The 52,947-nt window shown below is 42.4% G+C and overlaps 2 protein-coding genes across 2 annotated transcripts; one reads left to right on the top strand and one right to left on the bottom strand.

Moving 5' to 3' along the window:
* The first annotated feature begins 14,249 nt into the window (after positions 1 to 14,249).
* LOC131263694 (mucin-2-like) lies at positions 14,250 to 26,719 on the top strand. Its single transcript, XM_058265942.1, has 11 exons — positions 14,250 to 14,261; positions 15,057 to 17,033; positions 17,446 to 17,541; positions 20,540 to 21,644; positions 21,723 to 23,158; positions 23,728 to 23,901; positions 23,987 to 24,787; positions 24,864 to 25,124; positions 25,319 to 26,287; positions 26,374 to 26,511; positions 26,624 to 26,719. The coding sequence occupies exons 1-11, from the start codon at positions 14,250 to 14,252 to the stop codon at positions 26,717 to 26,719; spliced, it is 7,065 nt and encodes a 2,354-aa protein (XP_058121925.1).
* A 1,325-nt stretch (positions 26,720 to 28,044) lies between these two features.
* On the bottom strand, positions 28,045 to 45,808 carry LOC131272122 (CD151 antigen-like). The gene is made up of 5 exons (XM_058273761.1): positions 44,592 to 45,808; positions 33,236 to 33,427; positions 29,114 to 29,287; positions 28,675 to 28,848; positions 28,045 to 28,538 (listed from the first exon to the last, which is right to left on the bottom strand). The coding sequence occupies exons 1-5, from the start codon at positions 44,898 to 44,900 to the stop codon at positions 28,395 to 28,397; spliced, it is 993 nt and encodes a 330-aa protein (XP_058129744.1). The 5' UTR covers positions 44,901 to 45,808; the 3' UTR covers positions 28,045 to 28,394.
* Positions 45,809 to 52,947: the final 7,139 nt, after the last annotated feature.

Here is a 52,947-nt window from a genome sequence, read left to right on the forward strand (position 1 = left end):
GTTCATCCAAACAACTGATGTCCATTCCTGCAGGAAAACGTAGGGCAGAGGTTGTCACAAGTTTCCTAAAAGGAACCAGATTATGAAAAAGAACCCGAAACCGCGGGCCAGAAAAGATAAACGAAGATTTAATGTTTTGAAAGTGGTATTAAACCCTTTTTAAACGGTTTATCAATTTAATTATCCAATTATTGCAAAATGTTACAATTAATAATTCGTGTTGATTCTTATTTTCTTTGAATTTGTTACTTTTTCAACTTGTCACTGTTTGTTTTTCGTAATTTAAATGAATCATATTTCTTCTACAGGGAAATAATTACAATTTTTTTACGGGCCGGATAAAATAAGCCAACCCCTGACGTAGAGGATCAATATCATTAAAGAGCGTGTTGCCTCCAGTAATTTGCAATTGCTTGCCGCCAAACCGAGGTCGATAACTCAGGCGCTTCATGGCAAATATAAATCACATCAGTAAATGACCTAAATATACAATTTTCGTTAGCCACTAGCACAATCTCACCGTAAAAAAACAAGGAAATCCTCTTCCCTGGAACATCCTAATTATTCATCCCACGGCTCTAGTAAGTAAATGTGTCACCTTCTGTTCGCAGGCGATACGACACCAAACGTACAGGGAAAATGTTTGTTATGTAATTAAAGGCGAGCATAAATTAGTCCAGTTTAATTAATTTCGTGGATTATTCTCCTTGCTAGCGCGAATAATGGATGAGACGCGTACGAGGGACAATCAACTGGAGCCACCTCCTAAATGGGTCTACCGGAGCACCGGAATTGTGATAAATTGCTATCTCTCTCGGCGCAGGTTCCACTGCTGCACATAAATTCGATAATTATTAATCGTCTCTGATTCGTCGAAAGAAACTTATTGTTGAGCATTTGAACAATTTTCGAAATTAAATCAATTCGAGAAAGCCATACTTGATTTACACCTCCCACAGCAACCACGCCAACACAGATTTATTCAATATGCTACTACACAGAAAAGATTGTTCATATCATCCCGATTCTTCGAAGAGACGGCAAAAGCCGGTAGTCCTATGTAAACAAATCATTGATTACCATGAACATTTCGTTCGTTTCTGCCTTTTCGTAGGCACTCAATTATTGCAAATTTCAGCATGGCTTGATGAATCGCAAATTAGCAGAATTGCTGATCAACGGTGCTTTTGGTGTTTACATGATTTTCATTTTAACGTACTTTTACGTCGCAGAAACTGTACAGTAGCCATAACAGCGCATAAATGTGCAGAAACATTTGGTATGTACAATACGCAAAAAAGTATAACAAGGTGTACTTAGCACAAATGAAAAACCTTAGTGACAGCACACGTAAATTGTTATAAAAACTCACAGATGCTAGTTAAACATCAACAGTTCACATGATGACATAACAGGCGTTAAAGTTTTTCTCAAAACATAACCATACCCCCTGTTGAGTATAGGAGCACTGTAGTCAACTCTGCTAGACTCCCAAAAGCTATAATTAAACGAATTACCAGTGCGTTCAGCGACTGATTCAAGCACGAAACTACAGCAATCATCAAATACGGGGAAGAAAACAAAAGCCATTATGAAATGCTTAAAGGCTTTTTCACGACAAAAAAGTAAAAATAAATGTACTACATCTCTATATCTATAAAAATGAATGTTTGTATGTTCGTGATGCTAAAACTCAAAATCGGCTGGACCAATCTTGATGACGTCTTCGTATGATTTGTTCCTTTTTACCCAAGGAAGGTTTAGGAAAAAAGAGAATTTAAAAATTCCCAAGGAAAAGCCGGAAAATGGGAAAATTCGGTCAAAACGACTTTTTTCCATATATAAAAAAAAATATTACCTTTTCTAACGAAAACGGTTGGACTTATCCCAACGAAGTCTTCCGATGATTTGTTTCTTTTGGCTTAATAAAAACAATAAAAGTTAGAAAAATTCTTAGGAAAAGCCAAAAACCCAGAAAACTCGATATTTTTTTCCATAAAAAAATTGAAATTTATAAAAATGAGTGTTTGTTTGTTTTTAACGCTAAAACTCAAAATCGGCTGAGCCAATCTTGACGATGTCATCAGATTATTTGTTCGATTTTATTCATGAAAGGTTTAAAGAAAAGACAACTAAGATAATTTAAACTTAGATAATTTAAACTAAGAAACCGCTTAGCCTCAAAATGCTAACTGATGAACAGCATTCTGGTGAAAGACATTGTGCGTAACATAACAAATGAAAAAAAAAATAAATAAATTGAAAAAGGGTTTTAAAATTGTATTCAAATCGTTTGTTACAAAGAAAACACTAAGAAGAACGTTAAATAAGACAACAGTTGTACATAGCTGACACTACAGGAATTGATTTTCATTAAGAGTTGGAAAGAGAAACTTTGCCACAGAAACATAAAGTATACGCTTTTTGCCAATTCCACTGAAACCTCACGACACCGTTTCATAAATTTGATATTGTTGCATTCATCTATGTTTGGAGACATCGAAAAGCATTTAAACAGGTTGCTGAATATACATTTCTTGTGTAGCAATGATGACGTTGGAGAGGCATTGGAAATGAACCGCTTCAGTGAGCATGAAAGCGAGTCGAATCGCGTCGTTGATCGATTTAAATAATTTGAAAGCATTTGATTCTCGATTGTCGAGATCGTTGCACAACAGTTATTCAATAATTTTACTTAAGAGAACTTACAAAAAAAAAAATAGATTGTGTAACAGTATTGACGCTCAAAATTGCATGAGAATTTAATGTAGCAACTGTTTTGGAGAACGAAATAGGTTGTTTTAGTTGTATACTGAGACTTTGTGTCAATATGCCACGTGATGGGACAAATAAGGGAAATGTCATAAGAACGTTTTGGCCCTTCAAAATGATGCCTTACACATTGTCGTAAAAGCTTTTCCCATCGTTCAAGTCATACCAAATTCATTCACTTACTTTAGCAATATGGTGAAAGTGGGCATTTCTCCCAATTTTAAAACTTTCACCGGCGCCCAAGTTTGTGTTGTTTTGCAACCTCCAGATGGCATTCGGTTTGCACCGGTTGGATAATCGATATGCATTCACCCCATCGTTTTGTTGTGTCGCTTTTGGAGTATTTATTGGTTATTTTTTCAGCAGGGTTTGTTTATGTTATAATACGGAAAATATTGCTACTATTGAAAATAATCCATATTAACCTATAAAAACCTTGAAGACCTTTGAGCCTACCGGAAATTTGACAATTTGCGGAAACTCCTCAGGGACTACGATTTGAATCACGGAAGTCGTACAAAGACGTATATTTCACCGGGCGCACTTGCTGCACCAAATGAACATCATGCCGGCTACACACTCACACACACACACAGATACATTCGTGCAGTAAAGTGAAAGGAAAAGGATCGAAGCCCACTTCGAACCCGCATAAACGGGTGGCCCTTGGTAGCCCCGGACAGGTTTGGGTTTTTATTCCCTCCAACAGCTATCTTGCCTTGCCGTGGCCAGGGCGGTGGATCATTAATCAAGGTATTATACTATAGCTGCGATTGTAGCGTAACCGAAACCCCTTCACAGGCCACGTTCTCGGCTCGGCTACTGGGCTGAGCATCATTGAAGATCACTTGGCTGAAGGCTGAAGTGTGCGATCGATTTCTCGCAGACAGGCGATTGACACTTGTAGGTAGGCAATTGCTCCTTCATGAGAGGAATGGAAAATCGAAACGCTTTGCCGTTCGTCAGTGGTGTATCAAGAGCATTTCATATGAATTGACACTTTCTGGGTGCTCCAATGTAGGATTGAAAAGGAAACCCTTTGGGAGCAGGCTTTTTGCAACGGTGTCAAAAGCACGTCCGATGTTATCGCATAGCAGATGCATTGATAAGTGTCCGTAGGTGTTCCCTTTCCTGTCTTTCTTCAAGATGCAGTCTGTATAATCTGGATGATCTTACCTTTTTTTTTCTTCTTTCGTCTCAATCAGCTTTGATCGCATTCGAATGCGTTCTACGAACGGTTCAGGAAAACCAGTTACGCTACTAGAATGCCAAGGCCAGAGCAAACATCCTGAAAATTACGGTGGCAGCGCAGTGTGTAGATTGCTAGTTTGTTGCTAAAAGTTGATCCGGGCCATCAACGAGGTAGCTTTAAGCAACTGGTTGTGGTCTGCTTTACGTTTTGCTACGATTTTTTAATGGACCATCCCCTCTCCGACCAAAGCGGTATCGTTGGTTGCGACTAAAATGGTTCAATATTGGGCTCAGGACCACAGGATGATGTTGACATTTAGCCATCGACTAAAAAAGTTATGTGACATTTAAGTCTGATGAAGTATTATACAAAAATAAAACAATATCGCTGCCTTGGAGGAATGCAAAGGGTATATTTTTCGAAATACTTTTGATTTCTTTACACCGGATTGTTATTCTGTTCCTTGGTGTGCTCATTCGTCTGGCGGCGAATTATAAGAATAGAGACCCCTAAAAATGACAAATCATTCCGTTCTTCGGTCTTGTTAATTGATGCTAATCGGATGACATTTTAACTTTTGGATAAATCGTGTGCTAAGGCTTAAGGATTAAGGGGCCCCTTAGTATATTTCCTAGACATCGGGAATCGAGAAAGATCGCTTGTCATAAACGCACCTGCTTTGCGATCTGTGCTTTGTATGTGATGGCGAAAATGTCGACAACCTTAGGCCAAAGCAAACCGAACGATTACTGACATTTTGGCTAATATGTTGCCGGGAGGTTCGCACGTATTCCCCTCCATGATGATCAAGTGGCCGAAGAGCCTTGGATGTTTGGATGCATTAGGATTGGCAAATCCTCGATGGCGGTGGCATTTACAGGCCAACCTGCCACCCCCCCCCTCCCCCCCCCGCCCCTGCAGATGGTCCCGGTCACAAATGGGCCGTGTTTTAGGATATATCACGACCATTTCGGTACCAAGCCGCATCTTAAAGGCTAGCCGGTGTTCAGCTAGTTCATATGGCCGGTGCAAACATCGCAGCCGGAATAAACAAACACCCCCGTGTTCCGTGCTGGACCAAAGCGCGGACTTAACTTTATCCTTGAAGATCCGTTGCTGCACTGCCCGGTTCGCATTAGGGATGCTGTTTTATTTTGCTGCTGCTGCCGGGAATGGGCGCAAAAACCCCGGGATTCCGTGGATGAGAACGTGATTTTGGTGCAGTGATTTTTCATTTTCCACCAACTCTCTGGATAAACTTGTAACAAAAAAGTGGCCAAAGCCACCCGGCCGGCTGGAAACTGCGACGCTGTGGTGTGTAATGAGGATTTATTTGTTAATTTATAATGTGAAATAATCCGCTTTTCGACGCAGTGTTAATTGCGTCTCGGGGCGGGGACGAGGGCGGAGTGGCGAGGCGGAGGGGGCCCGATTGAAGTGCGTCCGGCAACGTAACAGTTGCTCTCGATTGCTTTGCATTAGCCATCGCGCTGGATGGTGGCGCTGGTTTTATTATTTATCTTATTCTGGCACCAATTAGGAGAAAGTGGGAGACTGGAGCAAAAAGTGGAAAGAATGTTTCCACAAACAGAGCAGCGCCCGGCAACGAGAGCGGTGGACGAAGATGTGGGCCACTTTTCGTAATCGTCGCGTCCAAGACCGTATGGAATATTACGTACGTACGTACGTACGAAGCGCTTCGTCCGTCGAACAGCGCCCCGAGAGAGCGAAAGCGCCGCCATTCGACAGGAAAAAGTGCGAAAATTAATGGACGGAAATAAAACTAAATAAAACTGGACCATTCCCAGTGCCGCCAGGTTTTTCCCTCGTCACGTCCTTCGCCGAACGGAGAGCCCGACTTTAGAAGGCAGCACCGTCCGGCCGCCGCCTTTCCCGTTACTGCCGCTTGCCCTCCATTAATCCAGCATGGTTGGTCAATACGGTGGTCCCCGGGGTTGTTGCCGGGAGGGGGGGGGTGGGGATACTGGTAGTGTAGTACTGTTGAGATCTATTTTTCTTTTATTTTTTTTCGTACATAGTCCTTTCTCCACCTCTAAAGCCCCCATTGCTGCAGCGCCGCCCGGGTGGAGTTTACGTAACAGAGTTGAACTGATAAACTGGTTTATGCTGGACGGATCGCTAAATGGTCGTCCGTCAGGGCTCGGAGCTGGGGCACGTGATGCGTGCGGGGCGGCGCAAGGAAGAAGCGACGTAAGAGGAAGGTTGGCAACTGGGCGTTAGTCCTCTCAAGTGTGCGGTACTCCAAAAAAGAGGAAACCAAGGGTCAGCACAACAACTGAAACCGGAGCAATCCGGCTTGTAAAGGTTGCAGGAGGGCGCACATGACCCCGGGAAGTGGTTGCGCCTGTATTCGAGGAAACAAACAAGAGCAAACCCGACCCAGACTTGGCCACCGTGGAAAAAGGGAACGGGAAACGAGCACGGGAAAGGGCGATTGCACCAGAATGTCGGTAAAAAACGGCACCATCACCTATATTGTACAGTGCTGGACAAATAAATGTGCTGCTATATTACGAGCTACTGGGGAGTGCTAAGTGTAACTGATGGTTGAAATCGTGCAGAGGACAGTTTTGGTAAATCGTTTGCCAACTACTTTCTTAGCAATGAAAACGTTTTACCTACGATTTTAAAAAAAAGAACAGGATTTGTAATTATTTCCCAACAACACCTCACTTACACAACTTTTCCTTGCAGTTCGGTCGCGTAAAGGAAATGTGAACGGTGGTTTTACATGTACGCATCGGTTTACTGTTGCAACTGCACATGCAGTCGTATGTGGCCAACGGGGATCTCGGGAAAATGTCAGTAATAAACATGATCCGGCTTAGCGAACGCGTGGCTGCAGTGTTTCCGCCACCTTTTCTTTTTTTGTTGGTTTCGATTTGCTTTTTGTTTTGGTGCTCGTGTGATGTTACCACCGCAGTTATGATTCGCACCGCGGATTTTCGCTGTACCCTTTGTGTGCATTTGGGTGTCATACATATATTTTTCCACGCTTTTTCCGAGCGCTTCATTTTGTTTGGTTCTTTTCGTTTCGCTTGTTTCGCCATATCCAGCAGACAATTGTGCCGGAAAATCCGGTTATCAAGACGAACGTTCTTACGCATGCACGATGCATATCCTCTCCATCGGCGGACCGGCGGCCGGAAAACTTGTCCCGGCACCCTAACACCCCAGGTTTGCACGGTACGCTCGTGGTGTCTGCAATGCACTTCTAGCGCACCCTTGTTTGCCCGTTGGTTTGGGGACCTTTTTTTTCGCTTTGGTTCGCTTGGGCCTTTCTGCCCACCACCCGCCGCTGTTCCGTCTTCTGCCGGCGTGGTTTGTGGAACCAGTTCCGGCCGCCAGTACGTGTTGCGGTCTTGCGCTGGATTTGCTAGCGTATTGCCTCAGCATACTTTCATTTTCATCTCGACGAGCCACCACATTGGCGTGATGGTGCAGTGTCGAGCCTTGCGGCAGGTTTTGGTTTATTTAGTTTATTTCGTTTACTTACTGCACTCGGCCATCGAGGAGCGGGGGCTCTCTCACCACGGTAGGTGCTACTGGTGTGGGTCCTTCAGAGTGACACGAGCGAGCTGAGTCATCGTCGAAACGCGGGAGCCAAACGTAACGTTGCACCAATGTTTTAAAGTCACAAACCGAAACCTGCTTGGAAGTTTTCGGAGCAACGGCAGAATGTAAATAGTTCAAAAAAATCTCGAAAATAAAATGTTGATCTAGTTTAGCAGATTTGTTCGTTGATTTAGCTTAAAAAACGGTGTTTATCTCTTGCATAAAATATCTTACGCTATTCGTACTGATGGTTTTAAATATCAACATGTCACTGCGCACATAGCTGTCCCGTTTAGTTTGATTTAGAAAAAAAACAGTGAAGAATTATGCAATCTTTGTCCATCCCGATGCTGCTTTCGGCATCCAAGTGCTGGTAAAGTGGAACGAACCCATTTAACATACAAACCTTTCCATTCCCAAGACAGCTCGATCAAAACAAATTAATTCGTCCATTAGCTCAACGTGGTAGCTGTGTGTGCGGACGCTGGATCTTCCACCTTCCGCACTTTCTTCCAGAGAAAACATTGCTTATTCATGCATTCGGCGATAGCGAATCTACATCTTGGCTTGTTTGGCGAGCGCTTTTTTCTTGGCTGACATTCGTCTCAACGGACGCGCTCGTCTTCCTGATTTGGATGAGTCCGGTGCGGTGATGACGCTGTATTGTCCACACATTCTCACGCGCAGGTTTACTAAAACCATGGCCCTGCCGAAAAAGCCAACCAAACGACCGACGGTAGTTTTCGCCGTGGCAATTGATGGCCACGAGTCGAGCGCAAGATATCGGGACTTTCTTCTTTTACACAATAGGCGAAAACACAACTAATCGACTTTTCTGGCGCGAGCGGGTTTGCCACGCCGCTGGACGCCGGTGTTCCGAAATGCTGCCCTTGCTGCGCACGCGAGACTTCCGGCACGAGCCGGCGATCGGTTGGCCGAAAGTTTTTTGAGCAAGAGAAAATTCAAATGTCTTAGCCACGACCGGCGTTGGTGCTCCGGGCGAGGGCTTGTAGTTTTCCCGCCCCTTACGCAACGGAACCGCGTAATGTAAGCTTACAAAATAGCGAAAACGTTGGGAAAAACATTGGTGGCTTTGTCTAACGCGTTGAAATATCTAAATATCTTTTTGAAAACTTTTCTCTCGCGTGTCGGTTTTATGTTCAGCAAATTTGATCCGTAGTCACTGCGAATCATATTGGTCACGGAAAGGGAAGCAAATCGAAATGGAGAGAGCGAAGGTGGTGTGTAAACCATGATGTAGTGACGGTTGATCGATTTGCCGGTAATTTGATTCCGCTAATCGTTTCTACCTGTTAACCGCGATTAATTTGTGTGTGTGCCAAGTGTTTAAGACCACCCAACGAGATTGATATGTTCGTTCTAGTCTTTGATAATTTCACACCGGTCACAACTATCGTTTAAAGCTAGTTTGACTCACCGATAATTTTCGACATTCTGTAAAGCGAAAACTTCATGTAACCCGGAAATAGGATTGTAACGCTAAATGTTTTGAATCCATCTGTTGAAATGTTTTTTAGTTGGTGAATGAAAATTGCTTATTCAAATCAGTTTTTAAAGAACATACATACATAACTAAAAAATATACAAAAAATCTACAGAAAACGGAAGGACACAAGAAAATGAAGTAGAAATAGTTTAGAATTTCCTCAAAGTGCCGGAAAGTGCCAGCGCTAGAGAGTATGGTTCTTAGCACCAATGCCCAACGATAATAATGCATTTAAATTTAAGTTAAAAAATTCACTATCTTCGTAGACTATGACATATATGTTTTTATTAGTTTGCTCAAATAAAAAAACTCTGTTGACATTTTAGGCAATTTGCATCAAACATGCGTTTCTTAAGTAAGTGAGGTACAAGAGATTTATGTCGACAGTCGCATAAGGTTCTACTAGACCCGGTTGAGCAGCCTTGAGCGTGGCTATATCATTACAGGATTGAGATAAGTATAGTCTACTATCGAAGGCACTTGTCGCACTTCTCCTCTGGCAAATCTGCTGACGAAAAGCATCTGTGATTCTCTCGCAGCAAGTAGCTGCCGAAGCGTCGTTAGAGGTGACTAGCGGGTTTCACCGTTGCTACAAGGGTGCAACGGGGCGACGAGGGCAAAAACATCGAGAATTAATGACTGTGCAGCGCCATGACTTCCGCGCCACGTGATACATCGTTGTGTTTTCCCCCTCTTTACCAATCGGGGGGAGAAAATTGGGGGGCTGGGCTGAATCTCGCAAAAACCTGTTCGAAAAGCGTTCCAAAAAGTGAGGATAATTGTGGTAATATTAGGAGCCATGTGCAGCGTATGATTATTCGGTACTGCAAGCCGCTGGAAGTGGCTAAGCTGTGGTGCTTAGAGATCGGATGGCCGATTAAATACATCGAGGGTTGGAGAGATTTCACCCGAAAGTGGTACTCATTCGTGCCCGATTTCAGGTTGGAAAATGAGACACTAGTTTTGAGCGGGAGGCATGAAGGTTAAGTGAAAGCTGCACCAAGTGGTGATCACTTCGGTTGTATTAGAGAAAAACAGTCGTTGTGGATCAATCGATATTGTGGATGATTTAGGTATCATGTTTCTGTGCCTCTCTTTACGGTAGATATGCAATACAATTTTCCAACAGATTCAACCTTCTGTCGAACCACGTGGAGAAAAAGTAGAGCGTTTGGGAGAAGGCACCTAATTAATTTGCGTAATGTTCTTTACCGTAGACACCCTGCCTGCCCGCGGCGGACCGCGAATTGCCGACGAACCAAAATTTTCTCGTCCCGTTAGTATTAACGAATCAAGGTTACGGTCGTTACGTAATTTACACCGCTTTGGACAAACGGCCGGTATGGAGAAACCGATGGCACGAGGGCACATGAAGTTTGATGAACGCAAAAAATCTCATCCCAATATTACACCTCACCGTCGGATGTAATGAGCATTTAATCTGATCCCATCAAACAACCATAACGCGAATTATGTTTGTACGATGAGCGACGGCGGACTTGAAAAAGGTTGCACATTTTTCATGTTCAACAAACAAACCGCCAAGTGCGCTCGCTTGGCAACTTTATGATGCGAAAGTGATAAAGCCAGTGATAAGAGGTACCTCACGGTCCATGATTTCCTTTTAATTCGTTTTATGATTTTTCCATAATACAATCGTTATGCAATTGGCTGTCGTGTAAAAGACATTATCGGGAGTTTTAGTAAATACCTTCGATTTATGATGGCGTGTTGGTAACTTATTCTTTTATATTTTCCAGGATTTATATCTACATACTGATCTCTCAATCAACTGATTCAATTCTGCTCATTTTATTGGTACGTTGATTCGTTCTCCATACCCTACAAAAATCTAGAACAGAGGTCGACCTACATCTTTTAAAAACGGCAAGATGATAAAACCGACCCGAAAGCGTTTGGTCGGGTACTTTACTCGACGATTTAATGTTTACAAAATAATATTAAATCCTTTTGAATCCTTTTGAATGGAGTTTCTGAATTGTAAAAATACATAAAAAGTGGAAAAAGATAAAATATTGAAGTTTTAATGTTAATCTCGTTAGAACATTTTCGTTGAGTTTTGAACATTTTCAACATACAAATTTGTTTGGTTTGGTTGGTTTGTTGTACTACTAATAAGTTTCTTCAACTGTACTTGATATTAATCATCGACTCAAATAATTTTACAGCATCTTGTTATTACTGGTGTATACCCAGTAATTAAAATAATTCAGCTTCGAGAAGTTTTCAGCATTGCGAGCAAGATTTTAGTTCGTAATGAAGTCAAATATTATATTCTGGTTATTTTATAGGTACACGTCGTTCAATAATTCCAATCTTCATTAAAATTCTGAACAAGTTCGAAAGAATTTGAGATGGGTTTTTCGTAAGTAGTGCTGACATTTTTTTTACGGATAAAATGAGTTGATGGGTTAGATTTGGCCGAACTATGCCGACCCCTGATCTAGGATGGTGTCCTATTGGATATGATATCAAAATAGACCACTTAAATCTTTCGGTAGCGGTTGCGGCACAAAAATCCAAATTTAGACAAGATGTAGCATCCGGAATGTGGTCGTTTCGTGTGCAATCTAACCAAAGACAATTATCGTATTAAAATCACCAACCTGAAAAGTCATGGGACGTCAGTGCGTCATTTGTCTGCAGCCGTTATAAATTGCAATAATTGGCCCGTGGGATTGTGTAACCCCTTCTCGTACACCCAACTGGACGGAGCGAGGTGCCATCCCTTTGCATATGGCACCCACGCCGGTATCCCTTTCTAGTGGTGAATACAGGAAAACCGCAAATGAGTAGTATGATTGTTTTTCTCCGTGCACCGAGGCCGTATTTCGATTCCTTTCGGTATGTTTTCTGTGGTGTCCATTTTCCCACATCACAACAGCTTGTTCGGGACGACCGGAGCACGGTCGAGATGTAAAACACGACAGTGCTACGAATGTGGAACACACGCTCCTTGAAAAAGAGCCAAGCAATCAACCTTAACATAAGCTCATCTTCCAAATGGCTCTGACCGAAGTGGTAATGACGGACAGGTGGGGGTTGCGGGAGGAGTGGGGGCAGATTATGCTTTCGAATTAGCATTTTCCGACCAGAGCCCACCGGCCATCAGCAACCGGCAAACAACGATGGCTGGAGAGCGTGACCGTTACCGGTGCTAAAACACGTTCACTTTCCTGTGCACTCTCGAGGAAGATGAGCATCGGACGATTCCCCCATGGCCAGTGATTGTACTTCGGCTGTAGGCTCCTCTGAGGGCGAATGGATTGTCCGGCAGTTGGGATGTGCTATCTCCTGCGCCACCGTAAGTGATTCGGCTCGTTGAAAGGAAATTGAAATTAAACCATCGAAACCCGACGCGAACCGCAATTGGCTAACATGTGTCTTCCGTTACAAGAGTAACAGTCGTCTGGCAAGTGGCGTTCCAGTGTTTTGTAGCGCAATTTCGGCACCATCGTAATTGCATTATGACATACGAATACCCGATGCTGGTATGGCAATTGGACTGCAGATGAAACCTTACCCTGCAATAGTGGATTATATGGGGGTGAATCAGCGACACCCAACGACGTTAACGTGTTTGCAAAACTAACCACAATCGATGAGAATAATGTTTTAAGAAAGTATCCAAAATATAAATCCAATAAACAGAAATACAAAACATAAAATTTGATTCAACGAACAGGAACATAAAACACATTCTGGATGGTTTTGTTCACAAACAGATACTAGAACAATCGTGATAAGAAAAGCTTCGTATACTGAACTACGTTGTAGAGTTTTAGATAGATGGTCCTTTTCAATCACCAAAAATGTGAAAAAGTTAAATTTAATATCTCTTCCAACCAAACATTTTTAGCGCAACTATTCTTAATGCTTCGCTACTTTTGGTTTTGACAGCTTCTTTTAACAACGTTTGTGAGACGATTGATTCCTAAATCTTTAAAAAATCAATCATTTTTTTGTAGTGATGACCTCCACTCAGAAAGTTATGTGCTGTGTGTACGGAAACTGTTAAGTTCAGTTTAGTCTAGTTCATGGTTCTAGATGGTTGAATGTCACCAATCAATGAAAGCTGCTATCGATTCACAACACATGTATGATATGAAGAGCTAAAGTTTTCAATCGAAGGATCTTTCTGAGCTGGTTTGAAATCAATTTGATTTAAAGCTTTTGTTGCATGCTTGTTGAACATATTTCAATTTACTTCGTACTGTTCGTCCGTTATCAATATGAACCGGGCTTTCTATCACTTTTTTACCATACGAAAATTTGTTTTATAATCCGGAAGAACATCCATGTTTGATATTTGTTAAAACGACGTTGCTTATCATTACCTAAACATAGCTTAGGCAGTTTGAGTAAAAACTACATTCAACGATTGCAGTATTTTCCGGTACAATTTTGAACCCATTTTCTCCACGATTAGATATTCATGTCTTTTTACGAATGAATTTGAAACTAGATTAAGTTTGCTACATTTACTATTCATAAGTTTTCGGTATCGATACTGTTTACGTACCTTTCGCGTCTCTAACGGTGGGGTATGCATTTGCCAATCGCAGCACTATCTTGCCCGGCATTGTTCGGGATAGCTTACCGCAGACCCTTCGGTGTGCTTATCCTTGCGGTTCCGGGCAACCGGTCGAGGCGTCAGTCGCCTGAGAGAAAGTGGAAATACTTACGACGCCTGTGAATGCGACACGTGACTAACGACTGCAGCCACGCGCGCCACGCGGGTTTCGGGAAGCCCTCCGGTGCCGGGCCGCATAAATGCACCGGAAAGATAAATGCGCCAGCGAGAGTGTAGGCAGCCAGTGAATGCACTCGCTCGTACCCGGGCGCCTTCTGTGGTGCATTCGTTTGTTTGGTCGAACGATGTGCATGCAGTCGCTTTCGGTCGTTGATTCGGTTTTGCCGGTGCAGCGATGCAAAACGATTGCAAAACGAGCAGCACGTGCATATCTGCACCTGTGGCCGACTGAGTGAAGACATTTGGTGTGTGTATGCACAAGTGAAGGTGTAGGCAGCTTGGGTTCACCTGGAATCGGATATTTTTTTACGGACTCGCTGATTCTCAAATCCGTAAGATCTGTGGTTGTATTACTTTCGCTTTCAATGCCAACCAACATGTGTAAGATAAAACCTTTTTGTGATCTCGTTTGGTAGCAAATTGTATTGATGGTAGATCAGGTAGGTTGTAATGCGTTTCAACGTAACGTGCATTTGGTTTGAGCTTTGGATTTTTCCATCCGAAATATGAATGAGGGGTTTGCATGTTTTTCACTGTAATCGCGATTGCATGAAACATGAAGTAATGTAAGCGATTATCCGTGTCATTGCCCTTCAACTTGCTGCTTAGGCCAATTGTGAATCATCTACATAGCCATAAAGCCATTCTGCACAATGTACTTTGTGTGTATCGAATTTAGATTCATGAGGAATTAACTCATTATTTTCTTTCTAGAGTAAGTTATTCCATCTGTTGAAGATCATTTGTTAAAGAAGATTAATAGTTCGTTTGGGCCTTGTGCTGAAGAGGGAGATATCCAGTACAACATGGCTATTGGAAGTATCCGAAATCCCTAGAAAAGCTATAGGAGGAAGAAGTTTTCCAGGCACATTTTGCCTAGAAATCAATGGCGTAGATGAACGCTAAGAAAAAATAAATTTAGCAAACTCCGCTTCCAATCCGAACACAAACGACAATATATGTTTTGTGATCCTTGAATGCAATAGTTTTAATCCTAGAAAAAGCGGATGAGCAGTCGATTGCCAATGTTAATTAAAAGCTGAAAAACATGTTGACTTCTCTCATTTTGACAATCATACTAGTGGGAGGCTTGATGTAGAACATTGAAAACGAAAGTTAAAAAGTAGCTAACAATTCTTCATAAATTGTGTATCGTCAGCAAACATTCTTATACATTACGTTCTTATTGATAAACCAAGACTAATGCATTGCAACTTCATCTTGTTTGATTGCAGGCTCAACGAGGAGCCGTTCGGTTTTCTTCGCGCTCCCAAAAGAACGACCCTGAACCAGAATCGTTTGATTCGCCGGTTAATCTCGACGGAGCACCGCAAACGGTTCAAAATGATCGCTTTGTTCGGCGTCGTACAACCACCTCAATTCCGTTGGTAAAGCAGGATACTTCATCGCCATCTTTCCGGCGCGAGTTAGCGCGGACAGGTCAACCAAGGCCCACCGCTACTCGTAGAAGCTTCACGACCACGGAAGAGGATGGAGATCCGCCAAAGGTGCGTAGGGTTGGTCAGCGTGCGAAGCAGCAGATTCCGTCACGTTCGGAATCGTCGACCCGAGATACTTTCGCCAGACGTGTCGACACGGACGTCGTAGACTATCTTCCCCCTGTTGCCAACGAGGTTGTCACAACAAACACCGAAAATGTCGCGATTAACCGGCGCCGGCCGAAGCAGAGACAATTTCGCGTAGATACGACAACGATCGCATCTCCGAGACCCACCGTGTCGAGGGGTCGTTTGGAGAGGAAGTCCAATCGCCTGACCGCCGAAACGTCCAAATTATCAAACGCAGCTTCGGAGGATGTATTGGGATCCAGCGAACGGCCTGCCGGTCAAATTATTTCTCGAGGAACCGCAAAGGCGGTGCGTAAACCTACTTCCGATGAGCGTGACGAGAGCTCGTCCGAAGAAAATTATCCCGAACCGTTCAAAAAGCTGCTGAAAGCAAAGCTGATTGATAATAAACTGAAAAATACCTATGTTAAAAAGTTGGAGGATACGCCGGAAAAGAACGGACGGGGTGGCACCAGAACCCATTCGACCACGGAGCAATCGGCAAAGATATCGAGAACTTTGGTGCGAAAACCGACAACCACGGAGGCAACGGTTAAAATTTCCAGACGAGTTATTCAAGAGACTGCTCAACAAGGGGACAATGCAGGAGAAAACGTTAGTGCGCGCAATTCCCGGGAACGATCGCCGCCAACAAAATCATCCGAACAAACGTATAGGAGTTCGCGATTCTCTGTTGAAAAGTCCTCATCTACTGAAGCCGTTGTGGAAACGTTCCGCACCTCGAAGGAGAGCAATGAATCGGCTCAATCTGGTGAACGGTTGACCTCTGCCAGGCAGATCAGAACACGTTCGCGGTACACGGAGAGGAGCCAGCAGTCGTCTGAAGAAAAGATAAAGTCCACAGTGCAGTCCTCTAAAGAAGTAGCTAGCTCGGGAGCTCTGGAAAGTGCGAGATATTCAAAAGAAAATGGTACCAACGTAACCTCCGCAGAACGTCTCCAATCGGTGGTGCAAGAGGGGCGTAAAAATACCGACATTCGTTTCCGTGTGAAGGTGCTAAGTACCACCACGCCTGGGCCAACGACTACTGTAAAGCTCATCACACCCAGACCTGTCCGGACGTACACGAGAAGACAGAACACCCTCAGCTATCTAACGTCGACGACGACGGAACCGACCACCACCACCAGGAAGCCGTTTTCGCCGGCACCTAGAAACAGTTCCGTGGTGCAACGGAAACCACCTACCCCGGTTGCCGACACGAAGATAGGAGAGGTGACAAAGGTAACTGCTGAACCAGCACAAAAACCCCAAAGGCCAACACTGTCGCCACGATCGTCCGCCGGCACCCGGCAGCCAACCACCATCGCGAGAAAGGCGCCTGCGTCCTACACGCGTCAAACGAACCCGCCAAAGCCTAAAGCCGATCCTGAGGACGGTCCAAGGAAGATATCACTGCTGTACACGGATCCGCTGCAGTATTTACGCAGATCCACGCCAAGCCCAGCTTCTGAGACAACGACGGCTGTCGCAGAGGATAATGAAAATCTTGTTGAGCTGCCTGTGAAAAAACTGTTCCGTGGGGCGCAAACGAGGAAATCACTGCCCTCCCGGGTTGGCAATGGAGAAGCAAAAACGACCATTCGTCCACCACAGACAAGCAAACCATTCGCGAATGCTGCCGTAAGTATAAATCGATGCCTTTGGAATGAGCCTTTGATAAGTTTAATAATCTTAGGCATTTTGGATTGTTTGGTTTGAATGGACGTTTCACCGAAGTTCAGTGAGGTGTAATAAATTATATGAGTTTCCAGCGACACGACATGTTACAAAGGCTACGTGTGGAGTAGACAAAAAAAAGGAATGCTTTTAAACCAACTTCAGCCCGGTCAGTTTCGAGCTCCATTGCATTTCACATGCAAAGGGGTAGGAAATGTGTCCCGAAGAGAAAGCAAGCCGGCGCACAATGGTACAGAGAATGTACCAGTAATTTTTCCAAAATTGACACATTAGACATTAGGGCGCTCGTGTTTGCAAGAAGAAAAAAAGCATGAACTCTGTCGCCTTAAATGTATTTTTTCTTTTCACCCCTAAGCTCAAACGACCACCATCCTTCTCGGCAGCAGGCCGCGGAAACAAGAAAGCAGCCGTTTATACGCCAACGATTCCAACATTTACGACACAATCGACGGTAAGTATGGGGCAGACCGTTTACTGGGAGAACCCTCGCCCGTCACCCCTCTCCGTCCCACTGTGTAGGCTCCTTTGCTGACTTGCCGGCGCAATCGGAAATTGTCCGATCAATTCACCATCCCAGGCGATGAATGATTCCGATACACGAAAAGAAAAGAAATTCGAAAAACATAATACTTAACTTGTCTGCCCCGCCTAACCAGATGAAACGGATAGTCAAACAACGCAGCGGTGCACAAATGCTCGATATCCCCAAAATAGGAGTTCACTGCGTACGCACTTGTCACATATCAACTGCGACGTTTCTTCAAATGGTCACCAACGGGCGAAATTGGATTCATTGTCTATTGCGCGCGGATTGTGTAGCACGTTGACGTCAGATTAATTGCGTTTGGCGTGCGACCACTGCACTCCATGCCCGAACGCTGTCCGGTCAACGCAAATGTTGGATTAAAAATTACCACAACCTCTCGCTTTATGCACTGCACAACTCGCAATGAACTCGCATGGCATGGGGCTTTCATCGTACCGAGCTGGGCGAAACCTTTGATGCTGGATGCTAATCATTGTCATTTTATTCCCCTTTTTCATGAACATCGTGCATTTCTCATTACCTGTCGCATCCCGAACACGCTCCCCCCGCTTGCTTACCCCCGGCTGGCGTGTTCTGCCCGCCCGAAGGTAAATAGTGAGCATTGGGAAAGTTCGCGGTTTGCGGAAAACGACTCATCAAACAATGATGAGTTATTTGCACGACTCCTTCCGTTGCAACATCCTTCGTACGGTGGTTCGGAACTGTCGGCATTCGGTGTCGGTGACGAGACTACGGTGTCTGGGGCTTCGCAGGAACACGCTTCCACTACCACTGGCAACGGGGCTATCGCATGGAACGCATCTACAGCACGACATTGGGCGTGGGTCGAGAGTGTAGGTTTAACTTTGCAGGACACGGCAACGCCCGGGGAGACGTCTGCAGATGGCCTCAACCGCACCGTACTGATTGCTCGTGGGAAGGTTCACTCGTCCGTTCCCCGACAGTCGGCTCCCCGGTCTCATTTCGGCACACCGAATCCCATCGGTTTCCGATGCGGTGCCAAAATAGATTGGGCGAAAAATTCCACCACCGGAGGTCGTGTTTCTCGTGCCCAATATGGTATCGCATTCTCAGCCCCGAGCAGTCGACGATATGAGCGTACCCTGGGCCAAGGAAGAAGCCACCGGCACCGAGGCTAGTGGACGAAATCTCACCGAACGACGCAACTCCCGACGGGTTCTTTAGGTCTTCATCCCGCACCCCCCACTCATACCAAGCTCGATGTTGATAATGAGAACTTTTTGGTTAATGGATGCCATTATCTACCTACTAACCTGATTTGCCGTCCAACGCAGGATTGCCTAGTCACCAACAGTGCGCAACTGTAGCGCAGAAGAGCACACTAGAACACGGTGGTGCTTCACGGTTTGTTTCACAAATGGCTTTTGAGGCGATGCAGCAGCGTGTGTTGCTTTCATTTTTCAATCCTGGTTTGTCTCGTGCACGGTCATTTGCTAGTGAAGGAAAGTTTATCATTCCTGTGGCCAGCTACCCGTTGATAGTTGATATTAAAATATTCACGCTGTTTTTTTTCGTTTACTTATTGACTGTTGTGATTAAACAACTAACAACTGCACCGGTCTGTGGGTTTAGCGGCACATGATGCAAAGGATTATTAAATTAATTTTCCGGGCTTAGCAATACGTCACCGTGAGCTGCGCCAATGTGTGCACTGTTAGCAGCTGCAATAAGTGTGTTTTTTCTTCTAGTGAATATTTAACTCTGCGGCTTTAGCGCGAGTGCATGATGATGGATCAAATTTAATTGCTCCGTTTGAATCATTTCGGATTTGCAGCTAATGAGCAATAAGCTTGTAATAAAAAAAAACCGAAACATTCATCTAATGGGAGCACGCTTAGCATGCAAATCCTGCTTTTTGCAACTGCTCTACTAACTTCATTTGCTTGCGCTGACACATCTGGTTGTGGGAAGTGGAAATGTCCCCTTGAACTTTGTCTACGATAAGTCGCTCGAAGTTTCATTACATTCCTTTATTCTTCACATTCTCTTCCAGCAGATTAATCCCATAAAATTCATCCAGATATTTGGGCGTAACCTTTGGTACAACCTAAAGCACGCCATTTTGTATCACATGTCATCGGCATCCGCAAACTATTCCCTTCATACATCCGGCTACTAGAATAAAGCTTCTTTTACATCGCATGTTATGATCCGTTGTTTTACACTCAAATATATTGTTTTAAGTTAAAAGCATTCGAGGAGGTCTATCTAACATCAGCATCATACCCGGGGTATTGTGTGAGGAATCGCTTCTAGTACGAGATCGTCACTGTTTTATTAGTATTCGTTGCCTTCGTCAATCGTTTGTTGTACAATTAGCGTTTAAGATATACAATTTTGGGAGAAGGAAATTCTCCACTGCATGGTAAGGTGTAACATTGGTTAAGTATGAAGGTAAGATGTGTATTTTATTTAGTTAGTGAGGCAAGCGAGCTATCCGTTTGTCATAAATTTTTCTTCTCCCATATTTTACAATTGTGTTGTGTGATTTGTTTTTGCAATAATGCACAATGATATTTTAATCAAATTTAATTTCACAAGCCTCCACCATCTGCTGTTTGACTATCTATCGCTGGTGTTTGCTGCAGATTTTACAATTCGACAAAGTCTTAAAACGCCAATCCAAAATGTATTCTCTATCGTCCGCTCCGCGATCTGTAATGCTTCAATTATGTTTAAATTGAATTCCATACATGCCAACGGGATCCCGCATGATTTCTTTTAACCATTACTTGCGTCTATTACTTGTTATTGTACAGATCCTTTTATGCTCACTCTGTATAGTACCTTCCTTTTCAATGGCTTTCCTCTCCTAAGAATCCTGCCCAGAATGTCCACGAGTTGATGCTCACGACTAAAACCGTAACCCCGTCAATTTCAGGTAATGGTTTCACCTGATGGCCACACTATTCAAAAGCCCGCTAACTCCAGCACAAAACAGCCAAGCCGCCTCGCTAGTCTTTCTTCCCTCTCCTCCACCGCTGCACTTGCTAACGAAATCGGTCTGGACGATGGTGACGAGCGAGCGGTGGCCACTCCCGAGGTGGACGAGGGCGGCGGTCCCGAAGAAAGCGAGGACTACAGCGAGAACGAGCTGGAACCGGGCGAGGTCCAGCGGGCGGTATCCACCAGCCGGCAGGACGCCAATGTGGTGGCCATCGGCCATGCCCCGACGGCGAAAGAGGGTGGCTCGGAGACGCAAGTCGACCCCATCTCGTCCGGCTTGACACAGAGCCGCATCGACGTGGACACGCCGGGACATCGCGCGCAAGCGGTCACCGTGTCGATATTCAGCGCCCTCTCCGAGATTCTTTCGCAGCCAACCGAAAGTTTACAATTATTGTCCTCCAGCACCGATGCACCCTCTTCTACCGTGTCTTCAACTTCAACGAGCACCCCTTCGACCACAACTTCCACTACAACCACAACTACTACTACCACCACCACCACCACCACTACCACCACTACGACTACTACACCGCCACCACCACCTCCACCGCTTCCATCACCAGAATCGTCTCTATTTCCTAGCAAATCCAACGACAAGGTACTGGAACTGCTGGGCAACAGTTCTGCCCCCCCTTCCGACGCGTTGCCCCCGCGCGTGGGCGATGCGTTTGTACATAATAGCTATGAGGATCCCGCTGATAACACGATTGTAAATAAACCCGACCTAACCACTGCAAGCACCCGGATCGCGGAGGGGATGGTGACGATTAGGCCGGCCCCGTTGGCAGACTCTGCTGAAATTGCGTCGACGCCAACGTTCGATGCTTGGGACAGTCGCCAAAATAGTGCCGACAGTGGAAACGATATCGAAAACCGTATTCTCTCGGACACTGACGAACCACCGTCGACGGATCGGTTCCTCGACGTAGATCTAGATGCTGATGATGATGTCGTTCCTTTGTCCACCACACAGAGCCCGCTGGTAACTGCGGCTGAATCGACGGCGACGGCGACGGCGACGGCGACTGCGACTGCAAGAACCGAGACTTCACTGCACATGACTCACTCGACTGAAGCCGAGGACGAAGGGGAAGCGATCACTTCGACCACTAGTGCTACTACTACTTCCGCTACTTCTACTACCATTACTACCACCGCTTCCCCAGCGAGCATGCTTCTGAGTAAAGCCACTACTACCGATCCGCAAGCACAATCCGAGCGCGTGTTTATTGTTACAGCTTCCAACAATAATGATGCGATACTAATCGATAGCGCTACTACCATTGCTTCTACCTCCGTGCCTTCCGAAGTGACGACCGAAGTACCTTTGATTCCCTCGCCATATACCTCCGTCCCTCCAAGTCCCCGCTATACACTTTATCCCTTCGAAAGCCCATCTTCCATCCCTTCTGAGCCGACGGTTTCAACTACAACGGCAATGCTGGGCGCGGCGCCGAATGATTCCACCCATACACTCAGTATGGCACCGACCGAAAGCTCGGACGAGTTCGTAGACTCTGCTTCAACAACGGTCGCTTACACTAACCATCAGTCTACAATATCCGACGACAGGGGCGACACCGTCCTAGAACATTCCTCATCCTTCACCGACTTTGCAACCGATTCGCCCGAGCTCACGATCACCAACAGAACACCTCCATCCATCACCTTCTCCACCATCACGATCGCTTCCACCACTGATCGGGAACAGACGACCTCCACCGCATACGTTACGTCAGCACCAATGACCGTAAGTAGGACACACCACCCATTCCCAACCGTTTCCGATGTCACCACTCGCCAGTCTCCTTCCGCTCTGCCGGCTCGGCTCGGTTCCGCTAAATCTCCCGAAACTACCGACGACGAGTACCGTCCGAGATTCCAAGTGCGTTTGCCGGCCTTGCCCATTGGTTTCCATGCGTCTGCCCCTGTCACCTCGCCGGGTCACACACTCTTCCCTGTCACCCCGGTGGCGGTTGTGGCCAAGAGTCTATCTAGCACTACTACCACCAGCACCACCTCTACAGCACCTACTGTGCGAAGGACTACTGCTCCTGCGACTACCAGCGAAACGCCTAGGTCACCACCACGATCGCGTGGCATTGTGGTATACGGTATCCTTCCAAATAACACCGTCATACGGCGTGTAATTGGGGGGGAGGATGAGTACGTGCAGACGACCACGGAAAATGTGCGAGTCGTGTACGGGATCTTCCCGAACGGCACCGTGGTGCGACGCTACCCCAACGGTACGATTGTGCCGGAGGTGAAACGTCGCCAAGCTCTGGTTGAAGTCACCAACATTGACCCGCGCGAGCTACGCAACCCCAACAGTGCGATCTATCACACGACGGAAGCACCGCTAGTGTACCGAGCACCACCGAGAACTAGCTCTTCTAGCAGCACTAGCACTACTAGCACTACCACTACTACTACTACCACCAATGCCATTGGCATGTCCACCGGAGAGAAGAGACCCGTTGCCCATAGTACCACCACCACTGCTCTACCTCCTAGTATCACTATCTCACCCACAATGAACCAACCTACGGTACTTGAAAACACTTTTTGAACCTCCATACCTTGTAGGCCGATCGCTCCTTTGTAGTATTTCCATTTTAAAAGTCACTAAGTATCCTTTTCCAGTAGCTCCTCAATTCATAGTCTATCCGGTCAAAATTGAATTCTTCACGCTATGCTTGATCTACAATGCTGAAATGTGTTCCACCGTCTAGCACCTAGTGCTAGACCAACAGTTCTGGTTTGCCGTATTTTCACGGGTTTATGTACAAAATTTGCATGCGCTTTAAACTATCATACTCTTGTTATAAGCGGACCAGCTTCAACTGCAACTTTTTATGGTTGAAAGTCTGCATGCTAGCCGGGGATGTAACAAATTTACATATAATCCTTTTATTTACGTATGTCTTTCTATCGTGTCACATGCTGTTCTTTCTTTACTGTTTGGTCTGTTCCTTATCCACCAACCACTATGTCTGTAGATAGCTGAGCCTCTGTTTGTATGTTTGCTTGATTGCACCAACTGTAGATAAACTGCTTTATGATTAGACATGTGCCACAGGAGTCCGTCTAACATGGCGTTTGCCTCCGTATCCACAGGGTACAACGACTATTATTGAAATACTGCGCAAGTACAACGAGGAGAATCAGTTGGATGCTAAGGTGAAGTCGGATAATGTGTTCAGTTTGGCATCGGCCAAGGTGAAGCAGCCTATACGTACTACGAGTGTAGTAAGCACTACAACGACCACCGCATTAGTTGAGGATGGCATAGTAAGTAACAACAGCGCCTATGGGTGATGATTTAATTTACGATTTCGGAATGATTCGCTTCTTCCTCGAATTATTTTTCATAAAGATCGATAAAAGTCGAGAGGATGTTCGCGTTGCTCGTCCCAATGCACCCGATTTGGTGTATCGCTGGAGACCGCCGGCGACAGCAAGCTCGACGGAGAGTGTTGAAAATGGTGTTGAGCTGCCTTCCACCAGTGAACCCAAATATACGACGGCAGCCGCTACCCCGAGCGTTTCCGAAAACACGGTGCCGGATATGACCGGCGTAGGTAAAGGTGGGCGTGTGGATGTGGATAGCAGCGAGGTGCCATTTGGAGGATCCACCCAGGAGTCATCCGATTCGGCTGAGAACACCGTGAACGATGGGCTGGTGTTAAAGGGCAGCATTGGAAATATATTACAGGACAGCAGAAGAATAATTCCTCTGCCTGAACTACCATTTTCATCGACGGCACAAACTGTCGAAGTTTCCACAGTAACCACAGCAACTGCTAAGGAACCAGTGACAGATTTGACCATTTTGAAAAATTCAACCCCTGTGGAAACTACCTCTAGTACAACTACAACAACGCCTAGGATAACAACCACAACATCCACAACCACTCCTAGGACAACAAGAACAACTACAACAACTCCTAGGACAACCACAACTCCTAGGATAACCACAAAAACTCCTAGAACAACCACAACTCCGTATACAACTAGTACTACCACAACAACCCCGAAGCCAAAAACGACAACTACAACAGTGCGACCAACCACGACAACAACAACCAGTCGTCCAACAACCACTAGAAGCTACTCTACAACTACACAAAGAACACGCACCACAACGTACTCGGATACGGAAGATTTGGCATTCCTGGTATGTAATATAACCGACATTCTTATTATTATTATACTGTAATTGTTGAAGTGACGCCGAATTTTAACCATTTCAGCGTCAATTAGCGAGATTTTTGAACGGAGGACAACTACCAAACAACAATGCTCGCAAAACAACGAGAAAACCTACCCCAACTACATCCACTTCTACAACGCCGCGGCCAACGACAACGATACCAACCACTACGACTACCTCTACCACCACTACGACCACTACTACTTCCACAACCACTACTACCACTCCAAGACCGACGACAACGCCTAGCTTAAGTACGGTTATCGTGGACAAGGATGATCCTGCCTTCCTGAATGATGTGGTGAGTTTAAGGAACGCGTAACAGGGGATGTTTTTTGCGAGGAATTCCGAACTTCCTGATGTCACAATGTCACAGTTTTAATTAGTTACATAACTAAATAATACAAAAGTAAATCATTTAGTTACAGCTATTCCCTTGTCAAAACATTGAGATGTTAATATGATTGTGCTCGTTGTCTCATTTCATTTTCTTAGCGCAAATTGCCAAACTTTGCCACTCCGAATCCGCTCGTCGACACGCCACTGGCGAACCGTATCCTTCAGCTGGCCATACAACGTGATCCCAAGAGCATCGCTCGACTGCCGTTGGCGACGGGCAATGAGTCGCCTTCGTTCGATAAGACGCCAACCGAAAGCCAGGTGAAGGAAATACCGAAGCCTACTGCAACGACTCTGTCGCCGGAGGAGATTGAGAAAACCAAGAAACAGTTGGATCGCGAGTTGCAGCAGTACAACAATGACTTGAAACTGCTCTCGAACCTGCTCGGAAGACCTATTTCCGCAAAGGAATTACCGAATCTAACTAAGCAACTTGGTGGTGGTGGTGCGGGTGGTGGAGTTGGAGGAGGAGGCTCCAGTGTGTTTCTCGGGAATGTACCGGCGACGGTAAGGGCGACTACTACGACCACTACGACCACGACACGTAGACCTAGCGCGACTGCGGACGGGGAGCTGCTGAAGCAGTTACTACTTACACAGCAGCAGCAACACAACAGCAGTCCGGCAGTTATCGAGCGGCCAGAATTTTACGGAAAAACTAACGAAGCGATTTTGGCCGCCGTACTAAAGCAGCGTGGGATAGGGCCAACGAACACGAACGGCAACATCGAGGATATTTTGGCGCAGATTTCACCCGGTGCTCGGACGTCAACGTTGCCCCCCATTGTGATAACGACGCCACGGCCAACGCCGAGACGAGTGCGACCTCCGCAGCCACCACCACTGCGCTCCCAGAGTCCCATCCTGGACGGCTTGAGCTGGTTGTGGCGTGAATGGCAGGCGACGGCACCGCAACCTCGCAATCGAGTTCCCAGTGGGGGAGCCAACCCAGCCAGCCTAAATGCGGGAACTTTTGGATTAAGTGGTGGTGGGGGGCTGGGCGGGGGTGTCCGTACTGCGTCTCTTACACAGTCCTATCGTGACGAGGGGCTCGATCCAGATGCGGTAAGGGTAGTCGCATTCGCCATACTGCGAACACACAGCGAAACCGGAACAAGTTGGTGCTAAAATGGAAACTTTTCTCATTGCAGAAACCAATCAACCCCAGCGTTACCGAAGAGGCTCCGTCGCTGTTCGGTGGGTTTGGCATCAATCCCGATGGACAACTGTTGAATGCAGCAATCGGTGTGACTCGTGCCGTTTCACAGTTCCTAGGCGTAGCGCTACAGGTAGGATTCGACGGCAGGCAAGGCCGCATTTATTCGGCCTTTGTTGTAATGGTCTAAAATTGAAACTTTTCTGTCTTTTCACTTCCTTTTGGGTGCTTCCGTCATTGCGCAGGGAGCCGCCAAATCTTTCACCTCCGCCTTTCGTCCTCCGGCAGGCGCCACCGAGCCGACGGACGACCTTAGCTACCTACGGTACAGCGGAAGATAATAATTCAGAGTTAATCGGGAGTAAGCTTATGGAACCTTCCCGAGTCAGCAGACAAACTTTATTTCATTAAACAACGTGGTACTACCGGTCGTACGCAAGGGACCGTTACTGGCGCGCTACCTTTTTGGGTGTAAACGATTTCACTACTACAGAACAGCATACTCTCATTCCAATTAGCAACGCACCTTCCCCTTTAGATCCGGCTCGAGGACTAACGGGTAGTAATTTCATTAGCTTAGTTTTCAAAGTACGTTGCTGTGGACCGAAGACGCTGTACCGAGAAGCAATGCGGCGGTGGCATGGTGCGAATGAAGCAGACTGCATCGGCACAAACTTGAAACTAATTGAGTATCGAGTTTTTGTTTTAAGCAACGTTATTTAACATGACTCGTTTTGTATGCACGAGAAACGACGTGAGTGAAAGGGTTAACTTTAAACACGCCCAAACGTGGCGCAAATGTGAGGATATAATTGATAAGACTGTAGCTTGTGAAAAACGGAAGCAAATATCCGCTGTGTGTGTGTATTGTCTATTTATTTACTCTTCTCAGGAGGTTTCACTGTGTTCCCGCAATTCCGGGATCTTGGTATGAGGTTGAGTAGGATCGATTGTAATGGTTTGCAATAAATAAGAGCATCCATAGGCTAGAAATATGGTAAGCTAAATGTACCACGGGTACAGAAAGGTTCGGTTTTTATGAAGCATACAATGCAGTACAGGGAGCAACAGGTGAACCTAGGATGAATGAACGAATGTTGCCAGTGCTGATAGTGCACAATGTAGGTCAATGTAAATATAAATACCCCTCATAGCTAGAATTAGTAGCGGCTGGTGAAATTGCAAGGGCTCAATTTAGTGTTAGTGATGATTGTGTGCCATTTCCGATGGTACGATGGTTCGGAAACGGCTTCATATGGCAGAGGAATGCCGCACGTTAGTCGGTATTGGATGGCACATTGAGCTACAGGTGCACACACGACCTATAAAAACAATGAACGTCAACAGGTCAACAGGATTCTTGTGGAAGGGTTTGTTGCTTTGTGTAAAAAAAGAGTCTGGTTGCTTTAGTGCCGAACGAAAGCAAAGTAGAGCTTTCTGTAAATAGCCGGAAAATAAAATGTGTTTTACGAATTGTTCCATTTCAGCAGAAGTTTATATTTATAAAAGATGACCGAAGGAAATAAAGTTTTGGTGTTGGTTAATAATGATTCAACTCAGGTTTTGAAACTCATGTAACTACAAAATATTGTGATGGATTGAACTAAATTGAGATACAAATACAGTTAGAATAATATATCGGGATATTATAGAAAATCTTTTTATATATAAATTTGAACTTTTTATTAACAAAATATTATACTCACATTGTAATGTGTAGTTTTTATATTAACTTCTTCTGATTATTCTTTTACACATTTTAAAATCTAAACGCATGGCGCAATTTTTAAAGTGCGTTCTTTGATTGCATTCATCTTTTCATTTTGTACAATAGATTTTTCGTGTCCATAAAAATACATAATGTACATCGTACTAATCCTACCGATGTGTGGTAGCAAATCACCTAAGCCAACGCGAGTCTTACTCCAAGTGCGCTGTTTCCTCGTACCTGAAGATAAGGCTTATGTTGTCCGGGAGCGGATCCATTAGCTCGACTACTGGATCCGCTGGCTTTTGTCAGTCGAGTACATTTTTGAGCTTCACGTAAAGACAGCAGGATAGAATCATGCCGAATATTTGTATCACGCTCAGCCCGAGACCGATGGCACCGAGCAGAATCAGATGCTGCTTTACATCATCTGTCATTTGGTAGATGCATCCCTTGAATAGAAAAAGACCGAGTTGTAGTCATTTGCTCGCGTGGAAAAGATAACAAAAGGTGGGTAGCGGTAGGATATTGTTAGCCGGAGATATCGAGGATATCGATTACAAATTGTCGTTGTTTAACGCCCCTTACCGTGTAGTGTATATTGCTGGGACCATCGCGCAGCCCACACAGTGGTGAAACCGTAATGCAACACGAATCTGGTACCAAACGACCTTCGGTTGGTCTTATCAGGTCCTTTCGGCGAGACCGTAGCCAAACGCTGTTCCTCCAATCCTCAAAACGAACGGCACCACAACAGGAAAACTGTTGTTCCGGTGATTTATTCCACGGTAGAGCCGGGTCGCGTTTTACGATTCAATTCCCATTCACATTCGGGTCAGATACCGAACGGAACGAACCAGTACAACGATGGAGCAACCAGCGCAGTGAAGCCAGCACGTGGGACGAATAACGAAAATAAAAACAAATCATTTAATTACATGCGAACAGTTGTTTTGTAAACTAAGTTATATCTTATCCTTTGGCATGGATGTATCCGATTCATCCGAGCATACAGCACGATACGTACCTCTTGCTGCATGCTATCAATAGCCTGCGTTTGGCTCTCGCTCACACCGTAGTATTCCCCGAAAGTAGAATTGAGGCTATGTTGAAGCTCGATTTCGATTTGTGTCTCGTATAGATAAGCTAGTCCTCCTACAATGGCCTCTAATAGGAACACAAGCAGTAGAATAAACGTATACTGGAAAGAAAAGAGAACATTTGGTTTGAAAAAATATGCATGGAAAACAAAAAGGTTAAACAACAGGTGAAAACGATGTGTTACACTTTTCAATAATAAATATTATATTAAATTGTGACTGAATATGATAAAAGGAAGGATGTAAAAACCACCAATCGCAAGGATGAAAAATCAAACTTCAAATCAAGTTTAAACGACTAACACTGTATCGCATACATTTAGGCGCACTTCATGAATTGTCGGAATGAAATATTTCCGCAACGAAACGTTTCCGTACATCAATTCCCCGGCATTAATGTAAGGTAATGTGGGGCAAAATAATCCCTTAACCGAAAAACATTATTTTCTTCTATCCGGTTTATTGAAAGCATTCTAGTTTTCATAGTTGAATTCTTAAAAATCTTTTAAAAAAAGGTTAATGAGGCCCCGACCCGTGGGTCCCCCTCATACCGCACCGCTAGGTTGATTGCGTAGGCGAATATTAACGGTCCACAAAATGGTTCAACTACTCGATGGTTGAAAATAACGAATTAATATATCATCAATTTCATATATTTAAGTATATTGTCGCACAAGAGGTTTCGAAAAAACGAAGGTATTCATTTACTCTTTTACCCTCGTTCCTGATTTTCGAACATTTATTGAATCTTTTTATCGTTTATACGAGTATTTTGAATGCTACTGCGCTCTTTGCTTCACTCTCAAGACCATTTGTTTTTTACTATTTTATTTGAAGTGTTGAGATTATCTAAACAGCTTCTATTCGGTTGGAATTTTACCACTTGCAGTAAATTAAATAATAGTAACAAAATATTTTATCATTTAGAGCCAATTTGTTTTTTTTTTCTCGTTTTCTTTATGAGATGGTAATGTCGTGATGTGAAATTGTGATAGCATGTACTACACATGTTTATAAACACATGTCACTACTTCATATATTTTTAAGAGGCTTAATTCATCTCAAAACATCTGCATCTTGCCCCACTTCCCTACTTTTCTCAGTTAAACGGGGCACCTCGCTCAGTGTTCAAACATCCTTTCTGCGATTGCGTCTCGAATCAAGCGTGCTTTTCTCCCGATGGAATGAATCAGTGCCATTAGATTTACTGCAGCAGAAATTAGTCGGTAGTATTTCGCCGAATCAGAGCGGGAGTTACTTATCGGTACGTTCATCATTTTTGACGATTTATCAACGGGTAAGGCATGAATTTCGGGCCATTCTCATGGGCTATGAAAGCAACCGCCCGGATGAATGATTGGTAGCAATGTTTAAAGATCATGGAGCAACTTCCGCTTCAGTAGTGACAATAAATCTCGGCGATTGAGGTTTTGTTTGAGAGGATTAGATTTACAGACCCGATTTGGGATGATTCATGCCAATGGATTACACTGTTGTAATGCAGGTGGAACATGGAGATTATGGGCTGTGGAAGCACGAATTTAAAGACTATATTGTATGGCCATGCTTGAAGAGATGATATGGCAAATTGTAAAGCGAAAAATTAATTATTTGATGTTTTGTTAATTTGAACAATTACTTTATGGCATGTGTAGTCTCAAGCGTTGTTTTACAGTACAAATTATACATTTTGACATAAAACGCTATTAATTTGCTTATTTTATTCGGTTTTAGATATATCTAGAAAGGTTTTAAGTTTATAGTGACACGCGAAAACAATGCAAAAAACAAACACAAACCACTGCGAATTTGCATTCGCCGTGCGTTTGACCGGCTGTCGATGATTTAATCGACAAACGCAGCCTGGAAATAAAAACTAAACCATCCATCATCACGGTTAGGATCGTTACACTTATAGTCCCTATGGTGGTGATGCCGGAATAGTTTCACGTTATTATTGCTAACAGACTAAACGGGTCCCGCGTAGCTGACCGCATCGGACAATCCACAAAATTCCTGCACCAACCAGCTGGTATCGGTAGAATCGATCGGTCGCGTCCACCAGATACCGATTCAAAATGCACCATCCGTAAAGCAGTCGGCAATAAAATGAAAATCGTGACCGCGTGCGGACAGTAATAGAATTTAATTTATTATCGATGGGCTACTCGCCGTACGATTCGGAGTGCCTTTGGTGCATGCTAGCGAGGAAGGTTGAAATTGAACCGAAGCTAGACGGCAACTGGCGGCAGCCCCAGAGCGCCGAAAGCCATGTTACAGCTCGCGGGATGATCCAGGAAGCTAGGTGTTTATTGCGCACTGGTGAATCGGTGTGGGGACAGGTGGAATAGCCGTGTATTAGTTTTAGCATTCTATGAGCAAACATTTCCCGAGGCGTGAAATGGCCAATGTTTGGACATGGGATGGGCCTGTATGCACCGGGTCGCACGAATTGCCGCCGGAAAATGTCACATTAGCGCCATCGGGAATTTGAGGTTATGTAAAAACATTTTAACCTGGGGCTATCGGACGTGACATTTCCATTGCTTATGACCGCGACCAGGGGTGAGTCAAGCCAAGGAGCACGAGCAGTGTGACATTAATTAATCGATTATAAACTTGTCGGTAGGACGTTTAATTGAACATACATCAATGTGATTAACGATGAAGTCGGGAATTCGTGCGTCAAACCATGCTAGAGGGGCACGTGGGTATCGTCTGCGTCGTGGAAAGAGAAGCTATGCGTGCTGGGGAAAGCAAGAGTAGTCGTGCATGATCTTGCATTAGGTAATTTCTGGACATGACAATTGATGTTCTGACGTGCCAGTCCTCGCGCACTCTTGCCCAGATTGTGCAGATGGTTCAAGTTTGTCTAAACAGAAGCCGTCAATACAAATCTCATGTGATTAAAAGTAAAGATAATTAACTACTTTGGCAGAAATGTTATGTACTGAGAATGACAACAATGGATTTTTTTGCCGTGCAACAATATATTTCAACAAATTGATACGGGTTTTCAAAAAAGGTCCTTCAAGTTGATCTACATGATTGATGAAATACGAAATAAAAAAGTAGTTCTGTGTGTGACACAACTTTAAGGTTTGGTTAAAAACATTTTACAAAACAATGCTCCAGTTGGTTACCAAACAACTTTCTTTTTATGAATATTAATTCATGTTGATAACGCTATAACGATTCTATTTTTGGCTGGAGCACTGACAAATTTTAGTAGAATGGTATATACATTTCCGACCTTAATTTGTTGAAACGATGGGTCTGGAGCAAATTCGATTCGAAAAATTTGTTCAGTATCGCTGTTTGCTTTTCGTCGATGAATAATTGAAAGGGATTTTCCATGCGCAGGAAAAATAAGATGAAATAAAAAAGATAGGCGTTGTACTGATAGAGATAAGTCAACATAAAATATTCTAACGGGATCATGCCTGACGGTTGTAATTATTCATCGCAACTTATCGACCATGATGGAAAGCATCGCCCCCGAACGGTGCCTAGAATGTTTCCAGATCATCCAGCAGGCAAGTTAAATCAAGATGCTAATTTTTTCCTCTAACGACGCACGAACGATCAGACGAACGATTGTCAGAGCGAGAGCCAGCAGCTGTTGGTGTTGGCACAATTTAAAACCAATCGAATGATTAATAATTCATTTTTCTTCGCCAGTCAACCACAAACAGCTGCGGGCTGCAGGCCTTCAAATGTAGCGTAGCTCATGAATATGAGGTAGTTTGGGGATTTTCGGGGGAAAATTGCCAAGAGCAGCATTAATTTAGACAAGTGCCAACATTAAATGAATATTTTCTCGTTCTCCGTTACATACTATGTCAGTTTAGGTGTGTACTGTTTCCGAAGGAACATGGTCGTGGCGTAAAGTGTACACGAAATTGTTGTACTATTTTATTTATAATCGGTTTTATAAAAATAGGTAACGATGGTAACGATTCATAAATTCAATATGCATAATGTTAAATCGATTACAAACGTTTCGGCTGTATCAACTTGAGTATCATTGTTATAAAACCTCTACTTACCATTAACAAAATACCTCGGTGCTCGTGACAAACGGCACAACAACCGAGCACTCCGCCGATTACTGCAAGTAGGCCGGCCGCCAGTAGGGCATACGTTCCGATTACGTAGTTGGTTGTTGATAGGAGGGAAATGTACTGATGTTTCCAGAAAACTGTCCAAAGTGTAACGCCAACGATAACCATTCCTGAAATCTATAAATAGAAGATGAAAAGATTATTGTAACGACGAAATAGCGAAGATGGATACATAAATTAAATTCAATTTTGTTTTGTAAATAATAGAAAATCTCTGCAACTGGTGTACAATTGGGCAATAAAACTTTAAATATCTGAACTTCTTTCGATATAGCTCTTTCATGCTTATGGTCATGGAAGGCATGGAAGTCATGTTACATACAGCCAAATAGACAAAAAAAATACAACGGCATAATCTTCTGAACTGTTTTTCTTCAATTTTATCCCTCCACTAACTTGGTTGTTAGTGTAACGAGCAGCAATTCTAATTCGCAGGGTATGGAAATCGTTAGCAGTGTGATTTGGCACAAGACCGAGCAGAAAAGAGAATGAGTATCAAGTGGCCATGAAATGAAGAGAAAAGTTCGAGTGCACTTGGTCCGTTTCGTCCATGCTATGCTACAAATTGTTCGCAAACTAAATTGTCATTCCTCTCCGAGGTTCACAGAGTGTCTGGTCCATAAGGTACCGGTAGTAGATGTAAAAATTCAATTGTTCCTTGGGGAACGAGAAAATAGGTCCAGAGATAGCTCTTCACTTAACGCGAAAGTGGTAGTTCCCATCAGGATGCGATGGACTGCGGAAAGTCCAATTGGACTTTGGCTTTCCCAGGACGGGTTCAAGGTTTGCAGTAATGCATAGAAGAAGAAACCATTATTTCTTCATCAACTTCCGACTCCTGATGAAAGCCTCACGAGTAAATGCAGAATGAGTTCGAAAGGAAAGGAAAAAGTAGCTGGTCAAGTATCCAACCGTATTCGAATAATGTTATAACCATCAAGCGGTGCAGGGTTTATTGACTATTGCAATTGGTTTCTGACACGTTAGCTCGTTTGCGGTGAGAAATCGAATCGAAAAGAATCGAATTGAAATAAAATTTATGGGAATAGCACAGCGAACAAAAGTCAAACTTTTTGCGTTAGGAGCTAAAGTAGAAGTTGGATACTACCTTTGTGTTAGAACCGATCAGAGAAAAATGAAAGCATTTGCCGATTAAATTGAAGTCAACACTATTGTTGAGGGTAAAATAATTGCTTGAGGTAGTTAGTAGAAGCCAAGTAATAATGTTGAGTGGCACACAAGAATAGTTAGAAAATGATCAAGCGCAGGAAATAAGTCATTCACAGCTTACTTACAAAGAGAAGGATAGGTCATTCAAGTTAGAGAAGTAATTTAGGGTAGAAAATTCGCGCAGCTCGCCTAACTCGCTATAAAAAGAGTATTCCAGTTAGAAAAGGGTCACAACGTAGAAAACCTCCGACAAGTGAACATCATGATCCAGAGATAGGAGCAAAATAAACACCAGTTCTTTTCAGAACTTCCACCAAGGAATTATTTTGACTTCTTTGCCGTTCAACGCCGTAGCTCTGCGCATCCGCTTCACTTCGTTTCGACGATCACCCAACAAATAACATTATTTTTATTTTTCGTGAGTTTTACAACTTTGGTTTATTTGAGGATTACATTGTATCACAAATCTTGAACTACAGAAAGCTGTACAGATTCTAATGTTATTCTAGATACATAAACTCTTGAAAACTTTTATGTTCCATTCCTTTCATTCCCTTTGGTGCACGGTGTATGCACAACTTTATCGTAAATCTTACTTTTCCCGAAGCTACCAGCATTGGCAATCTGCTATATTAATGGTATTTTAATTGACGAAGTTCTTTTCATTTTCTTAACATTCACCCGAACCGCTTTCGAACATACATACGAGCCAATTGAATTGAGCTACAGACAAACATTCTTGAAGCACTTGAGACGAAAAAATAATACAAACCGAATCTGCACCGAACATTACGTATTCAACCGTTCTTATCGTTGGCTTCTTCATTCTCTCCAGTACTTCAGAGTTAGCATTTTAGAGTTACACGTTCTACAGTAGTGCCCCGCATAGCTCATCGCTTTCCAAATATGGAGGTTCTCTTGTAGCTGTGTGCGGTCTGCCTGGATCGATCGCCTGGAACAACGATTCTGTCCATCTGAAGTTTCTATAACGGTAGCTTTATGCCCAGGCAATGAAGCGAAGGCAAGGCCACTAGGAATCAATTAAGATATAGATAAAGCGAAGCTGAGCATTTTGGATGTATTTACTTTCCAGCTGGACATTGGTTGGGCAAGTCGAGCAAATCTTAAATGAGACGACTCATTCAGCTGACCGCAGCATCAGTTGGAATAACGACCAGTAAACCATGATCTGTGTGTGATATGGGAATGCCACAGAGGGGTACATTTGCGTTTCGTTTGATTCAGTCACCATTCCAATCTTACGCAGGCGAGCATAGGATTGATTTTCTTTGGAATTTGTATAGATTAAATGCTTGTGTGAGCATTTGAAAGGCACGCCTGTTCATCCCAATATTTTATGGGTATTGGTTTAATTTACTTCAAACTCATCGATACATCATCGATATTGCATCCCTTTAACATTCTTGACAGCTGATGCAACGAAACGAAAGAAAGGAATCGGTTTAATCAATTAAAGACATTAAAGTAAAAAACTATAAGCTTTTTCATCATTAAAGTGTTGATATACATACACGTATGCTTATAAATATCGTGCTTCGTTGTATTCAAACCCTAAGAACACTGTTTGATTGATCGTTAAAATTTTATCATCTGGTTATTCATTAAAATATTTCTACTTGGTTAATCGTGGGGATTATTATTCATTCCCAACAGGTAAAAAACAAAACCATGGAGACGTAAAACGTTCGTTGAAACAAATTATAATAAAATCGGGTTAAGATTTTTTGTTCAGAAAAGTTTACGAATACGCTCGGTAACCTTTGCTAATAGATAGGTTGACGCTTAATTTAAGTGACTATAAGCTAACTTTCATTATACGTGAATAATAATTTCTTCATATGAGAATGTTTGGTTGTGGGATCAGCATAACTATTTCCCAGAATAAAAAATTAAAATAAATCGTTTGCAAATATTCGAGTTAAAAATTTTCAAAAATTGTACTGAATATATCAAACGGATCTTAAACTGTTATGCTCTACATTCATTCTATTCCAATTGGTTTAAATCAACGTAATTGGATTCAATGGGTGTGAGTGGTAAACATATTTCTTCAGTGCATAACAATATTGATACTGTATTCAGATGCATTCCAGACACAGTCGGTTGCGCTGGTTTCTGTAGCAATAATGGAGAACATTCATCAAACATCAACAGCCAGATTAATGCAAGCGGGCGCACGCGACAGAAAAAGTTGTGTTGGTGGGATTGGGGTTTGGTTTTGGTGCAAGGTTTTTTGACTGCATTTGCACCAAAGGCGGCCGAATCTGTGGCATTGACGGTTGATTAGAAATGGAAGTCGTTTGGAGGACTGGTTTTAGTGGATGGATTCCAACTCGACACTCGAAGTACCAGAAGTCATTAGCTTCAAGTGGCAGCCACTGTTGTGTCTGCTTATATTGAATTTTTAAGGCTGCATCTGAATTGGGCAAAGAAGGGTTTGTCGGACCCCTCGAAGTCAGTGGCTGTTTGTTGCTTCATGTGCTTCATCAGCTAGCTATGTGTTGCCTAAGAACAAGAAAATTGCAGATGAGTATTTTTTATGTGAGCAACACAATTGTTCCAAAGAGCTACAGTTCGTAAGATCATTGGAGGAAATTGGTTAGAGTGTGTCTAACAAATATTTTGGTTGGTCATGAGTAAACGTTCTCGATGAGGTTTAACGCTAACATATAAAGCAAACATTCAAAATAAATAAACGCGAAGGCACAGTACGATAAGCAGCCCGAGCAACTTTACATATCACATCCAGTTGACTAATGCATGAGGCAACGAAGTTAAGAACGAGAAAGGAAACAAAATTCAAACATACCTCTGGTTTGTTAAGTTTGCATAGGTTTTATGGTTTACGTACTGATATTTTACAAAATTATGATGTTTCTTTCCTGTTGTACTGTTTCTTGTCCATACATGTCGTATCGTATCGTATGCACGGGGGCTTAAAGTACAGGCGTCGAATACAGAACTAAAAAAAAATTTGGTATTCGAGGGTAGTTTCCACATCAACGCCATCATGAGGTCATCATCTGATAGCGATAAACTCAATGGTTTTTAGGAATAATTTTCGTTAATATAACAATTTCGAAAAATTACAAAATAAATAAGAAAAGTCGTTTTGACCTTTGATATTTGGGATCTTACATTGTTCTTTTGAGAATTCTATTGCTCTTTAATATCTTCTTCTTCTTGGCGTAACGACCTCTTGGTCATGCCTGCCCGTTAAGGGCTTACGAAACTTGTTTCCCTGTTGTACGTGGATAGTCAGTCCTCTCGTACAGGGGAGGGTCCGGTCTCGGTTGGGATTCGAACCCACGCCGTCGAGGTGGTGAGCCCCGGCGCTCTTTAATGTAAGTTAAATTAAAAAAGATATAGTTTCAGAACACAAGACAAGGCAGAGATTAGCTAATAAAGTAAAACGGGAAGACTTCAAGAAGCACAATTATTATTCCTCACGTACTGCAGTTCTATCGTGCTAAAATTTGCGTTTCAGAGTTGACAGAGCGGAAATATTAATGTCCATAGGATGATTCAAATGCGTTATATCCATTCATGCAATAGCTGTAGCACCTTATCCTGGTGGCAATTCTGCAACGCAATAAAGCTGTTTGTGACACTCAGCGCTTGGGTTAGGAAATGGTATAATGGACAAACATAAAAAATGCAGTGAATTTCTTGAAAGTGATAGGAAAGCGTTGATTTTTTTTCTTTTAGCACTTTCTATGATGGTTTTTCGTGGCATAAAAACAGTATGCCCGACTCGCCGTTGATGAAGGATGTCTACTTGAAACAGCGTCATCATAAAATGGTGCAGTTGAATTGACGAGATAAAAAAAACTGCTGAAAACGGCAGCTGGTGAATCCTGAAAACTTTCGGTCTTCAAGTCAACAGGAAGCATCAGTATGATAAAGCGGTTCAGAATCATAAAAAAGTTAGAGTGATGTACTTCAAAAATTCCTGTTCCTAAGCCCAATTACCTCGCTTTTCTACTTTGATTTAAATTTTGTACGTTAACTGCTGTAGCGCTCATACAAGGAGCTCATTCAACAGTTTTAACACTTCTGATGACTTCATAGAAATCAATGTTTTAATAACGGTTTGTTAAATCTTATTTGTTCAGATTCAGTTTAACAGCCACTGCATTCGTTCTGTATGTTTTTTAGCTGATAAGCTAACTGCCTGAAGGCTTCACTGGCAAACAATAAAAATTTATTTCATACATTATCGGAAAAATATGACCAAACAAATTGTAAAAGAACGAGGCCAATGGCCGGAGAATTGATGGGGGCTTTTCTATTTGGGAACAAATTCTCGGGAATACAATGTTGTGAGGATTCGTACAATCACCCGGAGAATTCTAACATCATCGATCGTAACGACCGAACACACTCTGATGTCGGTTAAAAAAGGGTTCAAAAATCAATAGCTTTCATTTCGAGTCACTGGTTGGTTTCCGGTTGGCTCTCGTAATGGTTTCGGATTGGTTTGGCATCCAATAACAGTCGAAAACACTTCTAAGACCCTGATTCATTTACGCTAGCATGAAATTCGACCAGTCATACAATAAATCTTCATTAACACAGAACGCACAAATTAATGCACTATTCGTTCACTACCACGCGGCCGCACATAGGCAAGTCAATTCTCTATCTATTTAACTCAACTTCCTTCCAGTTCTTTAATTTCTTGGACCATGGAACAACACCCAAAGTTTGGCAAAAAAGAAACGATTACTTTTTGTCAAAAAAACAGGAGCGTTCAATAAAGAGTGAATTAAAAAAAAAGCGACATCACATCATAAGAAACTGTTAAAATCAGATAGCCAGAATTTTAGTTTTTCTAAGGCTTCGGTTATGTTGCAATGTGTTTACAAACACAGTGAAATCTACATAACATCCATTGCGTATAAACTATGTTCTCGTTGGTCTTTTTTTACTCATAAACGATTATGACGTAACCGCTGTTCAATTAGTTTTCCTTATTTATAGAATAGTAGCCTCCTTGCTATATTTCTAATACCTCCAAGATACTCATCAAGGCTCATGCAATATTTGTGAACGCTTGAGAGAAAAAAAGAAAGGCTCAAGTTAAAGAATAGTTACCTCTGGTGGAGGGCATGCATTCTATTTTTTATAATCAATTATTTTAAGTTAAAAACTTTAAATTTCTTGATGAAAAAAGATGTTTCCACCAATCTAGGCAATAAATAAAAAAGTTTGGTGTAGAATTGACAATTTGTGTTAATATATTTCCTACCAGCAACTTAACATCACTCTCTGGGAATTTGAAGTGATTTTAGAGCCATCTAAGCGGAAGCTCAGCGTAATGCCAAGTAGCTGTAACAGGAGAGATATCGTTTGCCTCAAAACACAAGTGGCCTGAGGTTGATTGTTAGGATACTGTTATTCGAATGGCTGATTATTTGAGTTCCTAGCAGAACACACCCAACGGCAGAATTATAGTCCCTGTTGCATGGATACTTCATAGCTCTTCAACTCAAGCACCCACCTGATTGCGAGACATACTTTATGGAATTCCTTTAGCTACGCAACACTGCTCCGTATTTGACCACGTGCCAACGTACATTGGCGTGATGACCTGCGTAGCAATGAAGCGTAACAGAAGCGGGGAATGTAACAGTCCTGGATCCAAATTTATTGCGATTGTCTAATCACTATTTGTTGTCATAATTACCGCTACAACATGGCGCGACCATGAAAGCTCCTTGGACTAGCATCTAATGGCCTATTTCAGTTGGGAAATTTATTGCCGAACAAGATACGTCCTATTGCGGTAGTCGAATCGTGCGGGATACGTGGGTTGACGTCCATTTTGCTGCTGTGCCTGGTCAAGAAATCGTTAAACTAGTCGATGTGCTAAATCAACGAGCTAGGTATGTTCTGGAGGATGCTCTTCAGAACATATGACCAGTATTCAAGTACTACCGTTAAGTTTGCAAGTTTATTAGATTCTGCTTAACTCAGAACAGTTCAACAGAAGTGATCCACATACCTGACATATTCATTTCAAATATTGATTACCTAATTATTGTCGATGAAAAATATATTGATTAACCATTTGTTTAAAATGATTGAACTCAAATATTCTCATTATTTGATATTTTTACCATATGTGTGGTAGATGTTAAATTTCATTTAGAGCATTTAGACAAGATTTACTTCCCACAAATAAAACACTCCGACAAAGGTGTTCGCTCGTTTGCACATGATAGGTAATTTTGAAAGAGTAATAAACCAGCAGGTGATTATTAATCGATGTCATTATGGGGCCACCAAGTGTCGTTTAGCTCGCCAAATTTACTCTCCGTTGTGTCGTATACAATACGAAAGGTTTATTTGCCAGCTCTTAACCAATCTAGTGGTTCTGAGTTCATGTCAAATCCCATGTCCCAGGGGCGTCTTACGCGGCATTTATCATTTTTACTGTAAACAATGTTTCGACAAACAATTGACTATGAACAGCCTTTGTGCAAGATTTGGAAACTAGAAGCCAAATTAAATTGTATGTTGTAGGCTACTTTGTGTCTTTAAAGAAACCTCTGCAATGCACGTCAAAACTGTAATTTGTTTTTATATGCCATGTTTGCAGGTGCGAGTGGACACATTATGTAAGAAATCGGGGGTTCTAACCGTGAACCCCGCTGATACAATGGCTGACAACCGATAAACAATAGAGCATTCGTCAAATGGTCACAGCAACTCACCTAACCAAATCCTACTAGGGGGATTTTATCAAAGGTAAACGGTCGAAACCACAGCAACATTTAAGATTTTACTAAAAAATTAGTAAGTAAGATAAGAATCCTATTGGCATGCTTGATAGTTTTGAAAGTTGGAGTTTTTAAATTTATATTTACGTAATGCTCAACAGAATCTTCTATTGGCATATGGCGTACGACAGTTCAAAGCTTTCTATTACACATGCGGCGGGTACTATCGCTCGCACCAAAGCAAAATATTGGAAACAGGTATTTCAATGACTTTGGCCGCAATTCCTCGTCTCAACAGTCCCGGAATACTGACGTACAGTTTCAATCGACGCTGTCACATCTCTATTTGAACACAATAGCTTACGGCTTCTAGTCGGCAGCAAGTATCCACGCAACCAGTCGCAGCTTTTTGGCTCACGCTATCGTACAAGTCGTTTTACGAATGGGACCGTCGGATGTGACACCGGTTTTCGAGAGCTCTATAATGTGCGGCAAAATCGAATTTTGGGGAGCGGTTCTAATCGATGGTGCTAGATGATTGGTAGACGAAATAGTTTTCAAGTACAAATCAAACACAGTCGTTCCGTTCTGGGAAGTTTGTTCCTGCGTCTCTCGATTCGTGGGTGGTGGTTAGGCCTTCGTCTACAGTTCGTTATGGGGTCTAGATGAAGAAACCTGAAGAGCCGGGAAAGGAAAATAGTTGCATACACAAGCTGATATTTGTCAAGCCGTTCGTTTGGAGCCCACAGAGAAGGTTCAGTCACTCGACACTGCGGTGCAGTGACGGACTGTTTTGGAAGATGTTAGATGTGGTAAAATTCTGGGGGTTCCAGGAAGCAAAGCCAACATTATTTCCATTCCCAACGCGAGTACGTTTCACGAATGGCCCTGTGGATTTTCTATGTGATTGGGCAGTTTTTTTATTTCATTCGTAAAAAGGAATCGGAATCCGAAACGAGTCTAAATTCTTCCTCTAGAGGCTTGCAAATCCAATGTGGAATCAACCGGAGCAAGAAAAAAGATAGAGAAAACAGCAATGCCGATATGCAATCCAATTTTCTCTCTGGAATGGACGGGTTTAAATGATAGATTTGACAGGTGTCCCCCGGACAGGTGTTGATGTGCGAAGCAGTATTAGACGAACAGCGAGTGAACAAAATCGGATCAACCCAACGAAAGTCATAATTGGTACCTTCGTCTACTGGTGATTGAATCCAGCGTTGGCCAAAACTGGCAGAAACAGGATTGCGCGGTTATTTTATCGGATTATATGCTCGTCTGTGTGGTGTTGATGCAGCACACATTTCGTCCTTACACGGAGAATTTGAGCTGTCAATTACAATTTGAGAACAGGAAGTACTTACTATATTCACGATAGTAGAGAATGTTCGTTGTCAAAGACTGTTCTAAATGGAATATTTCGATATTGATCTACGATATTGGTCCTGCGCAAGGTTTAGTTTGATTTACATGTTAACTTTCTTTTACATTAAAAATCTGCAGACATCAGAAATGAAAAACAATGATACTTTAAAAGTATCATAGTGAGTTGAAAATTTGAGATTTTAATCAATACTGTAAAAATACATCGACTATTACAGTATTTTTTTAAAAGGAAACAATTAACAATTGTTAACAGGTCTTTTTGTGGTCCGTGTTCAAGACGAAATAATAAGATAGGTTTAAAAAAATATTCGTAGAGTAAAATCAAAGGTAAGTATAAGGAACTGATACTGTTTTCATATTAAAGTTAGCGAATTATTGCGCACATCCCATTTCTAATAAGAAAAAAGGAGGACTACAGCCGCAGTTGGTGTAGACTGGATCGTATTAACGGTCATGAATTACTGTCTGTCAGCCAAAGTTCTAAAAGTTATCGTAATGTACAATGATGATTCCCTACTGAATTTGTGCCTTTAAGCATTGGGATCTTGTACGATTCCGAACGAATTTCTGAGACGGTTTCGCAGGTATGCACAATGATAGCAACGTAATCAACAATGAGGCTATTTTAAAATAAACCCGAGTCCATGTTTTCAGGCATATTTCAACGCATTATTTCTTTTGCATACCTAAGAGAGGCAAAAATGCTATATGGGCCAGTGATTTGTTTTGATTTCGTAAATAGAAAACATTCACGGACTCCCGTTCCCAGACAGGTGCTCCAAATGGGATACTAAATTATGCACCATACAAATGTCGACGGTAGTTAAAAATTATGCTGAGGTGTCTCGCCGGAGGGTGAAATGGTAGAGAGTTAAGAAAAAACAACGATGATAAAAGAGAAATACCTGCACGGGTCAGCAGGTAAACATAATGTTGCGGTAGCGTTAGAATATCTGTCTTCACAAAAGGGCCGATTCATGAAAAACGACATGGCGTGGGCTAAATGGCCGGGGTTGCGACTCCTACTACCCCAAACTGCTTGAAATTCATCGCATTTTGTACCAATCATTCTGCTATGTTTTTTTCTTTCAAAGATTTTGTTTTCATTTCCCTCCAAAAAGATGGATGGTCTGACGATAACATCGGACCACTTTTCCAACGACAAGTTTGATCTCTAACGACCTGACAGATTTGAAACAAAAATTGACCCGATGTCGATTTTGACTTCACGTGTCAAACCGACTCTTTCGAAACCTATATCAAGAGAAAGGAAGGGTACAAAAAAGAAAGTATAAAAATAAATCAACCCAGAAAGTCATCTTTTTGATAGTGGCCACCATCACGTGCTACCGCAAGTTGCCTCAATGATTTGTGCCAGCTTAATATGGTTCGTTTCCTGACATTTTTCGCTTTCTAGACGTTCTCAAACAACTTTAATGTCTACTGTGGAGTGCTGGATGCTTGAACGAATGGGGGAAAGCAATCAGTTTTCCCAAGACACCTGCCTGTTTCAAAGGCTTTTCATTCCGCGCTAGCTCGATACAATGAAATTCGCCACGAAACTAAGCCCGCCGTGTTGTTATCGGTAGATTTATGATCTATCCGATCAGATAATTAGAATCTAAAGCTTTCGAGCTTTAGAGCTATTTGGTGGGTGGCATCTAATTTGAGGCAAACGACGGCATGAACTCTACCCATTTCTATTTTCGTGTGGATAATTGCTCCTGGGCATATCAGTAGAATATTTCCGTTTATGTTATTTGAACAGTTGTAATCGCTGATATTTCGTTGAATGAAATCGTTCTGGCTTCAAAAAACTGAGTGAAATTTGCTTTATTTGTCTATACTACATTGAAATAAAATTGTTTATGATAAACTTGAAAAAAAAACCTAGGTAAAAAACTAAGAATCGAACAACGTTATGGTAGAGCTATATCTTCTAGAGTTACATTAAGAGCTATGAAACGATAGTTACTTACCAGGAACATTGTGTTGAATATGTGCAAGGAATACTTAATGAAGTTAATGCTACAACAATCGGAATCCCGCGTTTTCTGCTTTGGTGTGTTGGGTGAAGTTTTCTGATTCGATCGGGAACCGTTCCTGCCATTGCTAGTTCCAGCACCGGACCCGCTAACGATGACCGGATTCTGTTTCACCTTGCGACCCGCAGCCGCTGACGGGGTGCCCGACGTCGTCGAGCCTCTGTAATGTAGGGCCTCCGGATCGAACGGCTCGATTTCGGAGGAGTCGTCCGGTCCAAGAAAGTGTCCCATCTGTGAGGACATTCATGCGGTGCCGCCGCGTAAACGCGCAACGAGAAAGAAAACTCAAACCAACGTCCGAAAAGTTGTCCTTACGCGTTCTACCGTGCGGCTCGCACGGTATGGGTCGGTTAGTTGGATATCGGTTATTTATGGCACGGTGAACGGCACAGACCCAGTATAATCGATTTGCCTCAGCTTGCAAACGACCGACTTCTAACGAGTTCGCGATGGTATCATAAATATTCTATCGTGTTTGAGGCAGAACCGTGTGGATATGACGACGAATAAAGTAAAATGCCGTAAACTATGCGTTGCTAAGCGAACACCGATGGTGATCTTGAAATGTTTTTTTTCTCCTTTTTTAACATTCAAACTAATACCACCACTAATGAGGTTTTATCAAACCACGCACACTTTTCCACCAGTGTATCACGGCAACACTAAAAAAGAAACTGACATTCTTGGCGTGACCCAATGATTTGTTGCAATTTAGCCAACGTCTTCCACGCCTTTGCGTTCAATCGCGCCACGGACGAGATACACGAATTTTTTTTCGGGGGTCCAAAATCAAAAGGTAGTCAATTAAAGGCGACCGTCAGCAACGGGCGATGTAGTAGGTTCCTTTGAAAACCGATGTTGGTCTGCTGCAAAACTGCTGGCGTTACCGGTCAAGCCATAATATTCTCATCGTCTGGACGCAATGTTAAGGCGATTGTTTCGTGACTCACGGACGGCGTATTACGCATGATGATGACTCCGAGGACGGCGCTCCTCGCCAGCATAAAGACTAGGCAGTCCGGTGTCCGGCATACGCGCGTCGACGGAAGACATTTCCGAGGGTTGCCTGCTTTACTCAAGAGATTTACGGACAGTCACCGGCGTCGTGACTACTTTCAGTCCAATACATTCCAATCAAATCGGCGAAACGGTGGTTGGGCTCACTGATTGGATGTAGGTTGGTGATGACAATTGATTGAACTCGACGCTTCGATCATTATCGAGGACTATGAATGTTGAACTGGATCCGCTCCGCTTCTTAGATGCTCTCGTGAAAGGACGGCGTTTATTCCGTGCATCGTGCAGTGGCGATACGAAGGCGCTTTTTGCGCTTCGGCGAGATAATACCGGGCTGGTATTCAGCGTTTGTCGACGTGTTTGCTTCCTTGGGCACCGGGACGTACCGTTTAACTATCGTTCACAAAAGCCAAGCCACCACAGGAAAGAGTGAGTACGTTTGATGCAAACTTTCACCATATCAGATGGTATCTAGAACAAATCTTGTTTTCCGTGGTGCGTTTAGCACCCTTAAAGCACTTCACAAATGGACGTCGTACATTCTTGGCTGCTTGCCATTAGAACCTGGAATGAAAAAAATATGAAAATTGATTAATGTCCCGTACATTTTACTTCACCTCTGACCGATTAAAGTACTTAAGGATTTTCGGAAAAACTTGGGCGTATGCAAAACCCATCTTTGGATATTTTTTTTCTCTAGAATTGAGTGATACGAAGCAGCACAACTAAGCGCCCAGAAGGTTATGGAGCGAATTTAAAAATAATTAACAACTTCCTGATTCTATTAATTCCAACCGTTAAGATCTATTGCTTCAAAGCCGTTTCATAAATAAAAGGATTTTTTAGACGAACCCTGATTTTTTGCATTATTTTTATCCAGCCATTTGATTCATGGAAGGCAAATTTTACAATAATTTGAATTAATAAAAACAGTTATCAAAGCTGGGTCGTTTCATTATGGTGAAATGTTCACAGAAAAATGTTGTATCTGTCAAATGAAATGTACAGAAGCAATGATTTTGTAAATATATTAATATACGAAGATGAGTGATTTTTTAATGTTATTCTAAATATATTTGATCTGATGCGGCGGTGTGTACAAACATTGATGAAATTTTTTATGTCTCAACTTGTTGTATATGTTGTTTAGATTGTATTTAAATTATTGGAAATTATTTGAATGTTACATGTTCTTTACTATTATTGGTATTTTGAGAATGTTGGAGTATGCAAGTGTTTTCTTGTGAGCAACTGAGTGTAAGCATTTCCAAATTTTATATAAATTGATGAATATGCAGAAAGTCCTCTAGTTCTGGTTAAGTTTGGTAAAATTTATAATGAGAAAAAGTAATTCATGCTTTTAAACTTCACCTTTGCAACATGCTACTTGATGAAAACCAGAAAACCGTTCGATAATCAGACTTGAATGTTTTTATCACAGTACATCGACATCGTCATGGTTCAGTCGGAAGCAAAGAAGCCGCCCTTTTTAATCATCATTATCGACCGAGACGGCCGAGGGCTATTATGCACGTTTGAACTCGCGAAGTGGCACGTTACAAGGACGCAGCGTGGAACGAAAGGGTCATTGATATCATCGTTTCTGGGACCCTTGCTACTGCACAAAGTGATGCAAAGGAACGAACAGCGGGAACAAAAATCTCCTCAGTGCATCGACGTATCCCCGGATACCGTAACCCTGACATGCGCCGTGCCGAACCTTGCTCGTTGTTGTTAAGCCAGTTTATATCATCGGCCAATCGATAGCCATCGATGATTGGCATCATCAATCATTTTACGATGAACTTAAGGAATTTAAAACAGCTCATGTGAGTAACATATTTCCTGCCAGTGTATTTTATAGTGGATGAAGAATTTTCACCCTCGTTTCGTAATAAAATATGTTAAATAAAAACCTTGTTACGAAACAAACTATTATAAATGAAACTCATCAACTCAAGATAAAAAACATTATTGTGTGTTGTCACTTCCTAACAAATATATTTAACATCAATACGCTCTGTAAAGATAATTATAATAAAACACATCAAAAGAATAAACAAAATTAATAAGCAATTTATTTTTTGTTCTGGTAAAATTTGATAAACATTTCAAAACCCTGTCAATTTGAAACACGAATTCTACTAACTAAGGAATTAATCTAAAAATTATAATCATTTTTCTTCGAATAAACTATGTTATACATGTATGCAGTGTCAAAGTTTTATCTGTTATTCATAGAACTTCCGGGGCCATCCACTAAGTATTACCATAAGATACCTATTGGTTTATTTGCATATGATAATACAGATAGATGAGAAACATAGCGGACACAAACCAAAGCGAATAGAAATGTCCTTGTGAAAAAGTATGCAGCCGTTCCATCCGGTTTTATAATGTCCCAAAAATCGCGAGATTTTTTATTTCTAAATGCATTTCTACCGTGTGTGCAACAGTAGCTAGTAGAATTTTATTTTTTACAACCACTGCGGCTGAAATAAAACCCTTGGTTTCTGTAGCGTGTAGCCAAAAAAGTTTTGCGGCAAACAGCGAACACAAAGTGAACACAAATGCGAGGAATTAAGAAATGTAAAAGCGAGCGTATCCGCTCGAAGTTATCCAACCAATCATCGACGGCGAATAAAAGTTCAGTTGAATTAACGTTTATCACAAATAAATCTGAAAACTTTCGCTGATCGTTCCAGAAGGAAATCAGCTGGGGCTGTGGAGGTCCATGACGTTGATCCTTCGGGGAAAGAGAAATCGAAAAATTCTTAAGCAAATAACGATTTCACGCCTTGAAGCGGTATCTTGTGTTTTGTGCTTGCGTGTGCAAAAATAAAGTGGGTAAAAAGAATTGTTTCTAGCCGATCACGTCTACAAACGAAGCTCATTCACGTACCAACGGTAAGGTATGGTAAAAAGTTTTTCTATTACCTCGATGGGTGAGGATTTTTGTAAGGAACTTGAAATAGTATGAAATACTTAACTGCATATTGGCACAAGTTTTCGGCCTTGCGGGCAAGGTCAATCGAAACCTAGCTCCTGCGCTTACAAAGCTGCAAGCGAAAACAAGCAAAACCAAGGAAATGGAAATTTTTGGTATCAAGATTGGTTCACCGAAAGAAAAAAGCTACTGCTTGTATAATTTACCATAGATTTTACTCAATTTTTCATGATTTACTCAACTGCTATTTATCGAAATAATTTTCATCTGGTGCTCTTTTAACGCAAACTCATAAATGTTTATTTTAAAGATTTTAGAATATGACAAAACTCTGTATACCAACTATATCTGTTGTACTACTATTCTTGGATGAACATGAACAAAAGAAAATTAGCAAAAGATTCAAAATGTTATTTGCGAATCTGTTGAAATAGGGTTCTGCATGTGTTGACCTACAGCAGCAAGACATCAAAGTCCCCAGGTTTGATTGTTGTTTCACTTTCTGTACTGTCATTATCAATTCGAATACCTTCGTTTAGAATGACCTCCATGCGAGACACAACGAGTTTGCTTATTGCGAGCGAGAGGCATCGGCTGAATCTTCATTTGTTCGTCGTTAAATCGCTAGAAGCAGTAGATGTGCGGAAGAGTAGTAGAAACTAGAGACCGTTCACTGGCTGATGGACGGGTCATGGATCCATCATCGCCAAGAAGCAGATGTGTGCCAAGCCAGATTCGCTGTGCTGCCAAACCTTGCTGCCCACTAGGCCATAGACGGAAGCACTGATACAGAACTGTTGTCATCCTACTCATCACTTGGTAATGTATTTGTGCAAACTAGGCTGACTAGTGAGCAAACTAGGCTGACATTTTCTATACCCCATGAGCTGACTTAAAGGCAAGATACACCTGACCTAGCACCTCAGTCGGGAATCAAGGGAGAAAGGTGTGAGACATCATGCATGGCCTGAATAGTGACAGCGTTTGTTTACGTTTTGCCGAGTTTACAGTCATCAGTCTGGCAATCGCACATTTAATTGAAGCTGTTCTTTTGCCGGTGCCCCTCACCCAACACACTGCAGAAATTCAACGATGCTTTCCAGATAATGTACATCAACTTCGAGTTTCAGTCCAAGGCAGGGGATTAGAAGCAGGCATATTGTTGATGCATAAACTAATGGAAAAAGGCTGCATACATCTGTACGGGTTTCTTTTAAATTACTTGCGTATACGTGCTTATTCTTTATTCGTGGATTGAATTTATGACAGATGTATACTACCAAAAACGCCTTATTTACAGATGCACCGTTGCAACGAGATGCACCACAGATGCAACGATCTGGTGGTAGATCTGGTGAATATATTGAAATAAACCTATAGCATTGATAATATTCTTTCACTTACTTTTGCAGCATTTTATTAGCTCTTATAATTTTGTAAGTGTATCGCCTATGGAACAACAGCTTCAATAAAATAGGCATGTTAAACATTTTGAGGGTTTGAACGTCTTTAAAACAACTTGAATTGTGTTTTAGAATAAAAATAATTTGAATAATTAATGCCTATGGCAAGTCTTCATCGTAGGGTCATCTACTTTCTACCATAACATCTATTTTTCGGTAGTAAATATATAGAGAAGGAAACGAAGAAAATTTAAGATAAAATTGTCAAGACGCAAAAACGTTAATGCTCCAAGCCTCCCTGGCGAAAGATGAACGACTTATTTTTTGCGATAATTTTAAACAAACAAGTGGGCGAAAGAAATCTTTCGGCTGGAATATTACCTTTCTGTGAAATTAAAAAAAAACCGACCGTCTTCCAAACAGCTTCCATGAGTCAATGTCAAAAAGCGACGAAGCGATAAAGCTTCTAATTTGTTTGTTTTGTGTCCAAGTTTTCTTGCAGATGGTTCGCGGGTTTATGAAAAATGAAAATATCTCGCTCTTAGCAGAACACTGTTGTTCTAAACAAATCATGGGTAAATATTTGGACAAAAAATTAATTCAAGATTTTCTGTTATTGCTCAATTGTCAAGCGCTATAGCTGCAGGAATTATTTGATTATTTTTATAAGTAGCATCTGTTTATGAAAGAACTCGACTTGTGTTGCAAAAGCAAGAATATGAATGCAGCCCACTGTGGCCTTTTGCTTTTAGAAACATAGACGAAACATTTAATTAACAAATGATTGCATTCTAAAGCATTAAGAAGTTGTTTGATTTTCTGAACTATTTATTATAGAACACAGAGTTAGAAAGAGAAAAACTATCAACTCTAGTTTATATGTAACGCCTGCATATGTTCGAACTGAAAGTATCTCATGTTAGACCGATCGATGGCTGCCAAACCCGCATCAATTTCCCAAGATGCATCATTCGTTTACCGCATCGGCATCGAACCGCGTGGTAAAAATTCTCATAACAAGCCGCACAGCTGGCGTGTGGCCTAAATATTAGAGCCAGACACTCTTGCCTGGCGTCGTGGTGTGTGGGCGAGTGGAAAAATTCGTTTTTGTTCACGATACTTTCGAAATATGGTTAACGATGATCTTCCGTTGCCGTTGCTGAGTTTGGTTTCTGTACGAACCGTTAAAATTTCTTTGTCGACTCCAATATCACTGTCGTCAAACGGATGGAAATTACAAACCTTTTATAGAATAGCTTACACCCATCTTGTGTGGATTTAAATGCGCGAGTTCGAAAGTGAATGCTTTTTCAATGAATAAGGGAACTTAGTAAGGCAAAAAAGGTTCCAGTTGTTAACAAAGAAGTTTTAACCAGGGTGATGGTATTCCGGCTTGAACAGCACGATGTTTTGAAGCCTAAACCGATTTTGCCGAACCGAAGTGTATACATTACCCGCTCCGTAAACGCTGAGCGCTTTGTTATTTAAACATTCTACATTCTAGTCCAGCTATGTTTGGGTTACGAGCTGACGGAAATGAAAACTTATTACCCTTTGTCGACATTAGCATACGGTGGACGATGTTGCTTCTTTCTAATTTTATTTAAATTTTCATGTTCCACATTAAGAAAATAAACCCACGACCATACAATGGTCGCTTGTATCGTTGTGATTGCTGTACGATATATGTATAAAGAACATGTTTCAAATTTCTGCAAAGTGAAATTGAGCATTCCACCGGCGTGAGTCAATATGATCAAGATGAAAGTTAATTCTGGCATGCCCGCCGGCGGATGGACGTCGCTTTCCAGTTCAGGAAATGCCAATAAATTAAAATTTCCATCCGCGACCTCAACGAGCGACTTGTTTGCACACTTCCGCGGATTGGGCATTTTTTTTTATTCACGCCCCATTCACGGGAAGCATTGCCACCAAGACATATATTTGCTGCAAATGATTTGTGTTTCGCAAATGCTCATGGTGCCTTTTTGCCCGTCTGTGGTGGTCCGTGACCAAACAAGGAGAAACTTATGCGAAACGGATGAGGGAGGCCCTGAGGAGCGACATAAACAAACCATCAACGAAAACGTCTGCAATGGACAGAAATATGCAACGAAGAAACGTGACTTTACTAGGAAAGAAGCTCACATACTTCCTGTTAAATGTGGTAGAATGCAAGTGAATCGTTCTGCTGAACTGCTTCCAGCGCAGCCACACGAATCAGTGTTTATGCAGCGCGGTTTGTATTTCAAATCGCTATGAAAAAGGCAGACGAATATGGAAATCTAAATATTTGAGTATTTCCTCCTAAAATACGCTTTAAAAAATTGAGCATCGAAATTTTTCGTAAACTTTGTCCAATACTCTCAACTACACTCAATGTTATCCATCTTTTCCAGCTATGGTTTCGACTAGTTATCGTTTTTGGCTGAATGTGCTAATGAAAATGCTGCTGAGTTTAATTGAATGGAATTAAAGTTGACCTATCAAAAGAGATCGAAATTCTCTGAAGGAGCTTAATCTTTTAATTGCAAGCTTGATCAAAGATTAACAAATTGCCTCAAAGTTCATTCATAACTTTGCAATTTGTTTAGATTAGTTACATGATTGTAATAAATTAATTGTAGTTCAAGTAAAAGAAAAAGAAATAGTGAATTTCGCGAAATGCAACGTCGAGTTGCGTATTTAATCAAAAGACAATTTAAACTGATATTGCTATTTGATAAATTTATGTTGGATCTTTATAGAATCTGCAGATTTCAGTGGAATTCGATCGACTATATTGTTCGAGGGTCGATTGTTCATTATTCGAGAACATGGAAAATATTCAAACGACGAACGAAGCGCCACTGCGGGGCGTAATTGATTGTTGGCGGTTTGAACTGTGCATAATTATTGCTAGTAAAACAAAATTCGATACGCT

This window comes from Anopheles coustani, chromosome 3 (genome assembly GCF_943734705.1).
Source record: "Anopheles coustani chromosome 3, idAnoCousDA_361_x.2, whole genome shotgun sequence".
Lineage (NCBI taxonomy): Eukaryota > Metazoa > Arthropoda > Insecta > Diptera > Culicidae > Anopheles > Anopheles coustani.

What these genes read in the sequence shown, in the direction of transcription:
- LOC131272122 (XM_058273761.1), bottom strand. Translation starts at nt 44,900, where the DNA reads ATGTCCTCACAGATGGGACACTTTCTTGGACCGGACGACTCCTCCGAA. An exon ending in TTGATAGCATGCAGCAAGAG is followed by an intron (nt 28,849 to 29,113) that starts GTACGTATCGTG and finishes CCGGAACAACAG; the next exon opens with TTTTCCTGTTGTGGTGCCGT. An exon ending in CCAGCAATATACACTACACG is followed by an intron (nt 28,539 to 28,674) that starts GTAAGGGGCGTT and finishes TTTCTATTCAAG; the next exon opens with GGATGCATCTACCAAATGAC.
- LOC131263694 (XM_058265942.1), top strand. An exon ending in CATTTACGACACAATCGACG is followed by an intron (nt 17,542 to 20,539) that starts GTAAGTATGGGG and finishes CGTCAATTTCAG; the next exon opens with GTAATGGTTTCACCTGATGG. An exon ending in CATTAGTTGAGGATGGCATA is followed by an intron (nt 23,902 to 23,986) that starts GTAAGTAACAAC and finishes TTTTTCATAAAG; the next exon opens with ATCGATAAAAGTCGAGAGGA.